This window comes from Chiloscyllium punctatum, chromosome 3, assembly GCF_047496795.1.
Source record: "Chiloscyllium punctatum isolate Juve2018m chromosome 3, sChiPun1.3, whole genome shotgun sequence".
Lineage (NCBI taxonomy): Eukaryota > Metazoa > Chordata > Chondrichthyes > Orectolobiformes > Hemiscylliidae > Chiloscyllium > Chiloscyllium punctatum.
In genome coordinates, this window is record NC_092741.1 from 21,918,675 (window position 1) to 21,990,435 (window position 71,761).

At 45.2% G+C, this 71,761-nt stretch overlaps 2 protein-coding genes across 3 annotated transcripts; one reads left to right on the plus strand and one right to left on the minus strand.

The window, feature by feature from the left end:
• The first annotated feature begins 5,763 nt into the window (after window positions 1–5,763).
• On the plus strand, window positions 5,764–57,523 carry sde2 (SDE2 telomere maintenance homolog (S. pombe)). Of its 2 annotated transcripts, XM_072550769.1 has the most exons (8): window positions 5,778–5,920; window positions 10,985–11,179; window positions 11,511–11,628; window positions 12,410–12,521; window positions 14,987–15,156; window positions 17,514–17,625; window positions 20,085–20,460; window positions 56,872–57,523. In XM_072550769.1, the coding sequence occupies exons 1-8, from the start codon at window positions 5,813–5,815 to the stop codon at window positions 57,085–57,087; spliced, it is 1,407 nt and encodes a 468-aa protein (XP_072406870.1). In that variant the 5' UTR covers window positions 5,778–5,812; the 3' UTR covers window positions 57,088–57,523. The 2 variants fall into 2 exon arrangements, with proteins under 2 accessions (XP_072406871.1, XP_072406870.1); XM_072550770.1 differs by lacking the exon at window positions 10,985–11,179 and having other exon boundaries at window positions 5,764–5,920.
• On the minus strand, window positions 22,494–32,317 carry LOC140456835 (left-right determination factor 2-like). Its single transcript, XM_072550771.1, has 4 exons — window positions 31,971–32,317; window positions 30,438–30,681; window positions 26,181–26,417; window positions 22,494–22,949 (listed from the first exon to the last, which is right to left on the minus strand). The coding sequence occupies exons 1-4, from the start codon at window positions 32,263–32,265 to the stop codon at window positions 22,628–22,630; spliced, it is 1,098 nt and encodes a 365-aa protein (XP_072406872.1). The 5' UTR covers window positions 32,266–32,317; the 3' UTR covers window positions 22,494–22,627.
• Window positions 57,524–71,761: the final 14,238 nt, after the last annotated feature.

Consider the following 71,761-nt stretch of genomic DNA (forward strand, 5'->3'; position numbering starts at 1 on the left):
AATTTGGTGTAATCTGCAAACTTACTAACTGTACCTCTTATGCTTGCATCCAAATCATGTATAAAAGATATTGAGGATTATAATAATTAAGTTTGCAGATGACACAAATATTAGCCAATGATTAATAGTGGGGGGAGATGTTTCCGGAAGATATTTACAGGTTGGTCAGATGGGCATATCAAAGCCAGATGGAATTTAACCTTGAAAAGTATGAAGTGATGCACTTTGGAAGAAGGAATCAAACAATGGAGTCCTCAATGAATGGCGAGACATGAGGAAAGTCAGAGGGACAGAAGGATGTGGAAATGCTTCTCTGAAGGTGGCAGGGCAGGTCATAGAGTCATAAAGATATACAGCATGGAAACAGACCTTTCGGTCCATCCCGTCCATGCCGACCAGATATCCCAACCCAATCTAGTCCCACCTGCCAGCACCCAGCCCATATCCCTCCAAACCCTTCCTATTCATATACCCATCCAAATGCCTCTTAAATTTTGCAATTGTACCAGCCTCCACCACTTCCTCTGGCAATTCATTCCATACACGTACCACTCTCTGCATGAAAAGGCTGCCCCTTAGGTCTCTTTTATATCTTTCCCTCTCACCCTAAACCTATGCACTCTAGTTCTGGACTCCCCGATCCCAGGGAAAAGACTTTGTCTATTTACCCGATCCATGCCCCTCATAATTTTGTAAACCTCTATAAGGTCATTAACCTCTATAACCTCAGCCTCTGACGCTCCAGGGAAAACAGCCCCAGCCTGTTCAGCCTCTCCCTGTATCTCAAATCCTCCAACCCTGGCAACATCCTTGTAAATCTTTTCTGAACCCTTTCAAGTTTCACAACGTCTTTCCGATAGGAAGGAGACCAGAATTGCATGCAATATTCCAACAGTGGCCTAACCAATGTCCTGTACAGCTGCAACATGACCTCCCCGACTCCTGTACTCAATACTCTGACCAATAAAGGAAAGCATACCAAGCTCCTTCTTCACTATCCTATCTACCTGCGACTCCACTTTCAAGGAGCTATGAACCTGTTCAGCAACACTCCCTAGGACCTTACATTAAGTGTATAAGTCCTGCTAAGATTTGCTTAACAGGGTGGTGAACATTTGCTTTTATCAGTCATAGCATTGATTATGAGAGCCGGGAAGTTATGTTGGAGCTGTACTGAACTTTTCTTACGTTACAGCTGGTGTGCTGGGTGCAGTTTTGGTTCTCTTGTTTAAAGAAAGATATCTTGGCATTAGATTCAGTTCAGAGAAGGTTCACTAGATTGATTCAGGGTGTGGAGCAACAATCTTACAGGGAATAGTTGAGTAAGACCATAAAACGTAGGAGTGGAAGTAAGGCCATTCGGCCCATTGAGTCCACTCCGCCATTCAATCATGGCTGATGGGCATATCAACCCCACTTACCCGCACTCTCCCCTCATGAGATTAAGAATTTATCAATCAAACATTGGACCTGTACTCTAGGAGTTTAGAAGAATGAAAAGTGACCTTATTATAACAAATCTGATTCTGAAGGGATTTGACAGGGTATGTGAAAATGTTTCTTCTCCTTGTCAGAGAGTCTAAGAAGTGAAGGCATAATCACAGAGTAAGGGGCTACCCACTTAAGACAGAGGTGAAGAGGAAAGTCTTCTCTCACAAGGTAACGAACCTGAGGAATTCTTTACCACAGACAGCTGATGAGCAGGGTCAGGGCTAAAATAGTCTGATTTTTTTTATCATAAGGGAATCAAGGGTTGTGGAGAAAAGTGGTTTTAAGGGGATTATTCATCTGCCACAATCTTATTGAATGGTGGAGCAGATTTGATGGACTATATTAGCTTCTAAATCTTATCGGCAATTTATCTCTATGAGGAACCCTATCTCAAAAATCTCAATGTTTGCAAGGATTCGCTTTGAAAAGAAAGACTTGGATTTCTATAATGCTTTTCTTGTATGCAGGACAATGTGTTTTACAGCTGATATACTTTTGACTTTTGAGTTGGACCCTATCTTGGAATACTGGGAACATGGCAACCAATTTTCCACACTCCAACTTGTTCATGGTCAATCTGTTTTGTTGATGGTGTTTGACGGTTAAATACCATGCACAACTTTGAAGCTCTTTTGTTGAAGTACTACTGGGTTTGAAGAAAATCTTACATTGTCTTTTACTATTGATAAGTTAGCATCAATTCAACGCTTCAAGGACCTTGGGCAACTTGCAACATTATTGATACCAATACAAGAATAAAGTGCTGCTGAGGCAGGAAGGACGAAGAAGAAGTTCAGGGGGGGAGGTGACAGCTTAGTGGTATTAATGCTGGACTATTAATCCAGAATCTCAGCTAATGTTCAGGGGGACACAGGTTCAAATCCCAACGTGGCAGATGAATCCAGTAAATATTTATCTGGAAGACTGAGAACCTACTGATGACCAATTACCGATTGTGGGAAATCCCCATCTGGCTCACTAATGTCCGTGAAGGAAGGAAATCTGCTATTCTCACTTGGTCAGGTGTACATTTGACTCCAGACCCACAGCAATGTGGCTGATTCTTAACTGTCCTCTAAATGATAGAGCCAGCCACTCAGTTGTATCAATGACTATTGTCTCAATAAAGAAATGAAAGTGGACAAAAGACAATGTAGAAACAGCCCAATCAGCCCTGCATGCTCTTCTGGGAGCTAGTGCCAAAGAGAGCTATCTCACAGACTAATCATACAACAGCCTGACATAGTCATAACTATGGAATCATTACTTACAGACAATGTCCCAGACACCACAATCCCTAGATATGTCCTGTCCCAGCAGCAGTACAGACCCAGCAGAGGTGGCGGAATAGTGGTATATAGTCAGTGTTATATTGCCTCCGAGTCCTCAGCATTGGACTTCATACCCCAAGAAGTCTCATCTGGTAAACATGGGCAAGGAAACCTCCTACTGATTACCACACTGGCTGATGAATCAGTACTCCTCCATGTTCACACAGAGGGTGGAGCGTGTATGGAACGAGCTGCCAGAGGAAGTGGTGGAGACTGGTACAATTACAACATTTAAGGGGCAGCTGGATGGGTATATGAATAGGAAGGGTTTAGAAGGATATGGGACAAATGCTGGCAAATGGGACTCATTTAGGATATCTGGTCAGCATGGACGAGTTGGACTGAAGGGTCTGTTTGTATGCTGAACATTTCTTTAACTCTATATCGAACAACACTTGGATGAAGCACCAGGGATGGTAAAATGTACTCTGGGTGGGGGATTTCAATGCCCACCACCAAGATGAACATGGCTCAGCAGTAGCACCACTGACTGTACAGGAGGGCATGCCAGGAACAGCACCAGGCATACCATAAACTGTGCACCTACCAAACAAGACTAATTGTGTGCTGAACAGCATAAGCAACAAGTGATAAATCAAGCAATCCCAAAACCAGTGAATCAGATATAAGGTCACAGTCTTGCCACATTGAGCCGTGAACAGCGGTGGACAGTTAAACAATTCACTGGAGGTCGAATCTCCACAAATATCGCCACCCTCAGCACCAGCAGACCCCAATGCATTGGTGCAAAGGACAAGGCTGGCATAGTTACAGACAAGAAAATACTTCAGATGCTGGAATCCAAAGTAGACAAGCATGAGGCTGGAAGAACCCAGCAAGCCAGGCAGCATCAGGAGGTGGAGAAGTCAGTGTTTCGGGTGTAACCCTTCTCAAGAATGGAGGTAGTGGTAGGGGTGGGGGCAGTTACAGATAAAATGGGAGGGGATTGTGGGTGGGGAGAGAAGGATTATGGGTGGGGATGAGGGCAGGGTGGTGATAGGTGATTACAAGTGGTAGGTACAACTGGTAGGTCGATAGGAGGAATGAATCTGCATTCACAACAATCTTCAGCCAGAAGATCCATCTCGAACTGCTCCAGTGGTTTCCAGCATTACAGTTGCCAGTCTTCAGCCAACTTACTTGATTCACTACATGTGATATCAAGAAACAGTTGGAGGCAGTGGATACTGCAAAAGCTACAGGCCCTGACAACATTCTGGTAATAGTACTCTAAAGACTTGTGCTCCAGAACTTGCTATACCGTTAGGCAAGATGTTCAAGTATGATTACAAAATTGGCATCTACCCAACAATGTGGAAAATTGCCCAGGTATGTCCTGCATACAAAATGCAGGACAAGTCCAACCCAGCCAATTACAGCCTCATCAGTCTACACTCAATCGTCAGTACAGGGATGGAAGGTGTCATCAACTGTGCTATCAAGTAGCATCTGTTCAATGACAACCTGCTCAGTAAAACTCAGGTTGGGTTCCACCGAGGGTATTCAGCTCCAACCTTGGTTCAAGCATGGACAAAAGATCTGAATTCCAGGAGTGAGGCAAGAGTGACAGCCCTTCATATCAAGGCTACATTTCAATGATGATGTGGGATGCTGGTTTATGACAGCAGTGGACAAAATCAGAAGTCATACGTCACCAGGTTATAGTGCAACAGGGGTTTATTTGAAATTGTACGCTTTTGGAGCACTGTTCTTTCGTTAGGTGAAGTCCATTGTCTTTACATGATGAACAATCAGCACTCTGAAAGTTTGTGATTTCAAATAAACCTGTTTGGACCATAACTTGGCATCGTGTGACTGCTGACATTTGACCGAGTAACATCAAGGAGCCTTTGCAAAACTGGAATCAATGGGAGTCGGGGCAAACTCTCCATTGGCTGCAGTTATCCTTGGCACATAGGAAGATAGTTATAGTTGTTGGAAGTCAGTAATCTCAGCTCCAGAACATCTCTGCAAGAGTTCCTCAGAGCCAACCAACTTCAACTGCTTCAATAACCTTCCCCCCGCCATCATAAGGTCAGAAATGCAGATGTTCACCACTGATTGCATAATGTTCAATGCCACATGCAACTCCTCAGATCCATGTACAAATGGAGCAATCCATGTTCAAATGCAACAAGATCTGGAAAATATGTAGGCACGGGCTAAAAAGTGGCAAGTAATATTTGTGCCACACAAATGCCAGGTAATGACCATCTCTAATAAGTAACAATCAAACCACTGCCCATTGACAGTCAATGGTGTTACTGTCACTAAACCCTGGAAAATGAAAATCTTTGGGTTACCATTGACCGGAAACTCAACTGGATTGACCACATAAACACTGGTTACAACAGCAGGTCAGAGGCATTGAATAATTCACCTCCTCATCCCCATAAGCCTGTGCCCACCATCTACAGGGCACAAGTCAGGAGTGTGATGGAATTGCCTGGATGAGTGCAGCCCCAACAACACACAAGAAGCTTGACACCATCCAGGTAGCTGCTTGATTGGCATTGGATGCACAAACACCCACTCCTTCCACCACTGCTCAGCAGCAGCAGTGTGTACTTTGGAGAAGATGCATTGCACAAATTCACCAAAGGTCCAAACACATCTATGTAGAAGGACAAGGTAAAATAAAATCACACAACACCAGGTTATAGTCCAACAGGTTTATTTGGAAGCACTAGCTTTCAGAGCATTGCTCCTTCATCAGGTGATTGTGCAGAGGAACAATAAGACACATAATTTATAGCAAAAGATCACAGTGTCAAGGAGCTGGTACAAATTAACAGCCACCTCAGGTTGTTCAATAAACTGCAGGGAAGGCATGACATGTCAGGGTTCCACCTTCAGCGGGTCACGTGGCCCCAGAGTCACGTGGCCATGCGAACGTACGTCCCAGCGCCTTTCCGTGATGTCACCGCGTTAACGTGCCCCTGTCCCCGCGGAGGCCGCGCAGGCGCAGTGCCCCCCCTCTGATCGCCGCCATGATGGAGGTCTGGCTCCGTCCTCCCCGCGAGTCCCGTCTCTCGCTCCAGGTGGTGCCGCCCGGGACCACCGGGAATCACCTCAAACAGCGGTGCAGCCGGCTGCAGGTAAACCGCCCGGATCACCCTCACCCTCACCGCCACCGCCTGGGGAGGGGGACCCGCTCACTGTCAGACCCCGGGGGGGGAGGGGAGGGGGAGACACTGACTGTCAGACCCCGGGGGGGAGGGGGAGACACTGACTGTCAGACCCCGGGGGGGGGGGGGGGAGACACTGACTGTTAGACCCCGGGGGGGAGGGGGAGGGGGAGACACTGACTGTCAGACCCCGGGGGGGAGGGGGAGACACTGACTGTCAGACCCCGGGGGGGAGGGGGAGACACTGACTGTCAGACCCCGGGGGGGAGGGGGAGACACTGACTGTCAGACCCCGGGGGGGAGGGGGAGACACTGACTGTCAGACCCCGGGGGGGAGGGGGAGACACTGACTGTCAGACCCCGGGGGGGAGGGGGAGACACTGACTGTCAGACCCCGGGGGGGAGGGGGAGACACTGACTGTCAGACCCCGGGGGGGGGGGGGGGGGAGACACTGACTGTTAGACCCCGGGGGGGAGGGGGAGACACTGACTGTCAGACCCCGGGGGGGAGGGGAGGGGAGGGGAGGGGGAGACACTGACTGTCAGACCCCGGGGGGGAGGGGGAGACACTGACTGTCAGACCCCGGGGGGGAGGGGAGGGGAGGGGAGGGGGAGACACTGACTGTCAGACCCCGGGGGGGAGGGGGAGGGGGAGACACTGACTGTCAGACCCTGAGGGGGGAGGGGGAGGGGGAGACACTGACTGTCAGACCCTGAGGGGGAGGGGGAGACACTGACTGTCAGACCCCGGGGGGGAGGGGAGGGGAGGGGGAGACACTGACTGTCAGACCCCGGGGGGGAGGGGGAGGGGGAGACACTGACTGTCAGACCCTGGGGGGGAGGGGGAGACACTGACTGTCAGACCCTGAGGGGGGAGGGGGAGGGGGAGACACTGACTGTCAGACCCCGGGGGGGGGAGGGGGAGGGGGAGACACTGACTGTCAGACCCCGGGGGGGGGAGGGGGAGGGGGAGACACTGACTGTCAGACCCCGGGGGGGGGAGGGGGAGGGGGAGACACTGACTGTCAGACCCTGAGGGGGAGGGGGAGACACTGACTGTCAGACCCTGGGGGGGAGGGGAGGGGAGGGGGAGACACTGACTGTCAGACCCTGGGGGGGGAGGGAGAGGGGGAGACACTGACTGTCAGACCCTGAGGGGGAGGGGGAGACACTGACTGTCAGACCCTGGGGGGGAGGGGAGGGGAGGGGGAGACACTGACTGTCAGACCCTGGGGGGGAGGGGGTGACACTGACTGTCAGACCCTGGGGGGGAGGGGGAGACACTGACTGTCAGACCCTGGGGGGGAGGGGGAGACACTGACTGTCAGACCCTGGGGGGGCGGGGGAGACACTGACTGTCAGATCCTGGGGGGGAGGGGGAGACACTGACTGTCAGACCCCGGCGGGGGGGGGGGGTGGGCGCAAGGGGTGGAGACTCTGACGGTCAGACCCCGGCGGGGGGGGGGGGGTGGGCGCAAGGGGTGGAGACACTGACGGTCAGACCCCGGCGGGGGGGGGGGGTGGGCGCAAGGGGTGGAGACACTGACTGTCAGACCCTGGGGGAGGGGGCGGGGGAGGGGGAGGGAGGAGGAGGAGGAGGAGAGACACTGACTGTCAGACCCTGGGGGGAAGGGGAGGAGGGGACACTGACTGTCAGACCCTGGGGAGAGGGGGAGACATTGACTGTCATACCCCGGTTGTGGGGTTGGGGTTTGGCAGGGGTGGGTGGGGAGGCAGACAGACTGCTGCCGGTGTGAGGAGATGTCTGGACTCCCCTGTCAAAATTGCTGAGGCATTAATCTCTGTGACTGTCTTTGTTCACACCTTGGTCACCTGTTCCCTTTTGCTTGACATCTTCTCCAACTGAGACAACGGCCCTTTTTGTCTGATTCATTCAAACCATCACCCCCAGTGAAAAACTGATTTACTTCCAAGCTTTGAAGAGTCATCTCGACTTGTAACGTTAGTTTGCTGTCTCTCCATGGATGCTGCCTGACCCACTGAGATCTCCAGCATTTGTTTTCAGTACTGATTCCAGCCTCTGCTGTAATTTGCTCTTAGTTTCACCTGAGTGTATTGTGTTCACCACTCTCGGTGCACTCTCCCCACTCCCCTTGGGGAGAACATGTGTAAAGGTGGCTGGCTGCTTTATGGAGCACCTCTTCTGTTTGAAAACATGAACTTGTGCTTTCTGTCATCTGATTTTGTTTCTCTGACCCTTGCTCTCCCCAACCTCCCACAGTGTTTGAATGTAACTCCACTGAACAGCACGTACCCTTGTGTTAATGACATGTTTCACATTGCACCAGACTCAACACGGGGTTCAGCAATTTAAGATCACATAACACTGCCTTTTTTTTTAACATGTTGGAGATGTATTTTTTTCTATTGCCATGGAATAAGGGTATCATTGATACACCAGGGAGTCCTGGCTGTAACCCTTCCTTCACTGTTAGCTGCTTGTGATTTAACCCTTTGAGTCCAGGTTAAATTCAGGTAAACTAATACCACAATTCCTCCAAATATAACCTCACCTAAGATGTTGTGTCTGGAACTGTTCACAATACTCCGGATGGGTTCTGACAAGACCCTTGTTTCGGTGAAGCTTGACTTCTGTCCCCTTGTATTCCACTTATGTCCAGGTCTCTCTTCCTCCATTAACCTGCGGTCTCTCTTTATCACCCATCCTTTATCACCTAAATATCTCTCCCCTTGAACACACCTCTTTTGCTCCTCTCTTGTATCTCTCAACAACAGTTTGTTTCTGTTTAATGGCTTTAATATAAGGAGGCAGATTTAATATCAAGGTGTCAAATATGAGGTATTGCAGATGACAACATCTTGATCAAAGGGACAGTTTAACTGAGAAAAGAAAGGTAGATAAGTGGAGTTTTGATATTTTCTGTTCGGATATGTCATTAGACGCTCTGGAACAGCTGGGACTTGAACCTGGGTCTCCAGTTCAGAGGTAAGCCCACTACAACCTTACCCCAAGAGCTCCTTCCTGGATTTTTAAACAAAGCCTGGCAGTTAACTGTCAATCAGCACTAATGTTTGCATTCTCCATGGCAATACCCCTGCTAATTGGAGATTGCGTGCCAACCAATTGATACTGCGCCCTCACTCAGTTTTGTTTTCCTCTCAAATTGGTGTTCTTGTGAATTGTCCTGATATATGCAAGAGAAAAAGCTTTAACAGAATGGATCATTTTTCAGTAATACTGAAGTACTGTCATACCAAATGAAGAGGAGATTGGGAAATGTTTATGGCTCATGAGTACAATTGTATTGATCGTCATACAGAACGGAAACAGACCCTTTGCTCCAAGCAGTCCATACCAACCATAATGCCAAAATAAACTAGTCCCACCTGCCTGCACTTGGCCATGTCTCTCTCAACATTTCTTATTCATATACTTACCAAGATGTCCTTTTAAACCTCTTAACTGTACCTGCATCCACCACTTCCTTTGGAAGTTCATTCCATTTGTAGAAAGTTAATGTGCAGATATAGTAAGTGATTAGGAAGGCAGGTGATTTGCTAGTATTTGTTACAAAGTGGTTAGAATATAAAAGTAAAGAATCTTACTCCAGTTATGTATAGCATTGGTGAGGCTACTCTTGGTGTGTGCACTTTTGGTCACCTTGTATAAGGAAAATCATACTTGCCCTAGAGAGAGTGCAGTGAAGGTAGACTAGACTGGACTAGACTGGTTCCTGAGATGACAATATCATTCAGTGAGGTGAGATTGAGAAGATTGGGCCCATAGTTTAGGAGAATGATTGCAACATGACATGAGATATTGAGATAATGTGGAGCAATGGAGTTGAATTGTAGAGCAGGCTTCAATAGCCCACTTCAGTTTCTATTTATTATGTCCATATTATAATGAAGTATAAATCGCGTAATCCAGAACTTGGGAAATGCTTTCCCTTTTCGGTGCTCGAACTGACTGTATGAGAGAGAAATATACCGTGTCGTGCACTTAGAGCATGCACAGATCAACTGGCAGAGGTCTTCTCTGACATCTTCAACCTCTCCCTGCAGCAGGCCACTGTCCCTGCCTGCTTCAAGAGGTCCAACATCATCCCTGTGCCTAAGAAGGCTCATGTAGCATGTCTCAATGACTACCACCCAGTGGCCCTAACTTCGGTGGTCATGAAGTGCTTTGAAAGGCTGGTCATGGCATTAATCAGCTCCACCCTCCCCACTACTCTTGACCCACTCCAATTTGCCTATCTGATCAACCGATCCACGTCAGATACCATATCACTGGCCCTTCACTCCTCCCTAGAACATCTTGACACCAAGAACAGCTATGTAAGAATCCTACTCATTGACTACAGTTCAGCCTTCAACATTATTATCCCCTTGAGACTGATTACTAAACTTAGTGACCTCTGACTAAGCCCCACTCTCTGCAACTGGATCCTCAGTTTCCTGACCCACAGGCCACAGTCAGTGAAGATTGGGAACAATATTTCATCCTCACTAACACTCAACATCGGAGCCCCCCAGGGGTGTGTACTCAGCCCCCTACTGTACTCACTGTATACCCATGACTGCGTCGCCAAATACCAGACTAATGCCATTTACAAGTTCGCTGATGACAGCACCATAGTCGGTCGAATCTCAGATGGTGATGAAACAGACTACAGACGGGAGGTGGAAGTCCTGGAAAAATGGTGCACTGAGAACAACCTATCAATGCCAGCAAAACCAAGGAACTCATTATTGACTTTCAGCGGGATGTTATTCGTACGCCGCCGCCCCCCCCCCCCCCACACACACACACACACACACACACACACACACACACACACACACACACACACACACACACACACACTCTAGCAGTGCAGAGGTGGAACGAGTTGAGTGTAAAGCTCCTGGGAATGGTCATCTACAACACCTGTAGATGACTTGGGCTCTTCATATGGACGCATTGGTTACAAAGGCCCAACAACGTCTCCTCTTCCTCAGGCAGTTGAGGAAATTTGGCATGACGGCGAATACCTTTGCCAACTTTTATAGGTGTGCGATCAAGAGCATTCAAGATCGGGGATAGTTACAGAGAGTGGAGAACTCCGCCTGAACGATCACAAAGGCCAACCTCCCATCTATAGAATCCATCTACCAGACCTGCTGTCAAGGGAAGGCCACCAGCATTCTCAAAGATCCATCCCACCCTGGCAATGTTTTTCTCCAACCTCTACCATCGAGGAGAAGGTACAGAAGCCTGAACACATGCACCAGCCAGTTTTGAAACAGTTTCTACCCTACTGTTATTAGAATACTGAATGGACTCTGAAACTCTTCACATTCGCCTGTACCTGTGTTTTTGTTTCTGCTGCTGTTTACTTATTATTTACTGTCCATGCTACTTAACTCTGTGATCTGCCTGTATTGCTCACAAGACAAAGCTTGTCACTGCCTCGGTACAGGTGACAATAAATTCAATTCAATTCAATATACAAATAATGAAAGAAATAGATACATGAAATCAGCATGCAGTATCTCTGTTTTCTTTATTTATTTCAACTTAAATTTTATAATATAGGGCCTGCCCATTACAGATGTTTATCTGAAATATAATGGAAAACTGGTTGATGAAGAAACTGAGCTACAACATGGAGGAATTTACAGTCTGGAGCAAAGACTTGTTGGAGGGAAAGGAGGTAAGGTTTCAGCATGATTGTGCCTTCATTTATTTTATCTGCATACCTTTCTGTATACTTTGGTGTTATTGTTCCTGTGAACAGTTTGAGACTGACTCCTGCACCTCTGCACCTGTCTGTATGTTAACATTCTGGTAGGTGTTGCAGTGATCTGATCTGGATGTACACATGTTTGCATGCACCCGTTTCTAATTTATTAGATTCCCTCTAGTGTGGAAGCAGGCCCATCGGCCCAACAAGTCCACACCGACCCTCTGAAGAGTAACCCACCTGGACCCATTTCCCTCTGACTAATGCACCTAACCTATGGGCAATTTAGCACGCTCAATTCACCTGACCTGAGCACTGGGAGCAAATGTGCAAACTCCACAGACAGTCAGCCCGAGGCTAGAATCGAACCTTGGGTCCTGGTGCTGTGAGGCAGCAGTGCTAACCACTGAGCCACCGTGCCACCCACAAATCTATTTACTAACTGAGTATCTGGTGGATGATGCCTACTCAATAAAATGTTTATGCTGGAATCACTCAATTTAATTACAAATTATTTTGGATGACATTGCAAAACATAGCATGTCTTGATAGCCTATGTCTACTCAGTTAACTTCAAGATGTTGTTTAAAAAAATTCTCTGAATCTCTTTGCTTTTGTTTTCTCACTAATAAGAATGTCACTATGCAGTCTTCCAGGTTACAAAGAAATAGAAATGCAGATTTATTGAGACTTTAGATGATGCAGAGAGTGGAGTGGTTTGTAAACTTCTCAAGTTTATGTCATTCCTTAGGGTTTGGATCGATGCTTCGTGCCCTTGGAGCTCAAATTGAGAAAACTACAAACCGAGAGGCCTGTCGGGATTTGAGTGGAAGGAGACTGCGGGATGTAAACCATGAAAAGGCGTAAGGCATTCAGTCCACTGACAGAAGAATTATTTTTCAGGAGACTCTTATTGGCTGTGATTCTGTTATAGACTCATATTACATGACTCTGTTTTCCTATAAATGTTTACACCATATATGAATGTGAATTATTAGTCCAGTGATAGTGATGGGGATCTGGAGAGAAACTATTCTTGTTGGTGGAATTGTTCAGAGCAGAAAACAGGTTTTTGGTGAAAGAATCAAAGCGCAGTGAGTAAAAATAAGTTGACGCAACTAATGGGCATGGTCTGGAATGTACTACCTGAAAAGGAAGTGGAGGCAGATTCAATTGTGGCTTTAAAAGAGAATTGAATAAGAACTAGCAGAAAGTATATTATGGATCTGTAGGGTTGCTTTTGCAGAGTGCTGACATAGGACAGAGAGGCCAAATGGTCATCTGTATAATTTCACAAAAGACTTTGAGCTATTCTGTAATTCACTTAATTTGCCTTATGACAAGTGCTAAGCAATTGACCTTTAACTAAACAGTGTACTGAGAATGCTCTCCAGCTAATGACTGTGCTCAGCAGGGGAACCATCTTCAGTCCGAACACACCGCCTCATCTAGTCTTGGGCTATTTCAGTTAAGAAACACAGCATCTGGCTATGAAAATCTTCAGAAATAATGCACAAACTTGGATTGGTTGGGCTTCCTTGTCAATTTTTACTTCTCTCCGCTTGTGTTGAGGGGCCTGACTTTGAGCTGGCATCTTGCTGTTGACCATTGAGATGCATTGGCTGGAAGATTTGTGAAGAGCAATTCGAGAAGCTTACCTCATGATCTCCCACCCACTCCCCCAGTGCATCAGGAGGACAGGCACAGCTGCTTGCTGTGAAACCAGGCCATGGAGATCAGGGAGTCTCGGTGGAGTCTTCACTGTTTGTTGATTGCACTACATGGTCCAGTTAATAATAATATGCTGTTGTGTATGCAAATATCTTAAAAAGGGATGCTTCTTTTGTGTGGCCTGTTTGTGTTCTGCAGAGTGAGGTCAGCGGATGTTGCCAGGGTTGGAGGATTTGAGCTATAGGGAGAGGCTAAACAGGCTGAGGCTGTTTGCCCTGGACCGTCAGGCTGGGGGGTGACCTTATAGAGGTTTACAAAATTATGAGGGGCACGGATAGGGTAGATAGACAAAGTCTTTTCCTTGAGGTCGGGGAGTCCAGAACTAGAGGGCATAGGTTTAGGGTGAGAGGGGAAAGATATAAAAGAGACCTAAGGGGCAACTTTTTCATGCAGAGGGTGGTACATGTATGGAATGAGCTGCCAGAGGATGTGGTGGAGGCTGGTACAACTGCAACATTTAAGAGGCATTTGGATGGGTATATGAATAGCAAGGGTTTGGAAGGATATGGGCCAGATGCTAGCATCTGGGAATAGATTGGGTTGGGCTATCTGGTCGGCATGGACAGGTTGGACCAAAGGGTCTGTTTCCATGCTGTATATCTCTATGACTCTATAGCTTGCTGCATGGCCATGCAGGATGGAGGGAATGTTGGTGTTATTTTTGACTACACTCAGCTAATTGGGAAATCGACCAGAATTGTTGCTCCTACACACACCAGCCTGTGGCTTTCACTTGAGGGTAGACTAGGTTCACAGGTTTGCTACCAGACTATTAGTATCAGCTGTGTCTCGGCTGGTAGCACTTTCACCTTTTTTAAATTTCAAAAGTTGACCTTCATAAAACATCTTTGTACATGCGTGGTCACAAATGCAGTTCTGTACTGTAACATATCAAGAAAACAAACTTTGGAGTTGGACTCCATCCAAATCAAAGACCCCCTCTTACACATACAATACTATATTTACATACACTTAAGGCACTAAGAGGGTCTGATAACTGAACAACCCCTTCAGCAGGAAGAGCTCACACAGTGGTCTTTCCCCACTGCACCTTGGTGGCAGCTGCCCAATCTTTAGTGTGACCCTCAGAAGGAATGCAGTCCTGGACTTTAAAACGTGTCAGTCTGTAATTACCCGAGTCAGAAAGCTGTCACTACAAAGACTTTGGCGCAAAGTCCAGTCCAGTTCAGTGCTGAGGGAATGCGGCATCTTTTAGGCGAGACCTAAATGAACGCCATGTCTACTCCTTCGTAAAAGAAAGATATAGGAGCAGCAGTTAGCAGGGGGATCCTCCTGAGTGCCTCAACCTTAACAATCTCACTAAACAGTTATTATCACATTGCTGTTTGTGGGAATTTACTGAATGCCAATTGGTTGCTGTGTTTTCTACATTATTATAATGACTCCAGTCTGAAAAATACTTCGAATTCGTTGGAAAGCATTTTCTGAAGTAGTTCAGTCATGGAGCAGGCTGTTTGTGGATGTGCTCGAGGGTGACATTGTGCAAAAATCAAGAGGAGAGGAGCCAGCCTCACTTGCTACTGTGACTGTGATGTTTGAGAAGTTGTAACCTACGGTCGTTTCTGTCTTTGTACAGAATGGCTGAATGGATAAAGAAGCAAGCAGATCGGGAAGCCGAGAAAGAACAGAGGCGATTGGAGCGTTTACAGCGCAAGCTTGCTGAGCCAAAGCACTATTTCTCTGATCCGCAGTATGAGCAGCAATTGGATGAAATGTCTGAGCGCCTGGAGGATTCTGTGCTTAAAGGTAGAGCTCTGTTTGAGAAACCATACCCAACAGAAACTGTCCAGCAGTGTCACAGTTGTAGTTAATATAATCATCCTGTTTGGAAATATTATGACACATGTCTGGGACAGTTGGGCTTTGAACACAGACAGCACAAGATCCCTTGCATACTAAGAGAACTACTATATGGAGTGATTGGTCATTTACTCTCCCATGTTTATTTCTGGATCTTTGAGAAAGTAGGAGAGTGTTCCATTGCTTTACAGAGGAGGCAAGGCATTTCCTCAGAAGTGATCAGAATTGGCTTCAGCCACCCTTGGGGCCATCTGAGGACCTGGACAGATTGTGAGAGATCTGTGGATGGGATGGTCCAGCCTTCCTCCTGACTGAGCGCTGGTATTTTTGTTAATTCACTCACTGGGTGTGGCATCCCTGGCTGGGCCAGCATTTCTTGCCTGTCCCTGTTGCCTTTGAGAAGCTGGCGGTGAGCTGCCTTGTGAACTACTGCAGTAAATGTGCTGTAGGTGGACCCCTAATGCCGCGAGGGAGCGAACTTTAGGATTTTGACCCAGTGACACTGAAGGAATGGTGATATCTTTCCAAGTCAGAATGGTAAGTGACTTGGAGGGTACTTGCTGATGTTGACATTGCCATGTATCTTCTGCCTTTATCCTTCTGGATGTTAGTGGTCATGGGTTTGGAAGGTGCTGTCTAAGGAGCCTTGGTGAATTTCTGCAGTTATCGTATAGGTGGTACACCCTGCTGCTACTGAGCATTGGTGGTTGAGGGAGTGGAGTTTGTGATGCTTATCAAATGTGCTGCTTTGTCCTGGATGGTGTCAAGCTTCTTGGTTCTTTCTGGCCCTACATTTGTCCAGACTAGAGGTGGTGTACTCCTGACTTGTGCCTTGTACATGATGGACAAGCGTTAGGGCTTCAGGAGGTGAATTACTGTCTGTAGAATTCCTCTGACCTGTTTGTGTAGCTGCTGTATTTCTATGGCTAGTAAAGTTCAGTTTCTGGTCAGTGGTGGTCCCTGAGATGTTCGTAGTGGGGGGATTCAGTGATGATAAGTGCGGTGCTGGAAAAGCACAGCAGGCCAGGCAGCATCCGAGGAGCAGGAGAATTGATGTTTCTGGCATAAGCCCTTCAGCCGAAATCACATCCCTGATAAAGGGCTTTTCCCCGAAACGTCGACTCTCCTCCTCCTCGGGTACCTGCTGTGCTTTTCCAGCACCACACTTTTTGACTCTGATCTCGAGCATCTGTGTCCTGACTCTCTCCAGGATTCGGTAATGGTAATGCTGTTGAGAGTCTTTAGATTAGATTACTTACAGTGTGGAAACAGGCCCTTCAGCCCAACAAGTCCACACCGCCCCGCTGAAGCGTAACCCACCCATACCCCTACCCCTACCCCTACCCCTACATCTACATCTACCCCTTACCTAACACTACGGGCAATTTAGCAATGGCCAATTCACCTGACCGGCACATCTTTTGGACTGTGGAAGGAAACCGGAGCACCCGGAGGAAACCCACACAGACACGGGGAGAACGTGCAAACTCCACACAGTCAGTCGCCTGAGGCTGGAATCGAACCCGGGTCTCTGGCACAAAAGGGTGGAGATGGTCATAGTTTGGTATTTGTATGGTGTCAATGTTACTTGCTAGTTTCCAGCCCAAGCCTGGATATTGTCCAGGTCTTGCTGTGTTTGGACGTTGTGGTATCGAAGAGTTATGAATGACTGGTGCTGAATATTGTGCAATGAGGATAGTTGTGCTTAAACGGAGTAAAGAAACTAAGCTGCCAGGTAGAAAAACATTTGATTTCTATAGTTTTAATAAGAACTTTAGAAACTGAGTTTAACATACCTGCAAAATGAAGGAGGCCTTCAGTTTATTTTAGAGTGCATTATAAGGTGTGAAGAGATCCACTGATAAGCATTTATTGATTTTTAATTCAGTAATAAAATGTGTATGAGGAGGCAATGGCCTAGTAGTTTTATCACTCGACTATTAATCCAGAAACTCAGCTGATGAAGGAGCAGCGCTCCGAAAGCTTGTGATCTTAAATAAACCTGTTGGATGATAACCTGGTGTTGTGATTTCTGATTTTGTCTGGACCCAAAGCAATGTGGTTGATTCTCAACTGCCCTCTGAAATGGCCCAGCAAGCCACTCGGTTCGAGGGCAGCTCGGGTCAGGCAGTACACGCTGGCCGGCCAGCGATGCCCCGAGTGAATTTTTAAAGAAAAGTCATTGGCAGGAAAGCAAGTGCAAACCTGCTGTTGACTGGACAATTGTACTGCAAATTTTACAAAGTAGTGCCTTTTTTAAAAGGCTTCTTTATATGGTTACTGGTGTACTCCTGTTTCTCCAGGTTTACAAGCGTCATCGAGTGATGTGGTGTCAGCAGAAGGCGGGGCAGTTCGGAAACGTGCGCACCCTGCTCCCCCCACACAGACTAAGGGTGGAAAGAAGAAATGTCTCTGGTAAGTGAGAGTAAACTTTTGTCTTGCCTTTCATTATTATCTCTGCTTCTGCTGCTGCTGCTTTTAATCTGCATTTTTTTCCCGCTGCCCACATCCTCACGTTGTTCTCAGTGTCTTCACATCCTCACGTTCTCAGTGTCTTCACATCCTCACGTTGTTCTCAGTGTCTTCACATCCTCACGTTGTTCTCAGTGTCTTCACACCCTCACGTTGTTCTCAGTGTCTTCACACCCTCACGTTGTTCTCAGTGTCTTCACATCCTCACGTTGTTCTCAGGGTCTTCACAGCCTCACGTTGTTCTCAGGGTCTTCACAGCCTCACGTTGTTCTCAGTGTCTTCACAGCCTCACGTTGTTCTCAGTGTCTTCACAGCCTCACGTTGTTCTCAGTGTCTTCACAGCCTCACGTTGTTCTCAGGGTCTTCACAGCCTCACGTTGTTCTCAGGGTCTTCACAGCCTCACGTTGTTCTCAGGGTCTTCACAGCCTCACGTTGTTCTCAGGGTCTTCACAGCCTCACGTTGTTCTCAGGGTCTTCACAGCCTCACGTTGTTCTCAGGGTCTTCACAGCCTCACGTTGTTCTCAGGGTCTTCACAGCCTCACGTTGTTCTCAGGGTCTTCACAGCCTCACGTTGTTCTCAGGGTCTTCACAGCCTCACGTTGTTCTCAGGGTCTTCACAGCCTCACGTTGTTCTCAGGGTCTTCACAGCCTCACGTTGTTCTCAGGGTCTTCACAGCCTCACGTTGTTCTCAGGGTCTTCACAGCCTTTTCTGTTTAAGGGGTGAATGAGTTGTAAAGCTGAGCCTGGAATCTGCCCTTGTTTTGTGTTGACCCATGCAAAAGCTAAAGGAGCACGCAGCAAGAATTGAAGCGGGGATCTTCCTGAGTCAACACGGCACTGTTGTTACATTACTTTAGAAACACTGCCGTTTCCTCGTGCAGAGGGCAAGTAATGTGTCCATCATGTCTGTATTAAATTCCTCAACGGCCAATTAAGCCAACAGCTCAGTTTTTTGGCTATTATCCTGAAAATTATTCCTCCTGCTTTTGGAAGGTTACTAAAGCAATCTGATCCTCCGTGTTTGCACATTTTAGATTTGTGAAGAAATTTCTCTTCATTTCCCCTCAACTATTTTAAATTGATGACCTTTGTTTTCCAAACCCTTTGCCAGGGGATCTCTAAGTATTGATTTTAAATACGCTCTAAGAACATCCCATTTCCACCTTAAATGAACTCCCATCAATCTGGTAAAGTACCACTTTCATATCGTCTTCAGGGTTTTGGGTATCCTTCCTCAAGTGTGGTACCAGGAATTGTACACAGTTAAGCAGTCTGTTGGACCAGATTGCAAAGAGGGAGAGTGTATTTGAGAGATTTTTTTTCCCTGGAAGTTATGTTCAGTTGATTGTCCCTGGATGGGAGCAGAAATGCTGTAATTTGCAGAAGCACCATTGATCCAATTCTTGCTCCTTTAGTTCTACCTTTACATGGGCATGACCTTTGAATTTGGGCATCAGAGGCAAACTGGATTAAGATCCTTGTGTTGTAATCATTTGTTGCATTAGGCTCACATATAAAGAAAAGATCAAGATAAGCATGCTGGCTCCCAGCGAGAGCACAGTGGCTCAGTGGTTTGCACTGTTACCTCACAGCACCAGGGTCCCAGGTTCAGTTCCAGCCTTAGGTGACTGTCTTTGTGGATTTTGCACATGCTCCCCATGTCTGCGTGTGTTTCCTCCGGGTGCTCTGGTTTCCTCCCACAGTCCAAAGATGTGCAGGTTAGGTGAATTGGTCATGCTAAATTTCTCATAGTGTTAGGTGCATTAGTCAGAGAGGGCTGGGTTGCTCTTCGGAGGGTTGGTGTGGACTTATTGGGCCGAAGGGCCTGTTTCTACACTATAGGGAATCTAATCTAATCTACAATTCATCCATTTATTTTTCTTCTACTTTGCAAGATTACTGCTATTCATTAGCGTTGCTTGTTCCATTTCCTTATTAAATGTTTTGACACTGTTCCATTTGACAAGTTGCCAGCAATTAAATGGAGGAAAATTATAAACAGTGAATTGGTATTTTTTTCCTCCTATGTTACTTTGCATCAGCAAGTAAGCCATATTTAACAGATTTTGATGAAATACATAGAAAGAGGTCACTTAGCCCAACTGGTTCATGCTGGGGTGTCTCTAAGTTCTTTAAATCTAATAGCATATTCTGTTCCTTTTTTCCTATAATTGACCCATGCAGCTTATCTTTTAAATGCAGCTTTGCTATTTGCCACAAGAGTTCCATGTGGGAGCAAGCCACATTCTAACCATTCTTTGGGATGAAGAAGTTTCTTAAATACTTAACAGAATTTATCAAGCTCGTCTTATTGGTTTGATATCTCCCACAAGTTAAAGCATCATGTAGAAATTCACCTTTTGCGGACAGGGAAGGTTTATGGATTTTGTTTCTTACAGGATGGGAGGAGTGGATTTGGAAGTGTCTGGGAGCTCTGATGAGGAAAGCACAGCAGACAGTGACTCCTCTGACGAGGTTCCCTCTCACTCCAAGAGTCCTGTGGAGCAACAGAGTGTAGAAAATGGTAATGCTGATGATGAGAAGGACTTGTCTCCTGGCCCCTGTGCTGACTCACCTGTTCCTGAGCCGACCTTGGTGCAACAGGAAACTTTAAATCAAACCGAACCGGGAGTCAGCAGCAAAATGGAAGTGACAACTTCGAATTCACAGGACAGCAACAGGCTTGTACCAGAAGAGGGTGTCAGAGAGAGTTCTGAAGAGATGGAGAAGGTCACAACAGATATACAGGATGAAGATAATGTGCCAACAGCTGTTGTAAGTCCTGGTTTCTTAATTTTTGCAATGGAATTTATTTCAAAATAAGTGTTATGGTAATGTAATGGATTAATGAAGATGTTTTCATGCTTTTGAAAACTTCTGTAAATCACTCCTACACAACAGGATTTGCATAACTTGACAATTCTATTTAGCATGGTCCTGTCTTGACAGCTGTCCAGTGGCTCAGTGGTTAGCACTGCTGCCTCTCAGTGCCTGGCACACGGGTTCGATTCCAACCTCAGGTGACTGTCTGTGTGGAGTTTGCACATTCTCCCCGTGTCTGTGTGGGTTTGCTCCGGTTTCCTCCCACAGTCGCAAAGATGTGCAGGTTAGGTGAATTGGCCACACTAAATTGTCCATAGTGCTAGGTGCGTTAGTCAGAGGGAAATGGGTCTGGGTGGGTTACTCTTCGGAGGGTTGGGCCAAGCGGCCTGTTTCCGCACCGTAGGGAATCTAATCTTATCTTAAATACTTCACTATTGTTTAGAGATGGCACAACAGGACATTGATCAGCCAATTTTCATATTGATAAGAGTTCATTCAATCCTCAAAAAGAAATGAATTTTTCTCCTTTTCGAACAGTGCCATCTAAACTTTGATGTCCAATTGAGTGCCAAGCCACAGGGGTCTCAGCATTCTCCCTCCAGTCGAAGCCAGGCACTAGCATAGATGCAGCAAACCCTGTGCAGTAATGTTTGCCTCAATTCATTTGTCTCGCAAGAGTTTGAATTTTGGGTGACTGAGTGAATATTGATAACTTAAATTGTGTATTTATATATAAAACAATCAGTAAATACTTGAAATGGTCAACTCCACAGGAAGTAACTGTGGATTTAGGAAAAGTTCCATGTTTTGGAGTTGCTGACCTTCCATCAGACAGGAAGACCCTGTTCTGCTAATATACTGCTGATGGTCTGCTGGTCTTAACAAATTCAGCATGAAGTTGACATGGTCTGTGAGAGGTTCATGGGTTGGGTGCTGGGGATTAGCTGAATATACGAGCAGTTCTCTGGTATTAAGAAACTTGAGGTGAGTGGATTGACAACTGAATTACTTTACTAGGATGAGTTCAAGGTTCAGCTTGTACTAATCTTCTGGTTTTTGTCTGAGAGCTCCACTTATCTGCATTTGACAGATTTGGAAAATTTATCCAGCACCGGTAGACATGACTAGATGGCAGGCAGGATTTTCAGTCATAAATGAATACTTCTGAATCGTATTATTCTATCTCTTAGTAAAAATGGAAGATTAATGGAGGTTTTGCATGTAAGAAGTGAGAGTGTAACAATGTTGTGGTGATGGTATTGTTAAAGCTTAAAGTTCATGTCTCACTGTGGCAAGTTGCTAAATTGAATTCAGTGAATCTGGTGGCTCCATTAAAGGAAATGAGAAAAGAAAATTGTAAAATCGTAACCAATTCGGTAGTTGATAATCTACCATCTCTCTGTGACTCGACTTAAACATTCCATCAACCCCATGTTATAGTTAGTTATGTTTTAGTGAATCATTCTATCTCCTGGGTTGGTGTGAAAAAGGCCTACCAACTGTGCCATTCTATTCTGCACTAAGCTGCTGTTGCTGTGAATTTGCTCCGTTGTGGCCAGAAACTGGACTGGAGCAGGCCCACCTAAATCGAGGAGTAATAAGCTTGACCTCGAAGGACTAGGTTTTAACCCCTTTAATCACCCCTTTAATCACCCCTTTAATAGTAAAATCTTGCGTTAGTACTTATGTCCTATTGTCAAGAATTTTTGTTAAGATGGATTGCAAATTGTTATACCAGCATTTCCTATTTCTTGTACTGTCAACTGTAAAGATTGAGACCAATCTTGAACCTGATGAAGCTCTCATCACTGCACTGTATGTAAGAAAACAAGAATGAGCTCAGGCCGTGGTGTTTTACTGGTATTAGTACAAATTTTCACATGTTCTACCTGCTTCTTCATTCCCCTTCACCTTAGGGAACTATGACACAGACTAATAACTGAGTTTAATATTATTGACATCAAATTCTTTCACCACAGAAAGGAGGAATCGAATAGTAAAAATATACGTTTTCAAATTACAATATTTACATAAAGTGCTTCTGTATTGTGCATCTTTGCATTAAGCGTTTTAAGAGGATGGCATTCTCCAAAGAAATATCTAGCAGTAGGGGTCGCTGCTATATTAATGTGACGTTGTCCATAGAGCAGCTGCATTTCTCAACGATCATGTTGGGGAACTCAGCCACTTCGATCTCTGTGTAGTCTCCTTTCTTCACCAGGTACATCACAGGCAGCGAGGCACTCTCCTCCACTGCGCAGCTCCTCTCTCCGTAGTCGAAGGGCCACTGTGGCTGCTTGCAGCCCCCCACACAGTGGAAGGCCTGGTAACCAGGGGGCTCGATGATCCAGTACTGGGTCCAGGTCAGCTCCCTGAAGTTGATGAAGTATTCCTGCCTACAGCAGGATCCACTTTCCTTTGCACCACAATCTCCGATACTCCTATACATTAAAACAGCAAAAATATGTTGGTCAGCTGTCGCATTGGCTGCAAGAGGAGGCAGAAGTAAATTGTACAGAATCTGCTATGGTGACTTGTTTTGATAGCTTGGTGTTAAATGAAAAGTACAATTGTTAGTGGCCACCCTTTGAGAAACTAATTTGCAGTTGTTTAATTTGAAGAAGTGGTCTTTTAATACTCAGAAATGCCCAATACACAAATTAAATATTGGATAATGGTTGCTTTAAATGTTCAAAAAGGTTGTAGTTGAAGAAATTGTAAGTGGCGTACAGGAGGGAAGATTTAGTGACTCAGACTTCTTAATTGGATTGAAATCTTGAAATAACTGAATTGGTTGCCTGCTGTTTTTTTGTGTCCAGATTTAATTTAATGTAGAAGAAAGGTAGAGGTTCTGTTCTTTAGTCAGTAGCTGCTGATAAGAGTTGGTCACCAAAGGTTTATATGTGTTCCTTCATAGCTTCCTTTGCATCTCATTGTAGTGAAATGTGTCCATGCTGCACTACAGAGATTAGCTGTTGTCCCAGGCTAATTGTGTGAGAGATTATTTTTCGACACAATGGACACACTTAAGTGTCTGGAAGAGTCACTTTAAACTTTGTATATAAGATTTTAACACTGGTGTCTGTCAATTTGGGATTGACCAAAAACTTCCCAGTATTATTTGACCAGAGGTGGAATTTTGTATATTTTTGCAGGAAAAGTTGAGGTTTTTGTATTGCAGTCTCACGTGTTGAGGAGGGAACAAATAGTTTCAAACTGCTAATATCTGATACCATACTTGTTGACTTCATAGTTTTTTGACATTTTAAATGCATTTGTTTATCAGATGAGTGTCATTCATGTGGGGAGGTGTTTTTCTAGTGGTAATGTTAGTGGACTATCAATCCAGACACCCAGGCGAATGTTCTGGGGCCATTTCAAATCCTACAGAAATTCAAAATTTGAATATGGTAAAAAAAAAATCCAGAATAGTGACCATTGTAACAACTCATCTGGTTCACTAATGTCTTATTGTATGGAGCCGCAGTCTGCCCTCCGTGTCCCCAGATCCATATCAAATGGTTGACTCTCAATTGCTCTCTGGGATTGCGTAGAGAACAAGTTAGTTCAAGAGAACCTTGAGATAGCCAATAACAGCTGGTCAGCTAGCAACACCCACATCACACACAAAAAAGTTTTAAAGCCAGCATTCATTTCGCATCCTTAATATCCCAGGCCACAGTCGAGATTTTTGTCGGTCTGAGGTCACCTGTAGACCAAACCAAGTAAGGATGCCAGATTTACTTTGCTTACGGATATTAGTGAACCAGATGGATTTTTACAACAATCAACAGCCAATATGTGGTTGCCGTTTTTTTTATATATAATTGAATTCAGTCTCCAACATCTGTCACAGTAGGATTTGAATCCAGGTCCCAGAACATGAGTCTGTCGTTCAGGATTACTACCATGCCTCTGCTTTTGTTGACTTCCACTATGTACAAGTAGATTGAAACGAAAGGAGTTGCAGAGTAACCTAAGCATTTCCAAAGGTAAATTATTAAAACAAACCTGTAAGGCTGGCAGAACATGAAAGATAAATCTGTATGAGAACATGTATCATTCATATCTCAAATGGGCCCTGGCTATTGCAGTGAGTTACAAATGTGTGACTTGCTGCATTTATTCCAGGGTTTGTTTATTTTTGGGGTGGCAAATTTATGACTGAAAATGGCTTGCTATACCCACAAAATGAATAAAACTGGGGGCTATAAAAGTGCACGTTTAGTGTAAATTCAGCAAAATTAGTGACAAACATGTAGGTATAATCATTATACCTAACTCTTGCAAAAATGCCATCCCGTATTCCCAATTCCTCCACCTCCGCCATATCTGCTCCCAGGAGGACCAGTTCCACCACAGAACACACCAGATGGCCTCCTTCTTTAGAGACCGCAATTTCCCTTCCCACGTGGTTGAAGATGCCCTCCAACGCATTTTGTCCATATCCTGCACCTCCACCCTCCGACCCCACCCCTCCAACTGTAACAAGGACAGAACGCCCCTGGTGCTCACCTTCCACCCTACAAACCTTCACATAAACCAAACCATCTGCCAACATTTCCGTCACCTCCAAAAAGACCCACCCCCACCAGGGATATATTTCCCTCCCCACCCATTTCCGCCTTCCGCAAAGACCGTTCCCTCCGTGACTACCTGGTCAGGTCCACGCCCCCCTACAACCCACCCTCCCATTCTGGCACCTTCCCCTGCCACTGCAGGAACTGTAAAACCTGCGCCTACACCTCCTCCCTCACCTCTATCCAAGGCCCTAAAGGAGCCTTGCACATCCATCAAAGTTTTACCTGCACATCCACTAATATCATTTATTGTATCCGTTGCTCCCGATGTGGTCTCCTCTACATTGGGGAGACTGGGCGCCTCCTAGCAGAGCGCTTTAGGGAACATCTCCGAGACACCCGCACCAATCAACCACACCGCCCCGTGGCCCAACATTTCAACTCCCCCTCCCACTCTGCCGAGGACATGGAGATCCTGGGCTTACTTCACCGCCGCTCCCTCACCACCAGACGCCTGGAGGAAGAACGCCTCATCTTCCGCCTCGAAACACTTCAACCCCAGGGTATCAATGTAGACTTCAACAGTTTCCTCATTTCCCGTTCCCCCACCTCACCCTAGTTCCAAACTTCCACCTCACACTGTCCCCATGACTTGTCCAGACTTGTCCGACCTGCCTATCTCCTTTTCCACCTATCCACTCCACCATCTTCTCCCTGACCTATCACCTTCATCCCCTCCCCCATTCACCTATTGTACTCTATGCTACTTTCTCCCCACCCCCACCCTCCTCTAGCTTATCTCTCCACGCTTCGGGCTCACTGCCTTTATTCCTGATGAAGGGCTTTTGCCTGAAACGTCGATTTCGAAGCTCCTTGGATGCTGCCTGAACTGCTGTGCTCTTCCAGCACCACTAATCCAGAGCCAGATTATAGTCCAACAGGGTTATTTGGAAGGACTTTCTATCGGAGCGTTGCTCCTTCATCAGACAGAGCAGTGCTGTGAAAGTTAGTGCTTCCAATAAACCTGTTGGAGTATAACCTGGTGTTGTGTGATTTTTAACTTTGTTCACCCCAGCACCTCCACATCAGGCGTAATAATTGTAATTCTTTGGAATAGATTGGAGAGCTGGATGGATTTAAATGAATACCTACCCATATTCATCCAGGTTGAGGCTGTAGAGGACCAATTCTGGTTTGCCCAGGACTTGATCATTCGGGCCCTGTGTTGTAAAATGCACCAGTTTGGCCATTTCAGCCGCGTAGCTGCCCATGCGCTCCGCCTCAATCCAGATCTCCAGGTACATGGACATTTCTGCAGTCTTCATCCAGTAATGTACGGCCTGAGTGACATCCAGACTTTTCCACCCAGAGTCGAGGATTGGAACCAACCTGCAAATCACAGCAGAAGTAAAAGCTGTTTAGTAAATAAATCCTCATTTCTCACCTTTCCATTTTTTAAACAAAAGCCAGTCTGACAGCAACCAGACTAATGAAGCCTTGAGACCGTTCTATTAATCAAAACAGAGTTTGCAGTTGTGTTTTATCTAAAGTTGAGTAGCCATACTATTTGGGGAAGCAAATGAGGACAAGACAAGATAGTTAAACTTCTGGTCTGTTCATTCTAATTTCTGTTGCAACTTTTCATAGAATGCATTTAGGGAGGTCAAACAGTAAAACAGGATATGCAGTGAACAGGAACATACTGAGAAGGGTAGATGGTGTGAGAGATCTTGGGAGTTCAAGTGCAGAAGTTCCCCACAGATGGCAGTGCAGGTTAGATAAGATTGTAAAGAAGATATATGGCAAGTTGTCCTCCATTGGCAGAGGTATGGAATACAAAAGTAGGGATATAATGTTGAAACAGTAAGACATTAGGGCCAGAACTGGAGAATTTTGTCCTGTTCTGGTCACCACATTATAGGAAGGATGTAATCGCTGTGGAGCGAGTGCAGAGACGTTTCACTGGAACATTGCCAGGGCTGGAAAATTGAGGCTACAAGGAGAGATTGGAGAGTTGGGATTGCTTTCCTTGGCTGAAGGGTATACAAAATTGTGAGGACGAGTGAGTGTGGACAGAGGGAACCTGTTTCCCTTGGCAAAGAATTCAAAAACCAAGGGTTGTAGATTCAAGCTAAGTTGGGGACTTTTTTTTAAAAAGTAGAGGGTGGTGGGTGTCTGGAACTCCCTGCCTGAGTTGGTGGTGGAGGCAGAGACTTAACTCTTTCAGAAAACATCTGGATCTGCACCTTAAGTGTTGTAGGGTTGTGGATTTTATGCAGGAAAATGGGATTAGAAACGACATCTATATCTTTGGGTTGGTATGGACAAGATGGGCCAAATGGCCCCCTTCTGTGCTGTATCATCTCTATGCTTCTGTGATTCTAATCTTATGGTACTGTGTGGCAGCCCAGTTTGAAGACACTATTCAGTAAGTCTCACTCCCCTGCCTGTGTTGAAAGCTTGCAGCATTTTTAATGTTATTCGTTCTCATTTTTAAACTTGTGATTTTAAAATGCTTCTCGAAACCTGTTCAGGCAGAGAATTCAAGATCTTGTATTTTAAAAAAGCACTAATATTGAGAATGTGAAAATTCCTTATATAAGAGAACAGGTAGTGTGATGAGAACATTAACCATCTATTCTCAGTTTATTCTTCATAGATTTATGCTCGCAGTCCTCATTTTAAAGTTATATCATAATTTGCCTTGTATGAATCAACTTGTCTGGAAGTCTTTCTTCTGGGGTTCTGTTGGGTTTGGTGCTGGGGCCCTTGCTGTCTGTGGGGTGACATAATGATTTGGATTAAAATGCAGGTGCTGTGATCAAGAAGGTTGTGGATGAGATGAAAATTGATGAGGTGTTAAATAGTAAGGATTGTAGTAAACTGCTGGAAGATAGCAACCAATTGGCCAGCTCTGCTGAGTCGTGGCAAATGGAACTCAACTCAGAAGAGCGAGAGGTAATGCACTTGTCGAGGGCTAACAAGGTGGAGATTACACATGACACAATGGTAGGACCTTGGAAGTATTAGAGATCAGAGGGACCTTTTGTATAAGTATTCATTATCCTGAGGGAAGTATGGCAGGTAAGTAAGATGGTTAAGAAGGCATGTGGGGTAACTGCCTTTTATTAGCTAAGACATAGTCTCCTTGCTCTTGTGCTCTATGCTGGAACTGTGTAAAATACCGATTAAGTTACAACTGAGTATTGCTTGCAGTTCTGGTCACTACATTAAAGGAAGGATGTGATTGCACTTGGAGAGGTTTGTCAGGATGCTGCCTGGGCTGGAGGGTCTGAGCTATAAGGAAAAAATGGTTGGGTTGGGTTGTTCTCCTTGGAGCAGCTACGGTTTAGAAGGGACCTGATAGTCTGTAAGATTGAGGATACACATTTTCTTTGGTAGAGAGGTCAATAACAAGGAAACAAAGATTTAAGCTAAGAGGTAGAAGGTGAAGGAAAGCTTGGAGGAAAAGCAGTTTTCTGCTGAGGGTTGTGGAGTCTGGAACTCTACCTGAAAGAGTGGTTGAATCTGAAACCTTTACAACTTTTAAGGAGTATTTAGATATTCACTTGTCGCCATAGCCTTTTGAAGTATAGACCGTAAACTGGAAAATGGGATTCGTGTAGTCTGTACTAGTTAACAGTGGGCTGAAGGACCTCCAATATCATAAACATCTGGGTCAATAAGAATCGTACACTGCACTTTTAAAATACTTGACGAGGCCCTGTATAACATTTTCACCTTTTTGATTTTAAGTTGAAAAGCTGTGTCTTCAAGTCTTTTCCGGTAGCTCAGTACCATCAACAAAGCATTTGTTTCACTTTGGCTAGGTTATCTGTAGGGCTACTGTTACTGGCCTAGTTCGGGCTAGGGAGGCAAGTTTACTTGCCCAGAATTGCAGTTCCTAATTGCTTTTTCATTGACTCTCCTTGGTAGTACGGGTTGGCTATAAGCAAAAAGGCCGCTATGAATCATAATCACTTGGGCAAGGTACCTCAAGTGTTCAGTTGCATGATGAGTTGTTGCTTTCAAAGTTCCAAGAGATGAACTTGTTTGTGCCTTTTTTTTTAAAATAGAAAAAGGTTTGTATTGAGAGAAAAAAACCAACATAAAGCTTAATATGTAAATTGTATGCAAGTAGGAGGAAAGCAGATTGACCGGCATTCCTGTATTGATCTCACAGGGATTGGGCACTCACTAATGCTATTAGTTTCTCCCTTAGTGTTTTGCTTTGAGTCACCTGTCCCAATTTCAATATTAGTTTCCTTGTCCAGATACTCCCCTCTTATACTGTAAATACTGTTCATAACGATATCTAACATGTCTGCTACTTTCATTGGTAATATCACCTTTATTATCTTTCAAGGGCTGGCATTACTTTTGCATCTCCCAGGTCCTGATACAATTAGAAAATTCATCTTTGATATCCCTGGAAGCTTTAGTTCATACCTTTTTTTGGTAGCTTTCACTATCTATTGTCGTCCTTTTCCTGCATCTTGTATATTCCCAGTTGGTAGAATTGTACCATTTGTTGCCTTTTTGTATGGGTTTGGTTTTAGGTTAGATTCCCTACAGTGTGGAAACAGGTACTTGGGCCGAACAAATCCACACCGACCCTCCAAAGAGTAACCCACCCAGACTCATTTCCCTACATTTGCCCCTGACTAATGCACCTCACACAATGGGCAATTTAGCATGGCCAATCCACCTAACCTGCACATCTTTGGACTGTGAGAAAACCAGATCACCCGGAGGAAACCCACGCAGACACGGGGAGCATGGGCGACTGTCTGTGCGGAGTTTGCACGAGGCTGGAATCGAACCCGGGTCCCTGACGCTGTGAGGCAGCAGTGCTAACCACTGAGCCACTGCACCGACCTGTGTTTTGTTTAGTTTATTATCTATAGCTGTATGTTGTTTGGAAGGTTGAAATATTGTCAAAGAGAGCAGTAAATATATGGGGATTGACAGCATCAAGGGATATGGTGATAATGCAGAAAGGTATAGTTGAGGTAGATGCCCATTCCCCTGGGACCAAGCAGCAGACTTGAGCTTTATTCCTGTATTGTACTGTACATGTCAGTAGTCAAGCACCTCCCTTATTTTGCATCAATTCCCTGCTGAAGCCACCTACCAGCACTGCAGCAGAGAAGGTAGGTGGCCATCACTTTGATTTTTAGACATGGACAATAAATGCTACATCTTGAGGATGAATATATTTAAAAATGAACTTTCCAACATTGTCCAGTACATAATGAGGGACCGATGGTTGGTCAGAATATCCTCTGGAAGCTAAATCACAGATCATCTTTAATGTCAGACAATCTTATTTTTTTTAAAAAGTGGCCTTTGGTTAAAAGTTCAACGTAAAACCGCAGTATGTGCCCAGATTAATCTTGTTTTTTTTACCTGGAGTCTATGAGTGAGGTCCTGTTGCTGCCATCCGACAGAATCCTGACCCAGTGCACACTGACCCTGGCGTTGTTGACCGGCCGACTGTGCCTCCTGGGGGGCAGATCTTCCTTGTGAACGCCTTTCTTGAAGAGCTTGAGCTCTGCCATGGTCACCTCGCTGTTCTCCGGGATCAGCCCCTTCATATCAAAGACCAGTGTCTGCCTGGCAGGGTCTGAATAGAGTATGTCTCCTCTTGTATCTGGAGAAATGAAGCAGAGCACAGACAAGGAAGTTTACAATCTCATTTCCATTTGATTGCGTGAGAATACTGGTCCTCAGAAAATGTCAGTGCACTTCAGAGTGTGAGAAATTGATGCAGTCTTTATAATTCACAAAGCTGTGACTCATTCATCAATTTGCAGCTCGAATTGTAAAACTCTTCCACACCTCCAACTCCCATGCCTGCACCCTCAGAATACTGAGGAACTCCTGAATAGCTCATTTGTTATTAGCAAATTATTGTCCTAACAGTTTTATTTTGATAAAATAAGTAACAAGTACCCCCTTAATTTTGAATTTGCTATTTAAGTTATTCCAATGTTCGGGGGCTATTGTTGCCATTTTGTCTGTAGATATTGGATAAGAACAGGGTCTGTTCAGGCCCCTTCCACAGTAGCTAGAATAAATGGCCATGTGGACCAAGTAACTTGGAAACTTCTTATTGTACTTTCTAGTTTGCATCACTTTTACCCACAGGTCCCTTCCCTACACTTGACAGTTCTCAGGGAAATGAGTCAGAGTTTTAAAAAAAAAATCACACAACGCCAGGTTATAGTTCAAGTTTATTTGAAAGTGTAAGTTTTCAAATAAACCTGTTGGACGATAACCTGATGTTGTGTGATTTTTAACTTTGTCCACCCCAGTCCAATACCGGCACCTCCACATCAAGTGAGAGTCAGGGTGATAACTTTGTGCATCTGCTGAAACTGATTTTCTTCATCTGTTAATGTAAAGAGTGGGTGTATGTGGGTTCCCAAAGTTTAATGCTGTGGAGTGCAGGCGACTATGGGTCAGGCTCCACAGCATAAACTCTTTAATGTATATATTAGTACAGTGTGGAAACAGGGCCTTCAGCCCAACAAGTCCACACCGACCCGCCAAAGTGCAACCCACCCAGACCCGTTCCCCTACATTTACCCCTTCATCTAACGCCACGGGCAATTTAGCATGGGCAATTCACCTAACCTGCACATTTTTGGACTGGGGGAGGAAACCGGAGCAAACCCACGCAGACATGGGGAGAATGTGCAAACTCCACACAGTTAGTCGCCTGAGGTGGGAATTGAACCCAGGTCTCTAGCGCTGTGAGGCAACAGTGCTAACCGCTGTGCCACCGTGTCTTCTATATGCATCTCCTCTGGCTGCACTGCTATAATACACATGATTTCCCAATGTTAGGCAGTGCCCTGGAAAGGCATGTGGAAATGTTGTGGGGAGGTATAATTATTTCTTCCTTCTGAAATAAACCAAGGAATTAAAAGACTTTACCTGCAGTGCCTGTGATTCCTCGTAAGATGCCAGCCAGGGTGGGTAGGGCTCTTCGCTTCCTCTCCTTCTCCTTGTGGATCTTTAACATGGCAATGTACTTGTTCCTCATGTGAGCAGGGACTACCATGTTATCCACGTCTGTCTGCTCAATCTGTGGCACTTCACTTAACCCCAGTTTGTGAAGCATGGTGTACTTAATGTTGTCATGGGAGATTCCTTTCACTTGCTTTGCCCAAAGCGCAAGCAGGGCAAAGCTAAACAGTGTGAGGGTCGGGCTCTTGTGGGTTTGGGCCATATCCTTGGATGATCCTCAGGGCTGCCCCCCTCGTACAGCTGCCAGCTAAAAGTGCTTGTTGCCTTCTCTGTGAGACTGAAGGTTGCCTTTGAGGTTTTAAAGGAGCTGCTTTATTCCAGACAAAATGGATTACGAGACCAGACATAAAAGCCTGTGAAGTCAGTCACACCTGTTAAGTTTGAATGACACCTTCTAACCTCTGGAAATCGCAAACTATCTAGGGGAATGGGCTAACTTAAAAAAAAAACTCATTAGGTGTTTACAAAGGACTGGGGTAGCTTGTGTGAAATTTATAACCAGCACTAAAGTCTGTGTGTGTATTCCTTTGCTTATTTGTCCCTTCTCCCTTGCTTCCATCTGTTTCTCCCTAAGGATGATGATGTAGTGCTGAAGTACAGTGCTGTAGGGTCTATCAGCCCTTCATCTCTCTTTTAAGTAGCCACGATCCATGTGTGACCTAGCTACTGAGTGTGCAACAGCTGCGGTGAGGGGGACATTGGAATCAAATTTGTCCCATCTGTATTTGATGTGAACTCACATATAGTCTAGAAGCTTTGCTGAAACCTGTGATCAGAAACAGGAACTTGAGCTATTCCTCTCTTGTCCTCTTACTGAGCCAATTGTATCGTGATAGACATGGGAGGTAAACATGGGAATTTGAGACAATTTCAAAATAAACAGTAGGCACAAAGCACAGACGACCATAAGAGCACACAGTTAAGGTTTTGATGGTGTGGAGTTCTGAAATTCTCAAGTCTTTATATCTTCCCTGCACAGTGATGGCTCAGTGGTTAGCATTGCTGACTCACAGTCGCTAGGGACCTGGGATCGCTTCCAGCCTCTGGTTACTGTGTGGAGTTTGCACATCCTCCCCGTGTCTGCGTGGCTTTCCTCCGGGTGCTCCGGTTTCCTCCCGCAGTCCAAAGAAGTGCAGGTCAGGTGGATTGGCCATGCTAAATTGCCCATAGTGTCCAGGGATGTGTAGGCAAGAGGCATTAGCCATGGGAAAGGCAGGGTTACAGGGATAGGGAGGGATTGGGGTGGGTCTGGGTCGGATGCTCTTCAGAGGGTGAAGACTTGATGGGCCGAATGGCCAGCTCCGCACTGTAGGGATTCTGTGGCAGTGATTGTGATATTGCATTGTAAGTGGGCAGCACTGTCAAGGAAGATTAATTTGCTCTTTAGTGGCATTAGAAAAACCTTGGCCAGTAGCCTGTCCCTAACTGTAATTAAAGTAACATGCTGTACTTGCTGCATAAATTTAAATGTTTTCATATCAAAGGTGAATTGCATAGTGTTCAGATTTGCACATTCTACCCAAGTAGCTGTCATCTGATGGGGACTCCTAAAAGGTCGTTGAAAATGAGAGCTCAGTAGTTTTATTACTGCTGCGGAGATGTCAACAATGGGCAGCACGGTGGCTCAGTGGTTAGCACTGCTGCCTCACAGCACCAGGGTCCTGGGTTCGATTCCCGCCTGTCTGTGTGGAGTTTGCACATTCTCCCTCTGTCTGCGTGGGCACCCTCCAGGTGTTCCGCTTTTCTCCCACAATCCAAAGATGCGCAGGTCAGGTGAATTGGACATGCTAAATTGCACACGGTGTGAGGTGCGTTAGTCAGGGGTAAATATAGGGTATGGGAATGGGTTTGGGTGGGTTTCTCTTCAGAGGGGCAGTGTGGACTTGTTGGGCCGAAGGGCCTGTTTCCACACTCTAGGGAATCTAATCTAATCTAATCTTTCGATCAAGTATGTGAATTCACTTCTGGAGCAGCTGGTCACTGAGGGCTTTCAGACTTGCATGGAATGATATTGGGTCCATAATGCTAATGTTCCTGAAGTTTCTACTCCAAATGAGCCTCTATGACATGTAATCCCATCAACATAACTCTCAATTCCTTTCTTTCTCATATGCTTATCTAGCTTCCTCTTAAATGCTAGTCACCTTAACTACTGCTTATGATAGGGAATTCAACTGTGGGGAAGTCAGTTACAGATTCCATCTTGTCTGAACCTGAAGTGGAATATACAGCCATGTATTCAGTTTATTTCTCAGCTGAATGTGGTGTTAATGTTGTCAGACTCGTAATGCTTCATTAAAATAATTAAATATAGGGCAATGAATTAGGAAGTAGCAAATCAGCGCACCACAATTAAAATTACTGCTTTAGACTGGCTACCAACTGTTCAAATATACATTGTTGTAAAGGAACTGTCTTCTGTCAGTCAGGCACAAGTGATCAACACTGCAGTTAATGAAAGGGTAATAAAGACATGTTTAACACTGCCAGTGGCTCTGGGTTTATCCAACAAGATACCAAAGAGCATAAGGCCCAGTAGATTGATTTCCAAGTCTGTTTTCCATAATACATGATCTCTGCTTGTGATGTATTCAGAGTGCAATGATTGACTTGATACCGAAAACAAAACAATGCTGGAGATCACAATGGGTCAGGCAGCATCTATGGAAAGGAAGCAAGCTAACGTTTTGAGTCTAGGTGACTCTTCAGAGCTGAAGTGAAGAGTCATCTAGACTCAACGTTAGCTTCCTTTCTCTCCGTGGATGCTGCCTGACCCATTGAAATCTCCAGCATTTTTTAAAATTTCAGTTCAGATTCCAGTATCTGCAGTAATTTGTTCCTATATTGACTCTACTATTGAACTAGCCAAAGTGGGTGATCAGTGAACCACTTGGATGCTAGGAGTGAGCATGTGTGAAAACCAGCTTGTGTATTCTGCAGTACCTCTGTGGTTAATGATCTTTGAGTCTGATTTTTAAAATGCTCATCTTTCTTTGCAAATCCTCCTACACCCTCGCTGTAGTGTATACATCATTTCCTCCAGCCCCATGGCCTTTTCTGCATCCCTGTAATTTTATCCCTTATGCATCCCTAACTTTGTTCAGTTCATCACCTTGGTTCAGTTGTATGGACTGTGCCCTTAGAAGTCCCTCTTAACCTCTCCAGCTCTACCTCTCCTCATTTATAATCTATCTGAACCCCTACTTCTTTTACAGCCCTTTCATAATCTGCATTTGTTACTACTTGTGTCTATGTTAAATTTCATTTGATAGCACATTAAGGCATTTTATCATGTTTAAAATTTTATGAAAATGCGTATTGTTGTTAACGTGGCGGCACGGTGGCTCAGTGGTTAGCATTGCTGCCTCACAGCACCAGGGTCCCAGGTTCGATTCCAGCCTCTGGAGACGGTCAGTGTGGAGTTTGCACATTCTCCCTGTGTCTGCGTAGGTTTCCTCCAGGTGCTCCGGTTTCCTCCCACAGTCCAACGATGTGCAGGTCAGGTGAATTGGCCAGGTTAAGTTGCCCGTAGTGTTAGGTGCATTAGTCAGAGGGTAGTGGGTCTGGGTGGGTTACTCTTCAGAGGGTCAGTGTGGACTGGTTGGGCCAACGGGCCTGTTTTCACACTGTAGGGAATCTAATCTCGACACTCTGTTGCAGTGATGGTTTGGGGAGGTACTCATGCAATTATGTTGTACTCAAGGTCAAAAGCATGAGAAGGAAAGTTATCTCAATCTCGGTAGTGTTGCGGTGCCGAAGCAGGCCATTCAGCCATTGTGCCTGCACTGGCTTATACAGTAAGCATCATTACCTAATGCCAATCTCCTTTCTCCCCCATACCCTTGTATGTTATTTTTACCCCAATAATCAGCCATTGCTCTCTTGAATGACTCAATTAAACCTACCTATGTCATACTTCCACACAGTGCATTCAATATCCAAGCTGTGTGCTAAATAGCAGCTTTTCCTCACTTCACGTTTACTACTTTTGCGGATCACTTTAAATCTATGTCCTCTTGTTCCTTTTACAAATAGGAACAGCTCCTCCCTAGCTACTCCATCTAGTCTGCTCGTGACTTTGAAAAAAATCTATTATATCTCCTCTCGGAGGATGTAAAAAGAAATTTTGACTCGAAACAACTTGTTTTCTCAACTTTGATATCGATTTGAATTTACCCAACTTTCAGTGAGAGGAGTGACGTAAAGATGAGAATAGTATCTTTCAAACACTGGCTCATAGTGCTCAGTCTTACATTGGCATTATGTGGATTAGGTTTAGTGGAGATGATTCAAGGGTAGTATTGAGGGCATTCTGCAATATTGGAGGTACTGCCTTTCGGACAGCAGTAAATCAAGACCGTGTCCATATTTCCTGGCCAATTTAAAAGAAATGAGACCTGGAGTATCATACTGACATGGTTACCTGGTTGGTAGACAGGCAGCAAATAGTCCTAGCAAGCAGAGATGTGTAGGGATCAGTGCTTGGACCTCAACTGTTTATGATGTATATTCATGATTTTGATGAGGTGAATAAACATAAGTCTGCAGACAACACACAGCTGGCTGGAAGGGAGAGCTGTGAAGAGGGTACAGAGATGCTTCAGTTTGGTCTGGACAAGTGACTGAACAAGTTTATCACAGATAAAATATAATGCAGATAACCGAGAGATTGGATTCGAGATGAAGCTGATACCGTTCGACTCCCTGCGAGCTCCCTACAGCAGATTGAACTCTAACATTTCTTATAGCCGTTCTACGCTTTTAAACTTAAATGATGCCTCTAAGTCTTTTTGATCTCTACATCCTTGCTTACGATGATCTGCATGTACTACTTGTAAACAAAGCTTTTCACTGTACTTTGGTATACATGACAATAAATGAATCAGATCAGATTATCCATTTTCATAGCAAAAGCAGGGAGGCAACTTATTTGAATGGTGACAGATTGGGAAAGGGGGAGATGTAATGCAAGCTGGAAGTCTCTGTACACCAGTCGCTGAAAGTAAGCAGGTGGCTTCAATAGACAGTGAATGAAACAAGTGATATATTGGCCTTCATAACGAGAGGATTCATGTACAGGAGCAGGGATTTCTTTCTGCTCTTCTACAAGGCCTTGATAGGTTCAAGCCTGGAGTTTCATGTGCACATTTGGTTGTCTTAGCTGAGGATAAACCATGTTCAGGCTATGGAAGAGTGAAACCAAGATTTATCAGACCGATTTGTGGGGAGGCAGGCCAGGGCTGCTGTGTGAAGAGAGACTGGATCAGTTAAGCTTGATATCACTAAGGGGCCAAGATACAAGAACTACCTCAGTAAAGCAATTAACCCGTGCTGCTTTTCTTAATTTATTCATGAGATATGGCCATTGCAAGCTGACCAGCATTTATTACCCTAGTTTCCCTTGTATAGCTCCTTGAAAGTGGAGTCACAGGTAGATAGGATAGTGAAGAAGGCATTTGGTATGCTTTCCTTTATTGGTCAGAGCATTGAGTATAGGTGTTGGGAGGTCATGTTGCGGCTGTACAGGACATTGGTTAGGCCACTGTTGGAATATTGCATGCAATTCTGGTCTCCTTCCTATCGGAAAGATCTTGTGAAACTTGAAAGGGATCAGAAAAGATTTGAGCTATAGGGAGAGGCTGAATAGGCTGGGGCTGTTTTCCCTGGAGCGTCGGAGGCTGAGGGATGACCTTTTATAGAAGTTTACAAAGTCATGAAGGGCATGGATAGGATAAATGGGCAAGGTCTTTTCCCTGGGGTTAGGTGGGTGGGGCAATAGATTTTGGGTGAGGGGTGAGAGAGTTAAAAGGGACCTAAGGGGCAACGTTTTCTCTCACAGGTTGGTGCGTGTATGGAAAGAGATGTCAGAGGAAGTGGTGGAGGTTGGTCAATTTTACTGCATTTTAAAAGGCATCTGGATGGCTGTATGAATAGGAAGGGTTTGCAGGGATATGGGCCAAGTGCTGGCAAATGGGACTAGATTAATTTAGGATATTTGGTCAGCATGGACAACTTGGGTTGAAGAGTCTGTTTCCGTGCTGTAAACTCTGATTGTAACTGGATGGAGCTGCCTTCTTGAACTGCTGCCGTCCATGTCCTATACGTAGGCCCACAGTCCTGTGAAGGGAGGGAATTTCAGGATTTTAATGCACTGACAGTGAAGGAACAGCGATATATGGGGTGGCTTAGTGATTAGCACTGTTTCTTCACAGCACTGTGTACTCTGGTTCAGTTTCCATCTTGGGCGACTGTGAAAACTCTTCACTGACATTTTCCCTTTGTGTGTGTGGGTTTCTTCCAGCTATTCTGGTTTCCTCTCACAGTCCAAAGATGTGCAAGTTAGGGGATTGCCCATGCTAAATTACCCGTAGTGATCAGGGATGTGTTAGGTGGATTAGCCATGGGAAATGCAGGGATAGGGCGAGGGGTGAGTCTGGGTGGAATGGTCTTCAGTGGGTCAGTAGGAACTTGTTGGGCTGAATGGCCATTTCCCCACCCCGGTAGCGATTCTGTGAAGTCAGAATGGTGAGTGGTTTGGAGGAGAGCCTGCCAATGGTGATCCCAAGTATCTGCTGCCCATGTCTGTTTGAAATGGAAGTGGTCGTGGGTTTAGAAGGTGCTGTCGAACAATGTTTGGTGAATTTCTACATCACATCTTGTAGTACACACTGCTGTTACTGAATGTCAGTTGTGGAGGGGGTGGATGCCTGTGAATGTGGTGCCAATCAAGTGGGTTGCTTGTCCTGAATGATGTCCCGCTTCTTGAGTGTCATTGGAGCTGCACCCAGCCAGGCAAGTGGGGTGTATTCCATCACATTCCTTACTCATGCCTTGTAGATGGTGGGCAGCTTTGGGGAGTAAGGAGATGAGTTATTTGCCACAGTATTCCTAGCCTCTGACCTGCCCTTGTAGCCACCATATTTATGTAGTGAGTCCAGTTCAGTTTCAGGTCAGTAAAGACCCCAAGCTGGTTCAGTGATGGTAACACCATTGAATGTCAAGGCATGTTTATTAGATTGAGTCTTATTGGAGATGGTCATTGCCTGACATTTGTGTCATGTGAATATTACTGGCCACTTGGCAGCTCAAGGTTAGATATTGTCCAAATCTTGTTGCATTTGAACATGATCTCCTTCAGTATCTGGGAAGTGATAAACGGTGCTGAACATTGTGCAATCATTGGAGAACACTCCCACTTCTGACTCTATGATGGACAGAAGGTAATTGAAGCAGCTAAAGATGGTTGGTCCTGGGACACGAACCTGAGGAACTGCTGCAGAGACTTCCTAGAATTGAGATGATTAATCTCCCAACCACCACAACCAAATTCCAATCTGCCAGGTATGACTCCAACCAGCAGAGAGTTTGCTCCCTCATTGCTACTGATTCCAGTTTTGTTCAGGCTCCTTGGTACCAAGTGGTTGAATGTGGCCTTGAAGTCAAGGGCTGTCACACTGTCTCTCTCTACACCTCTTGAATTGAGGTCTTTTGTCCATGTTTGAGTAAGGCTAGAATGAAGTCAGGAGCTAGCAGGCTCTGACGCAACCCAAACTGGACATTACTGAGTGGGTTATTGCTGAGCGCGTGCTGTATGATAGCACTGTTGATGACACTTTCCATCACTTCTATTTAGAATAGACTAATGGGGGTGATAATTGGCTGAGTTGGATTTGTACTGCTTTTTGTGTATAGAACGTACCTGGGCAATTTTCCACATTGTCCCTTGCACCCTTGTCATTCTAAGTGCTTCCTCCAAGTGCTCAACATGGCAGAGCACTGATTCACCAACCGAGGGAGGGCAGTATGTGATATTCAACTGCGGCTTCCTTGCCTATGTTTAACCCGGCATCATGAGGTCCGGAATTAATGTTAAGGATTCCCAGGGTAACTCCCTCCCGACTGTATACCACTGTGCTGCCAGCTCTGCTGGGTCTGACCTGCTGGTGGGACAGGACAGACCCAGAAATGGTGTTTGGGACATTGTCTGTAAGATGCGGTTCTGAGAGTATGAATATGTCAGTTTATTGCTTGACTAGTGTGAGAGACAGCTCTCCCCATTTTGGCGCTAGCCCCCAGACGTTAGTTAGGAGGACTTTGCAGGGTCAGCAGGCCAGTTTCTGCCATTGTCTTTTCAGTGGCTAGGTCGAAGCCAGATGGTCTATCTGGTTTTGTGTCTTTGTTGAGATTTGGTAGCGATTGATGAAAAGGAATGGCTTGTTCGGCTGTAGCAGAGGACAGTTGGCCATCAACCACATTGCTTCAAATTCACTGAAGGAAATGAGTGAGTCGGTGTTATTCTGCCAGTCGCCTCTTGAGTCAGTTAGCTAACTCCTTGTGAGAGATTGCTGTGTACAGATTAGCTGTCATGTTTTCTGCATTTGCAGCAAGGCGTCAGAAGATGTTTGTGATGAAAAAGCACTTTGGGATATCCTGAAGTTGTGAAGACTTGATGAAAGCGTAGATCTTTTGAACATGGTGTTGTTCTGTGTGACTGTGAAACTAACTGACTTGGAGCAAATTACATTTTATTCCTCTATTTAAAATCTTGGAAAATAATTTTTAACTATATTCATCAATTCTTGTCATAGTCTGGTTACTTTTAACAAGATGTCAATTCCATGCCACATTTTGCTTGCTTAAAATATATAGAACATCTGTACAAACAAGGTTTTTGCCAAAGACAAGTGTTTTCCTAACTTGTCTAACAAATGGAATCAGAATACAAAAAAACACTAGTTGGCCTGACTCTCTCAATAAGTAGGAGCTGCATGACTATACATTCTTGACATTTTCGTTTGCATTACAAACGGCCGCTCACAAATCCTGCAATCAAAAAGGATAATCACTAGCCTGTGAAATCCTGCAATCCACATTCCTGCTGCTGGGAATTATCCCCGTCTATCTTGGAAGCTTCTGGAATACACATCTGCAGGGTGCACTTGTGTTTGATGAGAGCCTGAGACGACATCAATTGGTCTGACATTCCGACTTTAACCACTCTGACTTGACTTTGGGCTGCAGGGCAAAACCTAACATTGTGTACAAACAAGTGCCTGAGGAAAGAAGCAACACTCTCTCACCATTGAAGGGCAGTTTCAACAGAAACTCGTTGCAATAAATAATTTAGAAAGGATCAATAGAGAACTGATTTTCTCCATTAGGGGCATAATCATAACTCTAGCACTGATTTAGGAAGCAGTTCATACTATAACGGTAATGGAAATCTTGAACTCTGCAAAAAGAGCAAAAAATCTTGATGCATTTGAAAATTTCTAAACGCAGATTAATTTTTTTTTATTCAACAAGGATGTTGAGCGATTTGGAATCGGGTTAAAGGTATAGATGAGCCACAGTGTAATAAATTGATAGAAGAGCATCAAGAGACTGAATGGCATAAGGTTCTGTTTCGATGATGCCAGAACTTTGTTATTGGAGCGAAGGGTGGGGTGGTCACAGCCTCTGTTTAGATTCTTCCACACTCAGTGGTAGGATTCAGCACGCCATTGACGTCTCTGTGTCAAAGTTCCAAAAGTTGTGATCGGGACTTAATCATACCCTGAATTTCAAAAACACATTTAGGGTATCATGGCAAGACTGGCACTTATTGGCTGTCCTCAGGTAGAGAGAAGGTGATGCTGCCTTTATATGGTAGGGATAGTCCCAGAGTGCTGGTGGAGAGAGCATTGCCGGATTTTAATTCCGTAGTGATAAAGGGATGGCAACGCACTTTCTCTAGGTTAAAACAAACCATAGAACTGTGGATGCTGGACATTTCAAACAAGAATGGACACTGCTGGAGAAACTCAGTCTGACCTCATCTGTGGAGGGACACCAGTTAACGTTTTGACTCCAGTGACCCTTCTTCATAAAGTAGTACTTTGTTCTCAGTGCAGAGAGTTTTTGGCAGAAATCTTCAAAATCATGGAGTTAACTATACGAGGAGAAAGTGAGGACTGCAGATGCTGGAGACCAGAGTGCGGTGCTGGAAAAGGACGGCAGGTCAGGCAGCGTCCGAGGAGCAGGAGAATCGACAATTCAGGCATAAGCCCTTCATGTGAGCACAGTATAATGTAGAACAGAAGCAATCACGAGGGTCAAAATATTATGGAAGTAAATAGGGAAAAAAAGCTTTGTAAATTTCCAAGCGCCTTTCCAACAACTCTCTCAACCAGTCCTGCCACTTCTGTGATTTCAGCTAAGTTGAAGAGAAATTGATCCTAATGAAGGAGGATCAAGACTTTGGGAGCACAAATTTAAGGTGATTGGCAAAGGGCCAATAACAAGATGTGGAGAATCCTTTACACTATGACTGACTGAGGATCTGGCACGTACTCCATGAGAATATGGTGACAAGATTCAATTGCCCTTCTAAAGGGATAATTTTATTTCTTCATGGGATGTGGATGTTGCTGGCCCATCAGCATTCATCATTCATTCCTCATTGCACTTGAGAAGGTCGTGATGGGCTGTTGCTATTCTTAGAGAAACTGTGCTATGAAGAAATTCCAGCATTTTGACCCAGTGGCAGTGAAGGGGTAGTGATAGATTCCACGCTGAAGAGTGTGGTGCTAGATAATCACAGCTGGTCAGGCCACATCCGAGGAGCAGGACAATAAGCCCTTCATCGGGAATCTATCTGATTCATCAGGATAGTAAGTGGCTTGGAGAGGAGCCTGTAGATTGTGGAGTTTCCATGTATCTGCTGCTGTTCCTGTGGGTGGTGGAGGTCGCTGGTTTAGGAGGTGGTTAGAGGTGCTTTAGTGAGTTGCTATAGATGGTACACATTGCAGCTGATGTGCATCTGTGAAGAAGGTAGTAAATGTTGAAGGTGATGGATGGGTTGCTAATCAAAGCAGGCTTCTTTGTCCTGAATATTATTGAGCTATGTGAATGTTATTTAAGCTGTACTCATCCAGGCAGTGAAGAGTATGTGCAAACCCTCATTCATGTTTGTAGATGGTGGATGGGCATTAAGGAGCCAGAATGTGAGTTATTCGTCACAGAGTTGCTAGCCTCTGACCTGCTGTTTTTTGCTTGTTTTATTCATATGGTTGGCCAATGTCATATTGGTAGTGGAATGGTAATGTCATTGAAGATCAAGGAGGATTTGTTAAATAACAATTGGACAGCTATCTGAAGCAAGAAATGTGCATAGCTCTGGGAACAAGGCTTGGATTAGGTGAATTTCTCTTGCAGGAAGCTGGTGTGAACTTGTGCTGTAACCATTCTGTGATTTCATAACTGTTATAAAAATGACTGGCATCTTGTTGGGAAATTATGGTGTTGGGAAATGTCCCACATTCCTGGGCATCAGGCAGCACGGTGGCTCAGTGGTTAGCGCTGCTGCCTCTCAGCGCCAGGGACACCGGTTCGATTCCAGCCTCTGTGGACTTTGCACATTCTCCCCTTGTCTGCGTTGGTTTCCTGCGGGTGCTCTGGTTTCCTCCCACAGTCCAAAGTTAGGTGAATTGGCCATGCTAAGTTGCCCATAGTGTTAGGTGCATTAGTCAGGGGTGTAAACAGGGTAGGAGAATGGGTCTGGGTGGGTTACTCTTTGGGGGGTCGATGTGGACTTGTTGGGCCAAATGGCCTGTTTCCATGGTGTAGAGAATCTAATTAATCAATTCTTTGTGAGGCTTTTGGAGGCATTTCAACTACTTTGGCCACGACAGCTTTGAGCTCAGCTGTGTCCCCTTATTTTTGCCACACTTGAACAAATAAAGGGGATGGGTAACTTCATTTTTGGCCTTGACTTTGTAATTTTAAAAAAGGTATTGAATTCAGAATAGCAGCAACTGTTAGTTTGACATTCTGCCTGTGACGTATAAATGTAACACTACGATACATGACAATGCTGCACCATGTTAGTAATTGCATTTGTGTAACTCTGTCATGTTTGTAGGAAATGCCCCAGGGCCAAGTTAGTATGACAGGAAGCTACTGATAACCATGCTTATCAGATGGAGCTGTTTGTGATAACTGTTCAATGGTTATCTTTCCACAGTTGTGTTGGTTAGTGAGGTGTCATGTGTTATGAATGAATGTGTATTCATTCTTGGCATTGATGCATATGTTTAGTTTTTTAAATTTCTGGGTATTGACCACTGGTTTCATACACTCGTGTTTTTCTGTCTGTTGCCCCTCAAAACTCTAATTATTCCAAATGCCAAAATGTCACATGTACAATTAGATTAGATTAGATTAGACTAGATTCCCTACAGTGTGGAAACAGGCCCTTTGGCTCAACCAGTCCACACTGCCCCTCCAAAGAGTAACCCACCCAGACCCATTTCCCTCTGACTAATGCACCTAACACTATTTAGCATGGCAAATTCACCAGACCACATCTTTGGACTGTGGGAGGAAACTGGAGCACCCGGAGGAAATCCACGCAGACACGGGGAGAATGTGCAAACTCCACACAGACAGTCACCCGAAGCTGGAATTGAACCTGGGACCCTGGTGCTGTGAGGCAGCAGTGCTAACCATTGAGCCACCGTGCCACCCCCAACAAGTCCACACCGAAGAGTAACCCACCCAGACCCATTTCCCTCTATCTAAAACCTGTGGGCAATTTAGCATGGCCAGTTCACCTGACCCGCACATCTTTGGACTGAGGGGAAACAATTGGGCCAGTAACTTGACTTTGTCACAACACAACTTTTTTTGCCAGGATGAGTTTGTGTGCGCATGTGGACACCATGTACAGCCTTAAGTTGTCTACCTGGCTGGGACCAGCTCTCCTCCTCCTCAAAAAAAAGAACCTCCTGCACCCAGTGACACAGATAACCCTGTTAAGTTTACTCAAGGTTTCCCAGAGGTCCATCCTGTGATTTCTGAGCTTTAATCCTTCCAAAGTTACACTGTATTTTGTGTTGGAATATTTTAAATAATTGCAGCAAAATGTCAAACGCCTGTTCATATCAGTGAGCTGTTGCTTAGGAATTTAATGCAGTGTGGTGCAAAGTTTAAATGGGATAGGGATTCTGCACATTGGAATTTAGAAGAGTAAGAGGTGGTCTCATTAAAACACATGGGATTCTTATGGAGCTGGACAGGGTAAATCCTGAGAGGATGCTGAAAAATGTGTTGCTGGAAAAGCGCAGCAGGTCAGGCAGCATCAAAGGAGCAGGAGAATCGATGTTTTGGGCATGAGCCCTTCTTCAGGATTCTCCTGCTCCTTGGATGCTGCCTGACCTGCTGCGCTTTTCTAGCAACACATTTTTCAGCTCTGATCTCCAGCATCTGCAGTCCTCGCTTTCTCCTAGTTGATTTTAAATCCTGAGAGGATGTCTCGCTTCATGGAAGAGTCTAAGGCCAGAGGGCTGATTTAAGACTGAGAGGAGAATCTGTGTGGATGAAGTTGAAGAGCCGCAAAGGAAAAGGACCCTGCTGGAAGTTGTGTACAGGCCTCCGAGTAGTAATCAGGATGTGAGGAAGCAAATAAATCAGGAGACGGAAAAAAGCATGTATAGTCTGTTCTGATATAATGTGATAGTTTTGTTCCTGTGTGATCCCATGTTATAAGAAAATCACCATAATAGCAGCACCATTTAAACCAATGGGACCAGAATCTCATTACAGCCAATACAGGGAATGAAAGTCTGCATTCTACAAATGATCTAAATTCTTCAATCACATTGTAGCCAATTTGCATTGAAGAAACACTCAGGACCCAGGGAGACAGTGAGGAAAGAGATCAATCTGAGACTGGTACAGTTGAGAACAGAAGTGAGTCAAACAGTCAGGGCAGGCAGGGACAAGGTAGGACTAATAAATTAAACTATTTATTTCAATGCAAGGGGCCTAACAGGGAAGGCAGATGAACTCAGGGCATGGTTAGGAACATGGGACTGGAATATCATAGCAATTACAGAAACATGGCTCAGGGATGGGTCGGACTGGCAGCTTAATGTTCCAGGATACAAATGCTACAGGAAGGATAGAAAGGGAGGCAAGAGAGGAGGGGGAGTGACATTTTTGATAAGGATAGCATTACTGCTGTGCTGAAGGAGGATATTCCCGGAAATGCATCCAGAGAGGTTATTTGACGGTATTAGGCAAGACGTTCAAAAGCTGATTGGAGGCAGATGTTCGCAGGTAAAGGTACGGCTGGAAAATGGGAGGCCTTCAGAAATGAGACAACAAGAATCCAGAAAAAGTATATTCCTGTTAGGGTGAAAGGGAAGGCTGGTAGGTATAGGGAATGCTGGGTAACAAAAGAAATTGAGGGTTTGATTAAGAAAAAGAAGGAAGCCAATGTCAGGTATAGACAGGATAGATCGAGTGAATCCTTCGAAGAATATAAAGGAAGTAGGAGTGTACTTAAGAGGAGAATCATGAGTGCACAAAGGGGACATGAGATAGCTTTGGCACATAGAATTAAGGAGAATCCAAAGGGTTTTTACAAATACATTAAGGACAAAAGAGTAACTAGGGAGAGAATAGGGCCCCTCAAAGATCAGCAAGGCAGCCTTTGTGTGGAGCCACAGAAAATGGGGGAGATACTAAATGAGTATTTTGCATCAGTATTTACTGTGGAAAAGGATATGGAAGATATAGACTGTAGGGAAATAGATGGTGACATCTTGAAAAAGTCTTTACTACAGAGGAGGAAGTGCTGGATGTCTTGAAACGCATAAAGGTGGATAGATTCCTAGGACCTGATCAAGTGTACCTGAGAACTCTGTGGGAAGCTAGGGAACTGATTGCTGGGCCTCTTGCTGAGATATTTGTATCATTGATAGTCAGAGGTGAGGTGCAGGAAGACTAGAGGTTGGCAAATGTGGTGCCACTGTTTAAGAAAGGTGGTAAGGACAAGCCAGGGAACCATAGAGCAGTGAGCTTGATGTCAGTGGTGGGCAAGTTGTTGGAGGGACTCTTGAGGGACAGGATGTACATGTATTTGGAAAGACAAGGACTGATTAGGGATAGTCAACATGGCTTTGTGTGTGGGAAATCATGTCTCACAAACTTGATTGGGTGTTTTGAGAAAGTAACAGGATTGATGAGGGCAGAGCAGTAGATGTGATCTATATGGACTTCAGTAAGGCGTTCGACAAGGTTTCCCATGGAGACTGATTAGCAAGGTTAGATCTCACGGAATACAGGGAGAACTAGCCATTTGGATACAGAACTGGCTCAAAGGTAGAAGACAAAGGGTGGTGGTGGAGGGTTGTTTTTCAGACTGGAGGCCTGTGACCAGTGGAGTGCCACAAGGATCGGTGCTGGGTCCACTAATTCTTGCCATTTATATAAATTATTTGGATGTGAGCACAAGAGGTATAGTAAGTTTGCAGATGACACCAAAATTGGAGGTGTAGTGGACAGTGAAGAAGGTTAAAATCTTCGATGAGAAAGTGAAGACTGCAGATGCTGGAGATCAGAGCTGAAAATGTGTTGCTGGAAAAGCGCAACAGGTCAGGCAGCATCCAAGGAGCAGGAGAATCGACGTTTTGGGCATAAGCCCTTCTTCAGGAATGAGCAAAGTGTGTCCAGCAGGCTAAGATAAAAGGTAGGGAGGAGGGACTTGAGGGAGGGGCGTTGGAAATGCGATAGGTGGAAGGAGGTCAAGGTGAGGGTGATAGGCCGGAGTGGGGTGGGGGCGGAGAGGTCGGGAAGAAGATTGCGGGTTAGGAAGGCGGTGCTGAGTTCGAGGGATTTGACTGAGACAAGGTGGGGGGAGGGGAAATGAGGAAACTGGAGAAATCGGAGTTCATCCCTTGTGGTTGGAGGGTTCCTAGGCGGAAGATGAGGCGCTCTTCCTCCAACCGTCGTGTTGCCATGATCTGGCGATGGAGGAGGCCAAGGACCTGCATGTCCTTGGTGGAGTGGGAGGGGGAGTTGAAGTATTGAGCTATGGGGTGGTTGGGTTGGTTGGTCCGGGTGTCCCAGAGGTGTTCTCTGAAACGTTCCGCAAGTAGGCGGCCTGTCTCCCCAATATCGAGGAGGCCACATCGGGTGCAGCAGATGTAATAGATGGTGTGTGGAGGTGCAGGTGAATTTGTGGTGGATATGGAAGGATCCCTTGGGGCCTTGGAGGGAAGTGAGGGGGGAGGTGTGGGTGCAAGTTTTGCATTTCTTGCGGTTGCAGGGGAAGGTGCCGGGAGTGGAGGTTGGGTTGGTGGGGGGTGAGGACCTGACGAGGGAGTCACGGACGGGATGGTCTTCTCAGAACGCTGATAGGGGAGGGAAGGGAAATATATCCCTGGTGGTGGGTTCCGTTTGGAGGTGGCGGAAATGACGGCAGACGTTTGGAGGTGGCAGAAATGACGGCGGACCATTTGGAAGGTTACCTCAGGTTACAACAGGATCTTGATCAGATGGGCCAACGGGCTGAGAAGTGGCAGACGGAGTTTAATTCAGATAAATGGGAAATGCTGCATTTTGGAAAAGCAAATCTTAGTAGAACTTATACACTTAATTGTACAGTCCTAGAAGTGTTGCTGAACAAAGAGACCTTGGAGTCCAGGTTCATAGCTCCTTGAAAGTGGAGTTGCAGGGGGTTAGGATAGTGAAGGAGGTGTTTGGTATGCTTTCCTTTATTGGTCAGAGTATTGAGTGCAGGAGTTGGGAGGTCACGTTGCGACTGTACAGGACATTGGTTAGGCCACCGTTGGAATATTGCGTGTCGTTCTGGTCTCCTTCCTATCGGAAGGATGTTGTGAAACTTGAAAGGGTTCAGAAAAGATTTACAAGGATGTTGCCAGGATTGGAGGATTTGAACTACAGTCTAGGCTGAGTAGGCTGGGGCTGCTTTCCCTGGAGCATTGGAGACTGAGGGGGTGACCTTATAGAGGTTTACAAAATTATGAGGGACAAGGATAGGATAAATAGGCAAAGTCTTTTCCCTGGGGTCAGGGAGTCCAGAACTAGAGGGCATAGGTTTAGGATGAGAGGGGAAAAATATAAAAGACCTAAGGGGCAACTTTTTCACACAGAGGGTGGTATGTGTATGGAATGAGGTGCCAGAGGAAGTGTTGGAGGCTGGTACAATTGCAACATTTAAAAAGCATCTGGATGGCTATATTAATAGAAAGGGTTTGGAGGGATATGGGGCGGGTGCTGGCAGGTGGGACTAGATTGGGTTGGGGTATCTGGTCGGCATGGACGGGTTGGACTAAAGGGTCTGTTTCCATGCTGTACATCTGTGACTAGTGGATGTGTTGTTTTTGGATTTCCAGAAGGTCTTTGGCAAGGTGCTGCACAGGGGCGGCTAAATAAGATAGGAGACCATGCTGTTAGAGGCAAGATACTGCCATGGATAGAGGATTAGCTGACTGGCTGAAGGCAGAGTAGGAATAAAGGTCTTTTCAGGATGGCAGCGATAACTGGTGGAGTTCTGCAAGGGTCAGTGTTGGGACCACAGCTATTCATGGTAAACATGAATGATCTGGAGAAAGGAACTGAGGACATTTTTGTTAGGTTTGTAGATGACACAAAGGTGGAGGGACAGGTGGTGTTGACGAAACTGGGAGGCTGCAGAAGGACTTGGACAGGGTACGAGAATGGGCAAAGAAATAGGAATACAATGTGGCAAAGTATGAGGTTCTGCTATTTGGTAGGAAGAAAGAGGCATAGGCTATTTTTTAAACAGAGGTAAAAACTTGGATGCTGCCTGAACTGCTGTGCTCTTCCAGCACCGCTAATCCAGAATTTTTTAAACAAGACAAGACTTCAGAAAGCTGAAGCACAAAGGGATTTAGGAGAATCCTCAACTAGACTTCTTATTTAAAAATCACACAACACCAGGTTATAGTCCAACAGGTTTATTTGGAAGCACCAGCTTTCGGAGCAATTCTCCATCAGGTGATTGTGGCTAGTGTTTCCTCAAAACTGTTGGGCTATAACCTGGTGTTGTGATGTTTTTTTTAACTTTGTACACTCCAGTCCAACACCAGCATCTCCAGATTAGGACTTTTAAGGTGAACGTGCAGGTTCAGTTAGCAGTTAGAAAGTCAAATGCGATGTTAGCGTTCATTTCAAGAGGGCTAGAATACACAAGCAGAAATGTACTACTGAGGCTGTATAAGGCTCAGGTCAAATTATGTTTGGGATAGGAGAGCAGTTTTGGACCCCAAATCTAAGGAAGGATGTGCTGGTGTTGGAGAGGGTCCGGAGGAGGTTACAAGCATGATCCTGGGGATGAGAAGCTTGTCATACAAGGTGTGATTGGGAACTGAGTCTGTATTTGATGGGTTTTAGAAGGAATGGGGTGGGGGTAATTGAAACTTGCAGGATACTGAGAGGCCTGGGTAGAGTGAACGCGGCGATGATGTCTTTGTTAGTAGAGACTAGGATCTGAGGGCACAGCCTTGGAACTTCTTCAGCCAGAGGGTGGTGATCTTCATTGTCGCAGGGGGCTGTAGAGGCCAAATCATTGAATGTATTTAAGACCAAGATAGACTCTTGATCGATAAGGGGATCAAGGGTTACAGGGAAGAGGCAGGAGAATAGGGTCAAGAAACATAACAGCCATGATCAAATGGTAGAGCAGACCTGATGGACTGAATGGCCTAATTCCGTCCTTATGTCGTAAGGGCTTATAAATTTCTTGAATTGATTGTCTTTCCAATTCCTTGCCACAGAGGGCTGTGGGGAGCAGAGTCCTTGTGTATATTTTAAGACTGAGACAGATTCGTGATGAGTTGGAGAGGAGTGTGTTACAGGGAAAAGAGGAGAAAAGTGAACATGAGGAATGCCAAATCAGCCATGATTCTGCTGAATGTTGGAACAGGTTTGTGGGACTGATGGCCTATATCTGTCCCTATTTGTTATGGTTATATGGGCAGCACCATTTTTGTTCCAGACTGCTGCTGTTCCCTTGCCAAGCTCTGTTCGAGCACGTGCTGTCACTGCACCACCCAGTGGTAACATTCACAATGAACACTGCAGACAACCCATTTAAGGACCCACCCTGACAGTCCAAAACCACAGTCTCCGATTGTACCTTAATGCCCAATATCAACCAGTATATCCATCAGTCAGATGTCTGAAAATGGTGTCAATTTACACTTCATAGGAGGAAGATGTTATTAAAAAAAATGCAAATATTTAAACTTTCTCGGAAGAGCTGCCAGAGGAAGTGGTGGAGGCTGGTACAATTGCAACATTTAAGAGACACCCTGGATGGGTATGTGAATAGGAAGGGTTTGGAGGGATATGGGCCAGGTGTTGGCAGGTGGGACTAGATTGGGTTGGGATATCTGGTCGGCATGGATGAGTTGGACCGAAGGGTCTGTTTCTGTGCTGTACATCTCTATGACTGTGTCTATGGTCTCGCAGTATTATTGGAAGAGTAATCCAGAGACAGACAGATGGTGGAATTTGAGTTCAAATTCAGTATAAATCTGGAATTAAAAGTCTAATTATGACATGGAGCCATTGTCAATTGTGCATTAATGTCCTTTTAGGGAAGGAAACGGTCTTATTTGGGCTATGTGTGACTCGGGACCCACAGCAATGTAATTAACTCATAGCTGCCCTCTGAAATGACCTGGCAAACCATTCAGTTGTATCAACTGCTCTCATCAGGACAGAGCCAGTAGAAACAGTGGCACAGTAATATACAGTCTGGAGGGAGTTCCCTGGGAGTCCTGGACATGGTCTCTGGGCCCCATGAAGTCACATGGCAACTGGTCAAACATGGGCAAGGAAACCTCCATGTTGAACAGCACTGAGGGAGCATGGTAGCACCAGTACTGAGCAAATGGGCCAAGTCTGAAAGGATGCTGCTGCTAGACTGGGTCAGTGCCAGATGATGAGGGAAGAACATACTTGACCCTATCCTCAGCAATTTGCCAGCTGCAGGTGCATGTGTCAACTACTAGGCCAGCTGGGTTGGCCATGCTAAAGTGCCCATAGTGTCCAGGGATGTGCAGGCTAAGTGGATTAACCATGGGAAATGCAGGGATAAGGTAGCTGAGGTGGGTCTGGCTGGGATGCTGTTCAGAGGGTTAGTGTGGGCTGAATGGCCTGATTCTATGATAGTATTGGTAAAAATGACCATTATGCAGTCTTTGTTTTCTTTTAGATTAGATTACATTCCCTATACTGTGGAAACAGGCCCTTCGGCCCAACAAATCCACACCGACCCTCTGAAGAGCAACCCACCCAGACCCATTGGCCTACCCTATATTTACCCCTGACTTGGCAATATAGCATGGCCAATTCACCTGCCCTGCACACCTTTGAATTGTGGGAGGAAACCAGAGTACTTGGAGGAAACCCACACAGACAAGGGGAGAATGTGCAAACTCCACACAGACAGTCGCCTGAGGCTGGAATTGAACCTAGGTCCCTGGTGCTGTGAGGCAGCAGTGCTAACCACTGAGCCACCCTAAATGTCAACGTCAAACCTTGAAATTGAGAATACCCTCTATCACATTGCTTTGCACTATCATCATGTGAAATGGGACTGACTTCTTTAGGGATCTAACAACCAAAGATTGGCACCCATAAGGTGCTGTGGGCCATCGGCAATCAAATTGTACTCTCATCGGCAGCCTCATGGCCTGGCACATCCCCTACTCTGCTGTTACCATCAAATCATGGGATCAGTCTGATTAAATGCGATGAGCAGAGGGATCTTGGTGTCCATGTACACAGATTTCTGAAAGTTGCCACCCAGGTAAATAGTGTGGTGAAGAAGGCATATGGCTTACTGGCTTTTATTGGTCGAGGAATTGAGTTCCGGAGTCCTGAGGTCATGTTGCAGTTGTATAAGACTCTGGTGCGGCCGCATCTGGAGTATTGTGTGCAGTTTTGGTCACCATACTATAGGAAGGATGTGGAGGCACTGGAACGGGTACAGAGGAGATTTACCAGGATGTTGCCTGGTTTGGAGGAAGATCATATGAGGAAAGGCTGAGGCACTTGGGGCTGTTTTCATTGGAGAAAAGAAGGTTTAGGGGTGACTTCATAGAGGTGTACAAGATGATTAGGGGGTTAGATAGGGTTGACAGTGAGAACCTTTTTCCACGTATGGAGTCAGCTATTACGAGGGGGCATAGCTTTAAATTAAGGGGTGGTAGGTATAGGACAGATGTTAGGGGTAGGTTCTTTACTCAGCGAGTCGTGAGTTCATGGAATGCCCTGCCAGTAGCAGTGGTGGACTCTCCCTCTTTATGGGCATTTAAACGGGCATTGGACAGGCATATGGAGGATAGTGGGCTAGTGTAGGTTAGGTGGGCTTGGATTGGCGCAACATCAAGGGCCAAAGGGCCTGTACTGCGCTGTATTGTTCTATGTTCTATGTTAAATGAAGAGTGTAGGAGATTATGCCAAGAGAAACACCAGGCATACCTAAAGAATCAGGAGTCAATCTGGTGAAGCTATCAAACAAGACCATCTGCATGCCAAACAGCATAAGCAGCTAGTGAGAAACAGAATTAAGCAATAGATAAATGTGAGGTACTGCATTTTGGGAAAGCAAATCTTCGCAGGACTTATACACTTAATGGTAAGGTCATAGGGAGTGTTGCTGAACAAAGAGACCTTGGAGTGCAGGTTCATGGCTCCTTGGAAGTGGAGTCGCAGTTAGATAGGATAGTGAGGGAGGCGTTTGGTATGCTTTCCTTTATTGGTCAGAGTATTGGAGTTGGGAGGTCATGTTGCGGCTGTACAGGATATTGGTTAGGCCACTGTTGGAATATTGCAACAGTCTCCTATTGGAAAGATGTTGTGAAACTTGAAAGGGTTCAGAAAAGATTTACAAGGATGTTGCTAGGGTTTGGAGTATTTGAGCTGTAGGGAGAGGTTGAATAGCCTGGGGCTGTTTTCCCTGGAGCATTAGAGGCTGAGGGGTGATTGTAAAGATTTATAAAATCATGAGGGGCATGGATAGGATAAATAGACACAGTCTCATCCCTGGGGTGAAGGAGTCCAGAACTAGAGGGCATAGGTTTAGGGTGAGAGGGGAAAGATATAAAAGAGACCTAAGGGGCAACTCTTTCACACATGATTGCGTTGAGGAAAAGCGCAGCAGGTCAGGCAGCATCTGAGGAACAGGAAAATAGACGTTTTAGACAAAAGTCCTTCATTACGAATGTTCCCTGATGAAGGGCTTTTGCATGAAATGTTGATTTTCCAGTGTATATTTTGTAATCCATTTGCTATTCTGAACTTGTCTTTTCTTGGACTGCAGGCCCTCCTTATAGCCCTCCTACAGTGGTCATTCTTCATATATGATTCCAGACAGTGGTTGCTAGATTATTCCCCTGTGGAACGCATCACACAATCACATCTATCACCCTGCAAGTTGGGCTTGTAACATCAACCACAAAATCTTCTGGTGCTTTCTTGTTCTCAGGTTTATACAAGAGCTTATACAAGTTTCTTTTTAAGCAGGTCATTATTTAGGAAAATAAGTGGCTGGAAGAGCTTATTTTAGGTTGAAACACAACTGCTAACTTTTCTCTGAACATCTCTGACAGGCCACACACATCTAGAGCTCTTTGCAATTGGAAAAGCAACAGACGATGTCATCAGGATAGGATTTGAAAGGAGAGAGATTTAGTGTTGGGGGAAGCTTGGCAAGTTTATTCTCGACTGAAAACAAATGCTGAAGATCAGAGGTTCAGAGAGCATCCATGGAAAGAGAGAGAGTGCACACAAGCTAACGTTTCGAGTGTAGGTAACTCTTCTTCAGAGCTGAAGGGAAGTTTATTCTCGACTTCCCCACTAGATGGTGGTGCACGCTGCGGGGGGCCAGTGGAGAGTGATGTTTGCAAGGAGAAAGTGAGGACTGCAGATGCTGGAGATCGGAGTCAAAACGTATGGTGCTGGAAAAGCACAGCTGGTCAGGCAGTATCTGAGAAGCTGGAGAATCAGGCATAAGGGTTTCTGCTTTGACTCTGAGGTCCAAAAGCAACTGTTCTGTAACTTTGACCTTGCAAGCCAGCCAGTCAGGAACTCACGTGCACCCTCCCTATGTGTTGCCTCCTGTTGGCTCACTACTGCTATGTGACTGAGTACACAACAATTGCAGTCAACAATTGTGTTGGCTCAGTGGCTAGCACTGCTCCACATAGCGCCTGGGACCCGGATTCAATTCCAACCTCTGGCGACTGTGTGGTGTTTGCACATTCTCCCCGTGTCTGCGTGGGTTTCCTCCGGGTGCTCCAGTTTCCTCCCACAGTCCAAGGATGTGCAGGTTAAGTGGATTGACCATGCTAAATTGCCCATAGTGTTCAGGGATGTGTAGGTTAGGTGTAGTAGTCGGGGGAAACGTACGGTAATGGGTTTGGGTGGAATACTCTTCAGGGGATTGGTGTGGACCTGTTGGGTCAAAGGGTCTGTTTCCACACTGTAGGAATTCTAATGTGTCAACTTTTGCATTAACTGTATGAGCTTTCAGGTAAGATTGGGAGCAGGAATCCCTGATGTGATTTTGTTTTGAAAAAGCTTCCTGACATTTGGGTTGATCTTTCCGTTTTTCAGCTGGTCTGATTTCTGATACAGTTCACTGCCAAAGGGTCAACTGAGGTTCAGTGGATGGGTAGCTCTCACACCTCAGCCTTACAGGGGTTTGAGTCATAGAGATGTACAGCATGGAAACAGACCCTTCAGTCCAACCCGTCCATGCCGACCAGCTATCCCAACCCAATCTCGTCCCACCTGCCAGCACCCGGCCCATATCCCTCCAAACCCTTCCTATTCTTATACCCATCCAAATGTCTCTTAAATGTTGTAATTGTACCAGCCTCCACCACTTCCTCTGGCACCTCATTCCATACACGTACCATCCTCTGTGTGTAAAGGTTGCCCCTTAGGTCTCTTTTATATCTTTCCCCTCTCACCCTAAACCTATGCCCTCTAGTTCTGGACTCCCCGATCCCAGGGAAAAGACTTTCTGTTTATCCTATCCATGCCTCTCTTAATTTTGTAAACCTCTATAAGGTCACCCCTCAGCCTCTGACACTCCAGGGAAAACAGCCCCAGCCTGTTCAGCCTCTCCCTATAGCTTAAATCCTCCAACCCTGGCAACATCCATGTAAATCTTTTCTGAACCCTTTCAAGTTTCACAACATCTTTCCGATAGGAAGGAGACCAAAATTGTATGCAATATTCCAGCAGTGGCCTAACCAATGTCCTGTACAGCTGCAACATGACCTCCCAACTCCTGTACTCAATACTCTGACCAATAAAGGAAAGCACACTAAACGCTGCCTTCACTGTCCTATCTACCTGTGACTCCATTTTCAAGGAGCTATGAACCTGCACTCCAAGGTCTCTTTGTTCAGCAACACTCCCTAGGACCTTACCATTAAGTGTATAAGTCCTGCTAAGATTTGCTTTCCCAAAATGCAGCACCTCAATTATCTAAATTAAACTCCATCTGCCACTTTTCATCCCATCTGGTCAAGATCCTGTTGTAATCTGAGGTAACTCTCTTCGCTGTCCCCTATGCCTCCAATTTTGGTGTCATCTGCAACTTAATAACTATGCCTCTTGTGTTCACATCCAGATCATTTATATAAATGATGAAAAGTAGAGGACCCAGCACTGATCCTTGTGGCACTCCACTGGTCAGAGGCCTCCAGTCTGAAAAACAACCCTCCACCACCACCCTCTGTCAAATTCCAAGCTTAAAAAACCAACACTGAGAGCCTTGTGCAGTTACAAGGGTGCACAATGTTGTCAAAGGTGCTATCTTTCAGATGAAATTTTAAAACAAAACGGCTGGCTTTTATCAGTCAGGAGGATTCAAAAAAGAATCCCCAATGTCCAGGAATATTCATCGCACCGCCTGTGCGCTGGTACATTTTAGTAACTGAATAACACTTTGTTTTTCTCTTCTCCACCCCAGGAGTCTGCATTGAAGGATTGGACAGCTTTTAACTCTGCAGAAGAACTCCAGGGTTTGGGGCTGGACAGACTCAAGAGTGAATTGATGGCACTTGGATTAAAATGTGGGGGCACCTTGCAGGAGCGTGCCGCGAGACTTTACTCTGTGAAGGGATTGTCTAAGGAACAGATTGACCCAACGCTGTTTGCCAAGCCAGCTAAAGGGAAAAAGAAATGAGCCAGACAAGTTGTTCTATTTTATAAAACTGTTTTCATATTTTCATAGCTGTCCTGAATAAATGACCATTAAAGAAAGGAAGAAAAATTGGACTTAATGTCTTGACATCATTGGGAATTTGGAATATTCTAGACTTCTGAATAAAGCTCTTGTTGAGAATTGGGTTGCTGACCATGTAGCAAGTGGTTTTGCAAGCTCAGTGCACTGGACAGTCAGTGCACGGTTTCTCAAACCCCCAACCTGTGCATCACCCTATGTTGTAGACAGGCCACACACATCATTAGTGCCTCTGAATCCTGTAACATGATGCTCTCAGCCCACTGACCATGGCACGTTGGGCTCAATTCAAGTGAAAGCTGTGGGTTAAGACTTGTATGTCATGTTTTTTAAATTTGTATTATAAAAAAATGCTGAAAATAAACTTTTTTGTTCTTTATTTTCTTTCTTACTCATCACTACAGCTGTGTTGTTTCCTAGTGAGGATTGCACTATGGAGAGTGAGGTGTAGTCTCCTGCCACCAGCTGTTATTGATTCCTAGTGGAGTGTGGTCCCATGGGTGTCAGTGAGTTACAATTGCACAAACTTTGGTTCTCCAGTCATTGTATTGTTATGGGCGGCACGGTGGCACAGTGGTTAGCACTGCTGCCTCACAGCGGTAGAGACCCGGGTTCAATTCCCACCTCAAGTGACCGACTATGTGGAGTTTGCACATTCTCCCCGTGTCTGCATGGGTTTCCTCTGGGTGCTCCGGTTTCCTCCCACAGTCCAAACAAGTGCAGGTTAGGTGAATTGGCTGTGCTAAATTGCCCATAGTGTTAGGTGAAGGGGTAAATGCAGGGCAATGGGTCTGGGTGGGTTGTGCTTTGGTGGGTCGGTGTGGACTTGTTGGGCCGAAGGGCCTGTTTCCACACTGTAAGTAAGTAATCTAATCTCTTGGGCCCTAGGAACCAGCTACTTAATTCCTCTGTGCTCTGGATCTTCCTCATCAGAAGGGTGCAGGAGTTGGGGTGGCAGTTAGGGAGTGGGATGTTGTTCATACATCTGAGCCAATCTCTCCCTGTGCAGGAGGACTGTCCTCAGCTCATTTCAAACAAACTAAAGCCTGCAGGACCTGGGCCCGTGGCTTGGTTTGGGTGTGCAAATAGGTCACAAATCTGGCTGCTCACCCTTTCTCACCCTGCTATCCCACTTATCCAAAAAAATAATAGAGCAAATGGCATTGTAATTTGGGAAGATATCTAACATAGACAAGGATATTTGCATAAACTGGAAGATGAACATTCACAGCAGTGAATCTAAAACAAAATTAACAAAGCTAAATGAATGGTAGAATCATGAAGTTGGTTAACTCTGTTTAAAATGCCCCCAGATAGTTTGTATTTGATTATGGGGTGTTTGGGGGCTGGTCGTGGAGGCTGAGATGTGATTAACAATGGTGTTGATTGGCATTTTGCACCTCCTTAAGAAACACTTTGATGCTTAAGCCATCAGTGCTTCAAGAGACCAGTCTCTGTGTTTGTAGATACTGAGCTGTAGCAAACTGTTTACTCTCCAGGCTCCTGGGCAGAGGACTATATCCCTGGAAGCTGGTGTCAGTTCCTGAAATACTGGTTAAAAACCAAAAGAACTGTAGATGCCGTAAATCAGAAACAAAGGCAAATTGCTGGAAAAGCTCGGCAGGTCTGTGAGGCAGCAAGTGGGCGGCACGGTGGCTCAGTGGTTAGCACTGCTGCCTCACAGCGCCAGAGACACGAGTTCAATTCCCGCCTCAGGCGACTGACTGTGTGGAGTTTGCACATTCTCCCCGTGTCTGCGTGGGTTTCCTCCCACAGTCCAAAGATGTGCAGGTTCAGGTGAATTGGCCATGCTAAATTGCCCGTAGTGTTAGGTAAGGGGTAGATGTAGGGGTATGGGTGGGTTGCGCTTCGGCGGGGCGGTGTGGACTTGTTGGGCCGAAGGGCCTGTTTCCACACTGTAAGTAATCTAATCTTAATCTAATCTAATCTGTAGAGAGAGTTCTCCAGTTCTGAGGAAAATTAGATTAGGTTCCTTACAGTATGGGAACAGGTCCTTTGGCCCAACAAGTCCACACTGACCCTCCAAAGTGTACCCACCCAGACCCATTCCCCTACCCTACCTTTACCCCTGACTAATGCATATAACGCTATGGGCAATTTAGCACAGCCAGTTTACCTAACTTGCACGTCTTTTGGATTGTGGGAGGAAACAGGAGCTCCCGGAGGAAACCCACACAGACACTGGGAGAACGTGCAAACTCCAGACAGACAGTCGCCCGACACTGGAATCGAATGGGAGGCAGCAGTGCTAACCACTGAACCACCGTGCGTTCACTTGACCTGAAACTTAACTCTGACTCTCTCTCTCCCCAGATGCTGCCAGAGCTGTTTGAGCTTTTCTGTCAGTTTGTTTTTTGTTCCTGAAATACTGATCATGTACTGCTGGCTGAGAACTCATTTTGCTAAGTGATATCATCCTTGTCTCTCAAAACCACATCTGCCAGAAAGCTGCATTAAAGGGCAGTGATGATGTGGAGGTGCCAGTGTAGGACTGGGGTGGGCAAAGTTTAAAAAGTCTCAACATCAGGTTATAGTCCAGCAGGTTTATTTGTAAGTACTAGCTTTCAGAGTGCTGCTCCTTAGTTACCTGATGAAGGAGCAGTGCTCTGAAAGCTAGTACTTACAAATAAACCTGGTGTTGCTGTGATTTTTGTTTTCCTTAATGGGCAGTAGCAGCTGAAAGCCAGTTGACTTGCACTGTTCTCCCCAAACCCATGTTTAAAATAATCTTCAAAACTGAAGTGCATTTACATTTAAACCTTCACTTTTATTTAAAATGCAGGACAAGGAATCTCTGTGCAGCTGCTTGAGTTGTGTGAGAGACGAGGCATACCCAATTGTAGGTTAAGGAGGAACACAGGATGAGCTCCTCAAAGCTAACTTGCATTCTTGATCTCTAAATTGGTTGCTGCAGTAGTGAAGGAAGCTGGTTGGTGAGGAAATAATAATGCCGAAACTACTGTGAAATGAGGTTTCAGAATTCAATCGTCTAAGGATTCTTGTGAAATTTCTGCAGTGCATCTTGTCGATGGTATGTACTGCTGCAACTGAGCGTCAGTGATGGAGGGCAGGAATGTGTATAGACATGTTGCCAATCATGGGCAGTGAACAAGGCTTTTGGCACACTGGCCTTCACCAGTCAGGGCAGTGAGTATAGAAGTTGGGGAGTTATGTTGCAGTTATGCAGCACGTTGGTGAGGCCACACTTGCAGCATTGTGTTCAGTTTTGGTCACCTTGCTATAGAAAGGGGCTGCTTTGTCCTGGATGGTCTGAAGCTGCTTGTGTTGGAGCTGCACCCATCCAGGCAAAATGGGGAATATTCCATCACATTCCTGACGTGTACCAGGTAAATGGTGGGCAGGCTTTGGAGAGTTGGGAGGTGAGTTACCTCCTTGCCGAATTCCGCAACCTTTACTGCTCTTGTAGCTACAGCAGTAGGTCTTGAGCCTGCTCCACCATTCAGTAGGATCATGTAATCCAATATTCCTGATGACCACTTTCCTATGGTTTCCCCCAATGCCCTTGATTCCACTACTGATCAAGAATGTGTCTACCTCTTCGTCTTCCCCCCCAACTCCATAACCACGAGTTCCAAAATCACCCAATCTTGAGGAAATTTTTTCTCATCTCAATCTTAAATTGATCGCCTATATTTAGTGACTGTACCCTCTGATTCTTGACTCTCCATTGGTTGGGGGGGGGGGGGAAAGTATCCTCTTAGCATTTATCTGTCAAGCCCGTTAAGGATCTGTGTTTCAATGAGATGACCTCTCGTGCAATGTCGAAGAACAGCAATGAAATTATCCCCAGTGTCCTGCTAAAAAAGCACTTATTCCTCGATCAACATTTCGAAAGTCGAGTTTGGATGTGTGAATTCTTGCTCTGTGGAAACTGACTCCAAAGTCTGCCTGCATTAAAAGCAGTGACAATTACCTTCATTGTCTGATTTGAATGAGAATGTACAAGGCATGATTAGTAGGTTTGCTGCTGACACTAAAATAGACGGTATCGTGGTCAGTGCGGATGGGTTATCAGAAATTGCAGCAAGACCTTGGTCAGCTGGGGGAGTGGGCCGAGAAATGGCACATGGGGTTTAATGTAGGTAAGTGTGAGGTCTTGCATTTTGGAAAGTCAAGTCAAGATAGGAGTTTCGTAGTGAATGGTAGGGTCTTAGGGAGTGCAGTGGAACATAGGATTCTTGGAGTTCAGGTTCACAGTTCTCTGAAAGTGGAGTCACAGGGAGACTGGGCAGTGGCCTTCATCAGTCAGGGCACTGAATGTAGAGGTTGGGGAGTTATGTTGCAGTTATACAGGATGTTGGTGAGGCCGCACTTGCAGAATTGTGTTCAGTTTTGGTCACCTTGCTATAGGAAATATGTTATTAAACTGGAAGAAGTGCAGAAGAAATTTACAAGAATGTTGCCAGGACTCCATTGTTTGAGTTATAGGGAGAGGTTGGACAAGCTAGGGCTTTTTTTCTTTAGAACATAAGAGGTTGAGGGGGTCTTTATAGAGATGTATAAGATCATGAGAGGCATGGATAGGGTGAATGCATTCTGTCTTTTTCCCAAGGTTGGGGAATCGAGGACTAGAGGGCATCAGTTTAAGGTTAGAGGGGAAAGAATAAAAGGGAACCTCAGGGGCAACTTTTTTACACAGAAGGTGGTACGCATATGGAATGAGCTGCCAGCGGAAGGAGTTGAGGCGAATACATTAACAACATTTAACAGGCATTTGAACAACTACATGGATAGGAAAGGTTTAGAAGGGTATGGGCCAAGTGTGGGGAAATGGGGTTAGTGTGGACAGACACTTTGGTCAGCATGGACCAGTTTGGACCAAAGGGCCTGTCTCCATGCTGCAGGACTCTATAACAGTGCTGGGTCCACTACTTTTCATTATTTATATAAATTATTTGGAGGTATAGTTATTAAGTTTTCAGACGACACCAAAATTGGAGGTGTAGTGGACAGCAAAGAAGGTTGCCTCCAATTACAATGGGATCTTGATCAGATAGGCCAATGGAGTGGCAGATGGAGTTTAATTTAGATAAATGTGAGGTGCTGCATTTTGGTCCAGCCAACCAGAGAAGGACTTCTATACAATGTTACGTCCCTGGGGAGTGTTGCTGAACTAAGAGACCTTGGGGTGCACGTTCATAGTTCCTTGAAAGTGGAATCATAGGCAGACAGGGTGGTGAAGGTGGCGTTTTGTATGCTTACCTTCCTGATGAAGGCCAGTGTGCCAAAAGCCGTCTTCACTGCCCAGTCTACCTGTGGACAAAGCAGCCCGCTTAACTGGCATCACAACAAGCATCCACTCCCTCCACCACCAACATTTGGTAGCAGCAGTGTGTGCTATGTACAAGATGCACTGCAGAAATTCACCAAAAATCCTCAGAAAGCACCTTCCAAGCACATGACCACTTCCATGTCCCAGGCAGCAGATATGGGGGAACACCACCATCTGCAAGTTCCCCTTCCAAGCCATTCACCATTCTGACTTGGAAATATGTTGACACTCCTTCCATGTCGCTGGGTCAAAATCCTGGAACACCCTCTCTCGCAGCACACCTACATCAAACAGACTGCAGCAGTTCAAGGTGATAGTTCACCAATGCCTTCTCGAGGGCAATTAGGGATGGGGAATAAATGCTGGACCAGCCAGCAGCCTCTGCATTCCTGTGAAAACGTAACTTATAAAAAGGCATTACTCTTGGTTCAGTAATGGGACACCCCTTTCTGTTTCATATGTTCGTTAAATCAAACTACAAGTATTGCAGTGGAAAATTGTGAGCAAATTGTTTATGCTGTTTCTCACTTTGTAACAGTGACAATACTTCACAGTGACCTAACTGACTAATGTTGTGACACCCTGAGGTCAGGAATGATACAACTGAAAGCCTCTGTTTATAGCACCCAACAACCAAAAAACCCGCAGACAATCTGCACTTTGCCATACTATTTCACTAAGAAATGCTGCAAGTTATTAAAGAGCACCTAAGCACCCATGTGCACACCTCAAAGAGCTGGAGTAGCTCCCTGTGTGGTACAGTCGCAGACCTACACAACTAAGTTGGTCGCTTTCAGTTGCATATTGCCCAGCTTTCAGAGTCTGGCTGTGCTAGGTCCACATGACCAGAACACTGCGGTCTAATGCAGGATAAGCTGCTGTGACAAAGTTGGATTCCTAATCCGTTTTCTAAGCAGACAGGCGAGTCCAGAAAGCACAGGAGCTTGCTTTAATTTCAGGAGCCTCCCACTGTTCAAAGCTGACTTTTCAGTACCCTGTGAGCCCCACATGCTGGTGTCTGAAACAGTGACTGACTGCAATACAAACAAGCCAATAGTGGGATCCTGTGGTGCACACAATGAAGGAGCATTAGAAAAACCATCCAAATATGCTACTGAATTTTAGCAAGTCAGTGGGTCACTGAGTGCTCAAAGAAATGCATTCACTGCAGAGACTGAACTTGCATTTCCTTGTGTGAAGAACTTAAAGGGCAGTCTAAATGAGGCTGTTAAACAATTTATATCTCTAATTCATCTTGAGCAGAATAAAACATTCAACATACTTCTCAGGAACTTTATAAAGCACAGTTTAACTCTTCACATAAGGATATCTGGTCAGCATGGACGGGTTGGACCGAAGGGTCTGTTTCCATGCTGTATATTTCTATGACTCTATGATTAATGGTCAAAAACTTTGTCAAAGTGATAGCTTTTAAGACTTAAAGGAAGAAAATATTGTTTTCAGGGCTAAAGGAATGGAAGGGTATGGGGAAAAAAGCAGCAACGGAGTTGAACGATGACATATGATCATATTGAATGATAGAGCAACCTCAAAGGGCCAAATAGCCAACTCCTGTTATTTTCTATGTTTCTACGAAAAAGGGGTAGATATACCAAAGTATTTGAAGTGTTGTAATATTCAAGGCTTAGTACAGAATAGTAGGAGTGTTGGTAATAGTGTGGTTTTGGCAGTACAGACTTGATGGGCTGAATGGCTTCCTGTATGATTCTATGATTCATTGAGCGAGCAAGTCAAGCTGCAGACTGTAAAAAATGGATGGGGACTTCGGACTCCTGCTATATAAATCACGAAAAGCTAGCGTACAAGTTCAGCGGGTAGCAACAAAGGAAAACGGAATACTGGCTTTTATCCCAAAGGAAGTGGAGTACAAAAACGGAGGAGTCTTGCAGAAACTACACAGGGCACTAGCCAGACCATAGCTGTAACACCCTCCACAGGTTTGAACCCCGATAGAACTTGGTGGGGGTCTAGAGACAGGCAGAAGAGCTTTGGCCAACCTCACTTGATGCAGGGCAGAAACAGCAAGATGAGTCAGCAGTGCACAAGGATAGATGTGTCTAACTCCAACAAAGTATGAGGTTACAGCAGCTGACGCAGTTGAGATGGATAAAGTTTGGCCTTTCCAGCAGCAATCATACTCCCAAGAATGAGTATTGATAACACAGCCCACCTCAAGGACAAAACAAATGTGACACCAATACTAGGATCGGTCTGGTTTGGCCTCACTAAAATCAGGGAGAGAGGCTTAGGAATGACATTTGGAACGGGGACTAAAAGCAAGTACTTTGGTCTTCCCAAAATTTGATGTGGAGAACTTGCTGCTTATTAAGTTTCAAATATTCTGCCACCAGTCTGATGGTTTAGGAACAATGGAGGAGTCAAGAGAGGGGTGAGTGAGGTAGAGCTGGGAGACACTAGACAGGGTCACACAGAAACTAACGCTGTGCTTTTATATTCTGTCCATTGAGAGTAGCTAGTTTAGTTTTGGGAAACTTGGTTGATATGCACTGAAGGGTCTGTTTCTATGCTGCATGACTCCAAAAGCCAGCTGTCACAAAGTATGACAGTGGAAAAGCACAGCTGGTCAGGCAGCATCCGAGGAGCAGGAGAGTCAACGTTTCGAACATAAGCTCTTCATCAGAAACAAAGATTTACAAGGATGTTGGAGGGTTTGAGCGACAGGGAGAGGCTGAACAGGCTGGGCCTGTTTTCCCTGGAGCGTCGGAGGCTGAGGGGTGACCTTATAGAGGTTTACAAAATTATGAGGGGCATGGATAGGGTAAATAAGCAAAGTCTTTTCCCTGGGGTCGGGGAGTCCAGAACTGGAGGGCATAGGTTTAGGGTGAGAGGGGAAAGATATAAAAGAGACCTAAGAGGCAACCTTTTCACAACAGAGGGTGGTACGTGTATGGAATGAGCTGCCAGAGGAAGCGGTGGAGGCTGGTACAATTGCAACATTTAAGCAGCATTTGAATGGGTATATGAATAGGAGGGATATGGGTCAGGTGCTGGCAGGTGGGACTAGATTGGGTTGGGATATCTGGTCAGCATGGACGGGTTGGACCGAAGGGTCTGTTTCCATGTTGTACATCTCTATGACTCTGTGACCTAAAACTCAGACCATCTATAAGCCAGCTGCTTTGTCATAGAGTCAGACAGCACAGAAACAGACCCTTCAGTCTAACTCATCCATGTTAACCAGACACTCCAGTCTGACCTAATTCCATTTGCCAGCATTTGGTCCATATCCCTCTAAACCCTTCCTATTCATGTACCTTTCTGAACCCTTTCCACTTGAATAATATCCTTCCTACAGCAGGACAACCAGAGCTCTATGCAGTTCTCTAGAATTGGCCTCACCAATGTCCTATACAACCTCAACATAATATCCCAATGTCTATACTCAATGAGCTGAGCAATGAAGACAAGAGTGCTAACCATGCTGACTACTTGTGATGCAACTTTCATAGAACTACCTACCCAAACCCTTAGTTCTACATTACTACCCAGGGCCCTACCATTAACTGTACGAGTCCTGACTTTGTTTATTTTTACCAAAATGTAATACCTCACATTTATCCAAATTAAACTCGACCTGTCACTCCTCAACTCTTTGGTCCAATTGATCAAGATCCCTTTGTAATCTTGGAATACCTTTTTCACTAACCACTATGTCACCAATTTTGGTGTCATCTGCAAATTTATTACCTCCTAAACTCTCATCCAAATCATTTATATAAATTACAAACAACAGTGGACCCAAAACTGCTCTGCCCTCATCAATGTTTTTGGTCATATCCTCAAAATACTCATACAAGTTTGTGAGACACCATTTTCCACACACATGGCCATGTTGACTATCCCTAATCAGTCCTTGCTTCTCCAAATGTGTATTAATCCTATCCCTCAGAATCCCCTCCAACAACTTACTCCACAGCCATTGATGTCAGACTCACTGGTCTGTAGTTCCCAGGCTTCTCCTTACAGTCTTTCTTAAATAAAGGCACAACATTAGCCACCCTCCAGTCCTTTGGTACCTTACCCATGGTTATAGCTGATACAAATATCTGTGCTAGAGGCCCTGAAATGTTTCACTAACTTCCCACAACATCCTGGGATACACTTAATCAGGTGCTGGAGATTTATCCATCTTTATGCTTTTTAAGACCTCAAATTGATTGGCACAGCATCCACAAACATTCACACCCTCCACCACCAATGCTCAGTAACAGCAGTGTGTACAATTGATAAGAGGCTCTGTAGAAATTCACCAAAGATCCTCAGACAGCACCTTCCAAACCCACAACCACTTCCATCTAGAAGGACAAGGGCAGCAGATACATGGGAACAAGTTCCCCTCCTAGCCATTCACCATCCTGACTTAGCAATATATCACCATTCCTTCAGTTTGCTGGATCAAAATCCTGGAATTTTCTTCCCAAGGGCTAACTACAGCACATGGACTGCAGTGGTTCAAGAAGGCAGCTCACCACCAACCTCCCAAGGGGCAACTGGGGACGGGCAAGAACTGGGGCCAGAGCTGCCCACATCCCATGATTTGGAGATGCCAGTGTTGGACTGGGGTGTACAAAGTTTAAAATCACACAACACCAGGTTATAGTCCCACAGGTTTATTTGGAAGCACTAGCTTTTGGAGCGCCGCTCCTTCATCGGGTGGTTATGAAGGAGCAGCGCTCTGAGAGCTGGTGCTTCCAAATAAACCTGTTGGACTATAACCTGGTGTTGTGTGATTTTTAACTTTGCACATCCCATGAGTGAAGTTTAAAAAATTGCAAGCTATTTTGGTTGGTGTATGAGATTACGGGGCAGTTCAGAAGAATTGCATCCCCTTTCAGTGTTTACCCTTGATGGGGAGGGGGCTTGCCATTAAAGCTGACAAAATCACTCCAAACAGTGGGTAATGTGGAAACTGGTTGGTGTTACCCTTCTGCCTGATAGATGTGCGGTGTTTGCAGAGTATTTACTGAACCATGCTGCTTCAGGATTAACACATGCAACAGGTTAGCACTCCCACTCAACCCACATCAGCCTCTCATGTTTGTTTGAAGTGTACCAGCATCAGGAGCTAAAAGAGAAAGGTGCAAAAATAAAATTATACATGTGGAGGGCAGTGGGAGATAAAAGGACTGCTTATGCAAGTTAAACTGTAAGTTTCACAGTTTGCAAATTAAAGCAACAGGATTTTAGCAAATTCAATACAAGCAACACCAGAGCTTGTGATGCACTCCACTCCAGTACAGCGATGGCTAATATCCCAGCCAAGTGCAACTCAATGTATTTTTATCGCTAAATAAGAAATGACAGGCAGTCATTGAGTGTGTGTTCTCCATACTCACATGGAATATATGAACTTTAACCTTTTGTTTAACATATTTGTAAGTAAAATAGGGAGGAAGTCAGTATGTGAGTGCATTCAATTATTGATCTTCCTGGTCATGAGTCACAGAGATGTACAGCACGGAAACAGACCCTTCAGTTCAACTCGTCCACGTCGACCAGTTATCCGAAATTAATATACAGTAGAACCTCGATTATGCGAACATCAATTATCCGAATTTCGGATTATCCGAATAAGATCTCAAGCTCCCGTAAAAACTGCATTAGGCAACTCAGTATTCAGTTATCAGTTAAATGGCATTCTGGTGTGTGCATTGCTGGATAACTGAGAAATGTTTGATAGCCAGCACTCATAAATTACTGCTTGTTTCTGGTTATCCAAACGATCAATTATCAGGACAAAATACTCCCCGCCTGTCTCGTTAGGATAATCGAGGTTCTACTGTAATCCCATTTGCCAGCATTTGGCCCATATCCCTCTAAACCCTTCCAGTTCATATACCCATCCAGATGCCTTTTAATTAGATTAATGCACAGTGCTGCATTTTGATAACGCAAACCAGGGCCAGACTTATACAGTTAATGGTAGAGCCCTTTTAAATGTAATTGTACCAGTCTCCACCACTTCCTCTGGCAGTTCCTTCTATATATGCATCACCTTCTGCATGAAAAAGTTACCCATTAAGCCCCTTTTAAATCTTTCCCTTCTCACCTTAAACCTATGTTTTCTCATTTTGGACTCCCCCACCTGAGGAAAAAGACCTTGTCTATTTACCCTTTCCGTGTTCCTCATAATTTTGTAAACCTCTATAAAGTCATCCCTCAGCCTCCAATGCTCCAGGGAAAACAGCCCCAGCCTATTCAGCCTCTCCCTGTAGCTCAAACCCTCCAGCCCCAGCAACATTCTTGTAAATATTTTCTGCACTCTCTCAAGTTCCACAATATCCTTCCTGTAGAAGGGCGACCAGAACTGTATGCAGAATTCCAAAAGTAGCCTCAAAAATGTCCTGTACAGCTTCAACTTGACCTCCTAACTCCAATACTCAATGTTATAACCAATGAAGGCAAGTATGCTGAATGCCTTCTTCACCACCCTATCTGCCTGTAACTCCACTTTAAAGGAACAATGCACCTGCACCCAGTAACCAGTCCTTGCCTTTCCAAATGCATGTAAATCCTGTCCCTCAGAATCCTGTCCAACAACTTCATAACCACTGATGTAAGACTCACTGGTCTATAGCTCCCTGTCTTTTCCTTACCACCTTTCTTAAGTAATGGCACCACATCAGCCACCTTCCAGTCTTTTGGCACATCACCTGGGCATATCGATGACACGAGTATCTCAGCAAGGTGCCCAGCAATCTCTCCCTAGCTTCCTACAAAGTTCCAGGAAACACCTGATTAGGTCCCGGGAATTTATCTACCGTTATGCATTTTAAGCCACCCAGTGCCTCCAACCATTTCATGATATCACGTGGAGTGAATCGAATTGGCTGAAGCCTGGTTTCTGTGATGCTGGGGACCACTGGAGGAGGCCGAGATGGATCATCCACTCAGCACGTCTGACTCAAGATTGCTATGAATGATCCAGCCTGATCTTTTGCACTGACGTGCTGGGCTCTCCCATCAGTGAGGATGGGGATATTTTTGAAGCCACGTCCCCCAGTGAGTTGTTTAATTGTCCACCACCATTCACAACTGGATGTGGCAAGACTGCAGATCTTAGATCTGATCCACTGGTAGTAGGGTCCCTAAGCTCTGTCTATCACTTGCTGCTTGTGCTTTTTTGGCAGGCAAGTAGTCCTGTTTGGTGGCTTCACCAGGTTGACAGCTCACCTTCAAGTATGTCTGGTCCTGCTCCTGGCATGCCCTCCTGCACTCTCCATTGAACCAGGGTTGAGCCCCTGGCTTGATGGTACTGGTTGATTGGGGAATATGCCAGGCCATGAGGTTACAGATTGTGCTGGAGTACAATTCTGCTGCTGTCAATGGCCCACAGTGCCTCATGGATGCCCAGCCTTGGTTTGCTAGATCCATTTGAAGTCTGTCCTATTTAGCACAATGTTAGTGCCACACAATGCAATGGAGAGTATTTTTGATACGAAGGTGGCACGTTGTGTCCACAAGGACTATGTGGTGGCCACTCCTTCTGATACTGTCATGGACAGATGCGTCTGCAGCTGACAGATTGGTAAGGATAAAGACACTTATGTTTTTCCCTTAAGTCCGCAGGTGGTGAGGGAATCGACATAAGGGGAAAACATAATTGTCTTCATCCTTACCATGACCTTCATGACTATGACCTTTAGCACCTGACCAGCTCGGTCAGTAGCATTGCTGCCAAGCCACTCTTGGTAGTGAACATTGAAGTCCCCACCAGAGTACATTTTGCACTCTTGCCACCCTCAGTGCTTCCTCCAAGTGTTGTTCAACATTGAGGAGTATTGATGCATCAGTGAAGAGACAGCTGTATGTGGTTGTCAGCAGGAGGTTTCCTTGCCCATGTTTAACCTGAAGCCATGAGACAGCATGGGGTTCAAACTCTGAAGGCAACTCCCTCACAACTTTATTACTAGTGAAGACCAACAGTCTTTGTGTTCATCAGTAGATTCTTAATTCCAGGTACTTTTCATTGAATTCAAATTCCATTTTTTTGGATTAATAATGGAATAATAATACCACTAGGCCATTGCCATCCCTCTTTAATGGAGGTGAATCTTCCAAGGTAGCTTTTGGAGGGAACGATCACATTTGTACAGGTGGGTTTCAAAATGGATCTCAAGTGCAGAGAAAGGTTTGAGGATGGAATTTCAGAGATTATGAATCCGTTGAAGACATTTTAAAGATTTTTGATCGATAAATGAATTGAGGTTTACGGAAAATAGTCAGAGAAGATAAGTTAGGCTCCACAATTGGATTAGCCATGATCTTCAAGCATGGTTGATGGCCTGAATAGCCAACTCCTGCTCCTACATCATATAATCTAATAAAGCATGACCGCCAATATTTGATTACTGAGGGGAAGAGAATTCAAATTCCACAAAATTAATCAAGCCAAGAGGGAAGAACTGCATTTCTAATCATTTTTGTCATGGCGTCCAGCCATCCCAAGAGATTTTACAGCTCTGACGTACTTTTGATGTGTTAGTAATCATGTAGGAGACTTGGTCAGTTTGCTCATAGCAAGCTTGCATAGACAAAAATCATCATAGCATTAAGCTATACATGAAAGTAAATGCTGCTCACATTGAGAATTCATCATGATGTATGACCATCACCGTGTTGAATTAGATAGGCTTTGAATAGATTTGGCAACTCAAGACTGGGCCTCCTTAAGGCAGTGTGGGCCTTATGTAGTAGCTGGATCTGCAATGACCATCGACAACTAAAGAGAATCAAGCCATCATCTCTTCATATTCAATGGGGTAACTATCCCTGAATCTCCCAATATCAACATCCTGAGGGTAACCATTGAGCAGAAACTGAACTGGGTAAAAATGTAGCACGGTGGCACAGTGGTTAGCACTGCTGCCTCACAGCGCCTGAGACCCGGGTTCAATTCCCGCCTCAGGCGACTGACTGTGTGGAGTTTGCACGTTCTCCCCGTGTCTGCGTGGGTTTCCTCCGGGTGCTCCGGTTTCCTCCCACACTCCAAAGATGTGCAGGTCAGGTGAATTGGCCATGCTAAACTGCCCGGAGTGTTAGGTAAGGGGTAGATGTAGGGGTATGGGTGGGTTGCGCTTCGGCGGGGCGGTGTGGACTTGTTGGGCCGAAGGGCCTGTTTCCACACTGTAAGTAATCTAATCTAAAATCTAATCTAATCTAATCTAAAAAACAAGGACTGCAGATGCTGGAAACCAGAGTCTAGATTAGAGTGGTGCTGGAAAAGCACAGCAGGTCAGGCAGGATCCAAGGAGCAGTAAA

What these genes read in the sequence shown, in the direction of transcription:
- sde2 (XM_072550769.1), top strand. Translation starts at nt 5,813, where the DNA reads ATGATGGAGGTCTGGCTCCGTCCTCCCCGCGAGTCCCGTCTCTCGCTC. An exon ending in ACTTGTTGGAGGGAAAGGAG is followed by an intron (nt 11,629 to 12,409) that starts GTAAGGTTTCAG and finishes GTCATTCCTTAG; the next exon opens with GGTTTGGATCGATGCTTCGT. An exon ending in GGAGGATTCTGTGCTTAAAG is followed by an intron (nt 15,157 to 17,513) that starts GTAGAGCTCTGT and finishes CTGTTTCTCCAG; the next exon opens with GTTTACAAGCGTCATCGAGT.
- LOC140456835 (XM_072550771.1), bottom strand. Translation starts at nt 32,265, where the DNA reads ATGGCCCAAACCCACAAGAGCCCGACCCTCACACTGTTTAGCTTTGCC. An exon ending in AGGAATCACAGGCACTGCAG is followed by an intron (nt 30,682 to 31,970) that starts GTAAAGTCTTTT and finishes TCATTTCTCCAG; the next exon opens with ATACAAGAGGAGACATACTC. An exon ending in CTCAACCTGGATGAATATGG is followed by an intron (nt 22,950 to 26,180) that starts GTAGGTATTCAT and finishes TTTAATGTATAG; the next exon opens with GAGTATCGGAGATTGTGGTG.